Source organism: Lissotriton helveticus, chromosome 1_1 (genome assembly GCF_964261635.1).
Source record: "Lissotriton helveticus chromosome 1_1, aLisHel1.1, whole genome shotgun sequence".
NCBI lineage: Eukaryota > Metazoa > Chordata > Amphibia > Caudata > Salamandridae > Lissotriton > Lissotriton helveticus.
The window spans coordinates 1,034,937,314-1,035,009,402 of record NC_136057.1 but is presented as its reverse complement, the minus strand read 5'-3'; the positions used below and the strand labels follow the sequence as shown (position 1 = coordinate 1,035,009,402).

General features: G+C 47.2%; 1 pseudogene; it reads left to right on the top strand.

Annotated features, from left to right (window-relative positions):
• The first annotated feature begins 31,809 nt into the window (after positions 1–31,809).
• On the top strand, positions 31,810–58,675 carry LOC144763357 (forkhead box protein F2-like; annotated as a pseudogene).
• The last annotated feature ends 13,414 nt before the right edge of the window (positions 58,676–72,089 follow it).

Here is a 72,089-nt window from a genome sequence, read left to right as displayed (position 1 = left end):
ACTCACTGCTCACTCGGCCAGTACCGTATGGCACTCTTCAAGAGATTGCTTTAGAGACGATGTTAAGCGCAGAGCTACGGGACTGTCACAGTGAAGTAGTGAGTACCAGGACTCCAGCAAATACTGCCTTGACATGAACTTGGCCTCCCTTTCCCTTGAATCGAGTGCACACATAATGGGAGGCCGCACCGGGATACAGTTCATTGTAATAATATATTGAAGAACTTTAGTGACTGCTACCAAAATGTACTAACTCCACTCTGACTCACTCACTGTCTGTGAGGTGAGCGGCCGGACCCTTCCAGGAGCACTTCTCAGCCCCACCGCGGCACACACCACTGCGCAGCCTGCCTCTGGTCAGACAGAAAAAAAAATATAGGGTAATAATTCCCTAAGTCTTCTGACAGTTTGGCAAGCCACGATCCTGGCCACCAGCGTCATTAGGCTGCGGGGACTGAATCGTGCCATCTAATGAAAAGCTGCAGGCAGTGACACCAAAATACTAGCTGCACTGTAGATAGTGGTGCAAGAAGCGGAGGGCTCCAGACACCTTCCTGTTCTCAGAACTGCCTTCCCGCTCCCGCTGCAGGCGTCAGGCCCGTCTACAACTTCTCTCTCAGTGTTCTCATTGACCAAATCATGCGACACACACTGTCTTTTGCAGTCCGTGAGGCCATCATGTCACGTGAATATGAGGCCGGTGAATGGAGCCATCCGCAAGCCCCCAGCTAGCTCAGAGTCTGTCAGTATTACTGCATCTGCCAGAGCATCACGGACCGGGCGATGCTTTGCTCAGTGTATTACCAGCTGTGATAACGTGATACAGTCTAGTGCAGGGGTCTCCAACCTTTTCTGTAGTGAGAGCTAGTTCTGCTCAAGGAAAGTCTTCCTGAGCTACTAGCAAATTTTATAACTGTAAAATAGTGACTACACTATTACCACCCAGAGCAGGATTTTCAGTAGTTACCACCCAAGTATATCAAGTTCGGTTACCAGCAGAAATTCTGGAAAAAAGTTATTCAATATTAAATGCCTCCCCGTGACTTATGAAGTAACATTCAAATTTTGACATGCCCTGTGGCACAAAGAACATAAGCACAGCAGTATGCCTCCCCAGATCAGCTTGAATTATCATTCCCCAGTTTCTGAAAAAGCACATTTTTTATTTAATACCACTTTCCACTGTTGGCAAACTCAATTTTCCAGAAGAAAACCCATTTTTGAAAACTAGAACTGCCTTTAAATTATCAGTTTCAGTTTTTAGGAAATGCTCAATCCCAAAAAGCTTGTCCTTTTCATCATGTACTCCCATGTACAAATGCTCCATATGGACAGTCTACTTTGAATTCCCAGGTATTACATTCCTATGTCATGGATACTCACCATGGCACCACGGATGCCTGTATAATGCCAATAATGCCCACCATTATACTAGGGCCATGGTTGTGCCAAGGCTGTTAACCATAAGGATTAGGGAAGGGATGAGACCATATATCAGTTATGACCATTAATATGCCAGGAATAGGTACATATAGGCCAGTCATGCTCTAAGTATGTCAATGATAGCTGCCGGTATACCGTGAATAGACACAAAATACTAAAATAGTCAAGGATGACCATTATTATGCCATTGGCAATATTGCCAGGAATGGACACAATTATGACAGAGATGGGGGCTAGCATATACATTTGGCAGGTCTTGATACCAGGCATAGTTTCAGGAAGCAATAGTGTTTATTATGGACACACAAATGTTGATTAATCTCTTAATTTTCTCTGGTCTGCATCATACCCTGTTCTCCTCAGGTTATGGGCTGATCATGCATCCAACTGACATGTTTTCACTCTGACTCCTGCAGGCCCACATTTTGGTGGGTCATCACCGATTACTGCTCTGGCTACTGATGCCATATTTCTTTGATGGTGCACTGTTGTAACTGATAAAAGAGAGACTACAAATATGGTCAATCTCCTTGTGGTTTAATTATATTGAGATTGAATAAAGACTGTCATGTAGCAGGCCCTGTAGGCCGACACAGTGTGTGTTTGAGGGTTAGCATTCGTTACTGCCTTTACATCTGGGTGCCTGTCACTCTAAGGGTCTTGAGATGAGCAGTGTTGCCTTCTTTAATAGGAACCTACTCTCTGAATTTGATACTGACTTTACTTCACCTCAGAGAGCTACTTTGAAGGTACTGGCGAGCTACCAGTAGCTCCCGAGCTACTCGTTGGAGACCCCTGGTCTAGTGGTTGGGGTGGAGTTAAGGGGAGGAACAGGAACGGGGGGAGCCAGGGAACAGGAACTAGGACACTTAGAGTAGGGACAGGGAACCTAGAGGAAGCATAAAAAAGAGCTCCTAAATATATGCCTTTGTGTAGCGTCATCATTGTAGCAAGATACTACAGCTGGCGACGAGGGTGGGATCGGGCACATCGTGCAACCAGTGGTGATCCCGTGACGCTGCATGACCCTGTCCCCGGTGGCGAGAGTGAGAACTTTGCCCTCGCGACCACCGCGACGAAAGGAAGCACCGCGGCGAAGACTGAGCCACCAGGAACACTGCCTGCGTGTCCTGAAGCCCTGTGGCTGTGGAGGCTGCGTAGAGCGTGGCGCGCTGCGAGTGAGTGCCGTGAAGAACGCAGCTAGCGCGATCGCGCGCCAAAAAGAATTCAAAGCTCACCCCCGAAGCGTGAGTCTTGGAAGGGACAGAGGACGCGACGTCGGGAGCTCACCCCGGTCGTACCTGTGCCGTTCGCTGCTGTGGTGGAGGCAGTGACAGCCTCTGCATCCAAAAGGAAGCCCCTGCACCCGGTGAGTGTGGCGAGTGGGGCCGAGAGACTGAAACATTGAAGAGAAAGCCAAGTCTCGTGAGAGCCGAGATTTCACAGCGGCGGCCATCTTTAGGTTAGGCAGCCACAGACATCCCCTACGTGAGGACTGTGAGCGGCCATTGTTGAGTCAGGCAAGCAAGGTTTGGAAATAAGCTTTGGCAAACCGAAAGGAAAACAAGCATTGGCGCACATAACAGCCAAGCCTTGGCAAATGTACAGGAACACGCATTAGAACATGCAAGGATTGCAACGAAACAAGTACAAGCACTGGTAGATGTAAGTAAACAAACATCGACAAGTGCAAACTCGACAGCAACGTAACAAGCATTGACAAGTACAAAGTTGCAACAACCCAACAAGCATTGGCAAATGCAAGAGACAGATAAAGGCAACAGTAAAGCCACAGCAACACAACAAGCACAAGCAAGTGCAAGGGTGCACAGTAAATAAGCACAAGCAAATGTAAAAGGGAAAACAAGCACGAGCCAACGCAAGAGGCTAAACAAGTAAATAAGCACGAGCAAATGCACAAGGTAAAATGAGAAACAAACAAGCACGAGTAAATGCAAGAAGTGCAATATGTAAACAAGCAAATGCAAGAATTACAAATGAAACAAGCACGAGCAAACACAAATAACAAATAAAGAAGACTTTGCACCAGTCCGGAAAGAAACACAAGAACAAGATGTCAACTTTACAACGCCTCCTAGCGGACGAGCCCCAAACCACCTGCAGCTAGGATGTGACACTAAAAGAAAGCGGGAATTCGATGAGTCACGAGTCACACATGGTGCAGCTGAGTGGTGGCCACTTCGAACTCAGGAAGTCCATGCTTAACTCATCAAAGCTTACCAAGACAGTCGTACTAAGGGCGGACAAAAGACAATAGTCAGCAGGGAGCGGCGAATCTTCCCAAAATCAAAGGAAGCGCCCAGACACAGGATCTCGGCTGAAGAGGGTCAGCAAATAGGACGGGAAGCAAGATGAACAGTCCTGTGACAGTAGCAGACCAAAATCTTCCTCCCTCATGGCGGTGGGAAAAGCAACACAACGGTCCAATCCCTGCATTGAAGTACCACCCCCAGTGACGCAGACTGACAGTCAGAGTTTGGGTCCCCAATGGAACAGGTGGCTGAAATCACTGGATGATTTTCTTAAAACAACCGGTGAGCGAAGAGATAAAAAACGTCTGATACTACTACTTCAGCTGGTGGGTCACGAAGGCCGACGCCTAATCAGAACATTTCCAGAAAGGGAAACAGAGACCTATGGAAGACTCAAAGAGACGCTACGCGCTCATTTCAACGCAAAAGTAGACGTGGATCACGAACGCATTGCCTTCAATGCAGCACAGCAGGAACCAAGAGAATCATTGCCAAGCTTCATCACAAGGCTGAAAGGTCTGGTACAATGCTGTCATTTCAACACTTTCTCAAATGAGGAGGCAGTTCGGCTACGGGTAATCGAAGGCTGCTCGAGTCCTAATACAAAGCGCAAGATCATTCGAGGGCAGTGGTCACCAAAGGAAATCATCAATAAGGCCGAAGTTGGAGTGCGGGTCAAAGCAGGAGAATTATCAAAAGAATTAGCCCCAGAAACAAACAAAACAAGAAACAGGGAGAGTGAAGGCGAACCAGAGATAAGACAGCGGGAGAGACAAAGTGACATGAAATATTCTGAGTCCACAATACAAAAGACCGGGAGGATCCAGGATTACGACAGCCGCAGTGATACAACCTCAAGGAGTTCTTCAACCTCAAGGGGTTCTTCAACCTCAAGGAGTTGGGTAACACCAAGGGGTCATTCAAGGTATGGCGCAAACGTTTCTAAAGCAGATGAAGTGCCCAGTAGGACAGATCGCATCGATGAACCAGATGACAACTTGTCCAACAAAGGGGCAAGAAAGACAAAATATGGAAGACCGGACCAGCCACGTTAACACTGGAAATCGGTACACGAACACCCCAGAGCACCTCGCCACTCGCCAAAGTCTGGAGATGAGTCGGAGAAAGCATCAAGCAGTGAGACACATCGCACCTGTAGCCCAGGTGTCAGGACACCAAACAAGCGTGAGGAAGAAGCAAACCACCCAAGACAGAATGAGTCACTCAGACACCGGAAAAGGGAAGACTGACGCGCACACGACACCTGAGACAACGAGGCAAGTGAGAGGAGGCCATCACCATCATACGAGAGAGGCAGAGACAAAGCCCCGGGGATCAACCGCAAGAAATAAGCATGTGGTTATCAAATAACCTCTCCATCGAAATGACAACGAAGGCATGTCGAAAAAGGTACCCGGAAAACTATCCCAAAGATAACTCTGACTCGAGGAGCAGCTCGTCATGGCCTACCCGTTTCGGAAATCTACCATTCAAGACACCCTCAAAAGAATGTTCTCAAAGAGCATCAACAAAAGACTCCTCCGATTCAGAAAGCATGTCTGTCCGATCTCTCGGGTCGACCGAGTCATGGTCCCAACAATGGCCATGGCATCAACCACTCGAACACACCACAGAACCACCGGACATTCTTCCCATCCAGAGCGACACAACTCACACCGATGTCTCTGAATACTCAATCACCCCACAAGATAACATGTCATGTCAGTCGCAGGTATATCAAGACATCAACAATATACCGTCACCTCTAAAGGGGTCAGCGAGACTGACTCAAAGGCCTACAGAAGGAAAACAGACATAAGGGACATTACCAACTGGATGGAAAAAGGCTATCCAGTCACTCTGCAAGGAAGAACGGGTGTGGCGACAGCGACAGATCATCATCGGATGAGGGAGAAACAGGTCCATGCCCAGATAGTTAAAGGGCTCACCAGCCTCGAGGCAAAACAACCAGAGGCAGCAGATGAGTCCCCTAGCAAAATTGGGAACATCCTTTCAGATAGTGCCCTACCGGCTGGCATACATGACGCTGAACAGGAGGACAGTGTTGCCCCCGACCGGACGAGACAAAAGGAAGCAGCATTATATGCAGGTGCTCGGAAGAGAACCAGAACAACATCCACTGACAGAGGAGATCGAGCGTCAATTGAACAAGAGCCACCAAAGAAGACGGAGTGCCGCTATCGAGTGGAGCCCTTCACGGTCACCTCCCGAGAGGCAATCATGGTCGCCTCAGAAACTGAAGATGAGTGGATAACCCACAAGCTCATAGGAAACCACCACGGCCCTAGGAACGAGAAGATCACACGAGACATTTCGCAACTTCAAAGATGCACTCCTGTGTTCAAGGATGATCTTTGTCAAAGCAACGGAAAGCCACACCAAGGAAAGGGAGACGCGTCTCCAGAGCCTAAACAGGCGGCCTGCAGACCTGTGTGGTTGATTGAGGAACTATAAACATGTTGGACGCTAAGTATTCTCTTTTGTTAACAAAGGGGAGATGTGATAATGTGATACAGTCTAGTGGTTGGGGTGGAGTTAAGGGGAGGAACAGGAACGGGAGGAGCCAGGGAACAGGAACTAGGACACTTAGAGTAGGGACAGGGAACCTAGAGGAAGCATAATAAAGAGCTCCTAAATATATGCCTTTGTGTAGCGTCATAATTGTAGCAAGATACTACACCAGCGCTCCGGCTTGATAGCTTTAGGAGGCGCTATACATGCGTGACTGCATTTCAGTGCAGTGATGCGGACCACCACACTGAAATGCGTTAGTCTAACGCGTGAAACTTGGCAGGACCGCCAATAATTATTTAAAAGGCCTGGGGCCCGGGCATGCGCAGCAGCACCTTAATTAATGAAGAAGATGCCTTGGGCGGTGTACCACCTTTTCATTAATGAGGCTTGCTGCCTCCGCTGAGAGTGAGGGGACCCCTGGAGCGCGGGCCCCACCGCACCATGGGGTTGCGGGGGCCTTTGTTACGCCTCTGACTCGCCCACTTACTTACTGTAGAAAATACACACACTTCCATGCACGGGAACACAAAAGGAAGGAACCGACACAGCATATGAGAGAAGCAAAGAACACAAAAAGAAAACCCTTCGAGGTTATCTGTCAAGGGATCTGTCAAACAATTTGGGCACAATAGTGGGGATAAAGTGACGTTGAGCTGACGAGAGTTAAGAGCTTGTCGCTGATACTGGTGTGTAACCTGCAGAACTCAGATTTTATTCTCGACAGGACTGTCTCGTCCATACAAACTCCCACCAGCTTTCCACTGCTGGGATGTTGTGCAATGAGCAGTCCACTCCCACTCTTTAACGGTGAAAGGGAAAAGAGGTTTGTGATCGCCTTTTGGGGTCCCATCATTTGCTTTAATAGGTGACCCTGCCTATGTCATCTGCTCCACCTCCCCGCGAGATTTGCTTGGACAAGAGATGTCCCTTCTAGTCAAATAACCTGTGGAATAGGTGCTTTAATGCTCCGCTCTTCTCATTTTATCCCCTCTCCTTTGTGACACTCTTCACCACTATCAAGTCTTTCACACTGGTTTCTCCTCCCCATACCGTAATGCTGTTCCAGCATCTCCGCATACAGCTTCTCCAGGAGCACCTCATATTTCCATTGTAGGGCCAAGGCCAGGTCTGTTGTGTTCACAGCTTCCATAGCTCTACCAGCATTGTCCTTGGTCTTGTAGTCGCCATCACAGGCAACCAAACTTGCCAGCCTGTCCTCTTCCCACCTGTGGCCGAAAAGAAACACCTGTGGTTAATTTCATAAATGACAGACACCAGCCACAGGTCAGATCATCTAACATTCAACAAAGGGTGCTCTCAGAGGACCTGAAAGACCCTTTCAGCCATTGAGCTCATTAACAATAAGGATTATGTTACTAACCCAGTAAGCATCTGTTCTTGGCATGTACAGCTGTAGATTCACATACTTTGCATACTCCTGCCATCTAGTTTGAGTCTGGATGTTTGCAAGTTGTTTTCTTTCAAAGAAGTCTTTCCAGTCACAAGGTATGGTGACTCCTCCTTTCGGTGATAGTGCCCATGGCCATCAACTCCATTGTTAGAATGTTTTCCCGTAAGAGGGTGAGAATGGAGTGAGTGTAGTACAGAGATGTTCATGCATATGTAATGTAGATAAGGAGATTTGCAACAACCACAGTTGCCCAGGGAAATGGGAAGCCGTTTGCAAACATGTGGACCCAGCACTAGATGGCAGGTGTATGCAAAGAATATGTATCTACAGCACATCTGCAGCACAAATGCCTCAAACTTATACTTTCATCAAATGCCACAAAGTGAACTACTGTCTAAAACCCCCTTTGAGCTTGAAGCCAAAGTCAATTGACCCACCAGGCCCACTCTCTAAGAGGTCTTTGCCAAAGCGTTAGCTGAGGCATCTATGCTTGCTCATTGGTCATATGCTCTTTCACAACCGCACTTGCAACACATTGTTCCTATGTTGGTGTGCAGGGGAAAACTGGCAGCTGAATTAATGATCAGATTTAACGTTACCAAGCAGTATGTGTATAGGCATTCAGGTGCTATCCACCTATAACGGGGTCTCAAAATCCAGCACTGTACTGTAGAAAATGGCATCAGAGCCAGACTGGCTCATAGGAAGTCAGGACAGGTCTCAACTAGCGCCTCTCAATGGGCAATTGGGATGGGACAGTCAGACACAAGTTGGGCAATGGATTGAGTGTCACTTTTCTGGAAAATAATGATAGCTATTTTCCCATTGCTTAAAACATAGTTCATAAAACAGCATATTTTTAGTTGTTTTCTTTTAGAATTATAATGTATCAGATTATCGGATTCGACTGCAAACACCCTGCACTTTAGCCTCCATGTGTTGAGCCAGGACACGAAACGTACAGCACTGTAAACAAATCAGGAGAATGACCAACAGCTTAATATGGAATTTCGACTCATCCTACCTGCTCCACATTGTGAAAGATACGGATGTCAGACCTCAGGAGGTAAAAGGATTATCTCAGAATCACACACTTTGTTGAGCAGCAGCGTTGGGTTAGAACACTCGGCTCTGACCATACCTATTCAACTAATTCTGCCCTTTGCAGAAGTTGAAGGGAGATGTGTCCTCGCATAAGATAAGGGTCCTCTTCAAGGTTCTCTGCTGGGTGCTGGACCATATTTCATATGTGAAGTTGGCTTGACCTGGTTGTATCCCTGTACATCACTGAACAGATGCACCCAAGACCACCAGAAGCTGCAATGTCCAGGGTGTGAGGTGATGGTGACAGAGAAGCTTCCCATTGTGTCCCTATTATGTTTACCATCAGAGGAACATGCGGGAAGTGGACAAAAAAGGGAATCAACCCCTTATTGTTTGAATAAACAAAAGCCTAAGCAGCGGATGGGTTAGAGGGATATTGGACAATTTCCTAATTCAAACCTGCCTTTGCATAAGTGCACTTTTGGGATGAGACAGCCATGAGTGAGGCGTTCAGGTGCAGTATGCAATGGAAAACATAGGAAATACTAAACTAGACTACCTTGCAAAAGACATGAGTCCACTGATGTTTACTGGGAAATATGTTTAGGGCCTAAACCTAAGCTGCCTAAAGGCTGCTGCTCTCAGGAACTTCAAGTGTGAAGGCTGCTGCAATACTAGAACCAATATGTGCTACAACTTCTCATAAAAACTCAGCAGTGTGCAGGTGGCTGTGAGTCCCAGAACTTCTGATCAATCTAAGATATACTAAAACTATGTCTCTTGGAGCTAAGATCTTAATGTCCTTGACCTCAAACCCACCTCACTTGCAGCTAAGGTCTTCCTCTCCTGAATCTGGAACCTGACTCTCGCTAATCTGTGACCTCCTTCTCCAGCACCTGAGGCCTCACTCTCCTGGAGTTAACACCTACCTTTCCAAGAGTTGAGACCTGCCTTTAATTGAATGATCACCTTTCTTTGCTGAACCTGAAACCTTCACCTCTTGGAGCAGCTAAACGCTGGCTCTCCTTCATACCAGAACTGCCTTGCCGTGGCTGAGCCCTACATTTCCTGGAGCGAAGACCTGCATTTCCTTGATGTGAGGCATGTCTCCCATGGTGCTGAAACCTGCTTTTTGCAGACTTGTGACAAGCTTCTCCTTGAGCTGAGACCTGCCTCTGAAGATTCTTGAACTAGGACCTCTCTCTTTTGGAGGTGGGACCTGTCTCTCCGGGAGTTAAGAGCTATCTCTCTTCTCCTGTAGCTGAGACCTCCCTTTCCTGCATCTGAGACCTTCCTCTCGTTCTCCTGGGGCTGAGAGCTGTCTCTCTGGGAACTGCAACTCCTGGAGCTAGACTCCTGTGCTTTAACATGAGACCATACATCTTGGCTTTCGCAAACTACCTCTCCTGAAGCAGATGTCCCTTGTGCTTCATTTCCCAGTGGTAGGTGACTGGATTTGTTCTGGAATCTTCCAGGTTATTTAGAGAAATAGCAGAACCATCACGAGCAGCAGGGATTCCATTACCCTAGAATTAAAGACAACAGCTCAATACAGAGGCATCCGTAACATTTACCAAGGCAGGTCTCACTCTGGCATGTACTCGTGAATAAAGCATTCATGAAATGCGCAGCTCTGCTTTCGAGTGTTACAAGCCCACACATGTAAATGTAAATGTAATTTGCACTTGTATAGCGCCTATCACCCAGGGGTCTCTAAGCGCTGTACGAATACCGCTGTGGAACCCTTCCTGGCCTGTTCCTGTGAGGTGTCCACTCCTGGGCACCCCCAAGGTGAAGCCAGGCATCCTAGCGTTGTTAGGGCCGGTGTGGAGATTAAGCAAGCTATTGCCCAAAGTTGCAGAGTGGAACCCATGATTAGAAAATGGAACCGAGGCGAGAATTTTAGAGGACATTGAGCCCAAGACCCTGCCGCGATGGGGATTGAACCCTGGTCCCGGGCCCGACCTCTGCCTCAGGGTCTGCCGCTCTAATTGGTGAACCACACTTCTCCACATGACTCCCAGTGCCCCTCAAATCAGACCTGCTGCTTCTGTGGCGCTCCCACTACTGGGAGTCAAGGCAGAGCGCTGTTAATACACTTTTGTGCTTTCCTCTAGCACTGACTGTCACTCCAGCCTGGGACCCACTTGCAGCTCTGCCAAAACCACCTAATGCTTTGATGCAGCACCTCAAAATATGCAGTGACTGGCTACCCCACATAGCTAGGCTGAGCACTTAGGCTCTAACCTGCAGTGGCACTTCCTGGTATGAGCTGAATGGGGGCACACCTTCACTTGGGTCTGCGCTGGCACCATCTTGTATTCCTGTCGTGGGACCCACACACCACTCTGCTAGTGCACCTGTGCTCTGACTTGCCGTGGCATCCCCTGCTGATCCACTACTGAGACCCCTGCACTGCTCTGGTAATGCAGATCCACACTGGCATTCAATGGCATTCCAGTACGGATACCTTCAGACATCACCACATGGTTGACCTGCAGAGTCCCTGCTATTTCATTACTGACACAGCTCCTCCAGGTATGGCCTGTTGCACCCATGCTATGCAAGTCTCGAATCACAAACTCTACCTTTTTATTGGGAACCAGGACTGAGATCCAACACCTCTGGTAAAGTCCTGAAACCACTCTATAAACCCCTATAACTGCACATCACTCTGGACAGTCCTGATTCGCCCTGCTAAAGTCCAGGCACCCACCTGTGCAAATATATCTAAATGCTGCCACTCATACCTTTGCCATTGCAGTTAACAGTCCTAACAGAAAATCCATCCAAACGCCTAGAAAGCTCTGCTCATTTATGTTTTCTGACTTGAACTGGAGCCCCTAAAATCTCTGAACCCTACCTTGGAGAGGATTTCCACTGCAATGCCGTCCTTGGCGGGCATCTGATTTGATGAGCGATGCTGCGGCTCTCCATCAGCTCCCGCAGCAGGCAGAGATCTCCCAAACAGAAATTCCTGGGTAGAAGTCATAAGCGTGTGAATACTGTATTCCCCTCCTATGCCAACCTCAAAACAAATATCGAATTTTGGAACAATGACAATATTACACTGCATTTCCTCTTGAAAAAAGGTACAGGAATTTCAATTTCTATAATATGCTGGGAGCTGTACACAGAGGCTATTCTCTACTCTAATTCAATCAGCTGATGTACAAACATATGGGAGGATGGGACAGAGTTCTATTCATGGGTGTATCTTTGGAGAGAGTGGAAACGCTGTGAGCTAGAGGTGTGTGTTTCAAATGTACTGCAAAATGTATTCCCGCTAAAAACTTGTAGCAAATCTTTCAGCTATGTATAAGTTTAGGCCTGATAATTTGTGACATCATTAAGCCAATTTGATACATGGCTGAGAAATATATCCCTGCATGTATAAACCACAAAGGGCATTTCTTATGACAAAACTTGTATTCATAAAATAAGTTTACCATATTCTGGCATTAGTTTTTAGGTCGCAGCTTATCAGACAGCGCAGCTATGTGGTTTGTGAAAGACATCTTCAGGGCCGGACTGGCCATAGTGGGCACCGGGCAATCCCCCGTTGCGCCGCAAAATCTGCCCTGTACCAAAATCGGCCATAAACCGTCCCCGGCAAAGAGCTTGGCGTCATCTCCAACACCCCCAAGTGGGGAGGGGGGGAGGGAGTGGGGAGTGGGGAGTGGGGAGGGCGGCCGAGCACTTTGCCAGGGCTGGTTGTGGTTCCCAGTCCGGCCCTGGACATCTTGGGGAGTTTCAGGAAGTTGATAAGGAATGCATTCTGCCTGTTGCTTGCCACTGGCTTTGTGGTTTGTAACTCATGTTTTCTGGGTTTCCATTTGCTGGCTTTATCTGCTTCAGGGCTCATGTTCGTACCTCCCTATGCCAAAGCTGCATTTACCGTATTCATACAGAAATTCATTTTCTGTAATAAACAGGCCTGTACATCTTGTTCTCATCTCGTCACATTTGCTAGGCATTCAAAGACCGAGGTAGAATATCAAGCATTGTCTTCGAGGGAGCCTGATGTTTATTTTGCTTACGGCTGGCTTCAAAGTGAGAGCAATTAGAGGTAAGAGGAATGCAGGGCACTTTCTTCATGGAACCTGCTTGTGCCCTTTGTGTTTTTTGATTTTAGACCAAGCCATCTCAAAAGGTATCTCGTTTTTCAGTTGCACAAAACATTTGCCTTTCATTCGTGGGGCATGAAGTTCACTATTGGCATTGTCAGGTGGAAGCATGAACGTTTCAAAAATCATGTGTGAAAACTATTACTCACAAAAAAAAGCTTGCACTGATTTCGTCTGATGTACTAGTACTACTAACATGAAACAGTGCTGCATATACTCAAAATGGTGACCCTGCGGAGATTCCTGTACTACTTTGCCAATCTTCCCATCTACGTCACCACCTCCTTTTTTACCACACTGGAGAAGATGGCCAGGGACTTTATCTGGGGCCCTAACTGGTACAGAGTGGCAATCAAAAAACTATATTTGCCCGTTGATGAGGGAGGCTTGGCAGCGCCCTGCTTCGAGCACTACTACCTGGCAGCCCAACTTCAATGGATAGCCCGATGGATGGCAGCTCGCCAACGCGACAACACGGTGACCAGGCACCCCTCATACACCCTCCCCCAGATCTTTGTGCTCTTCCAACCTGCCACAAAGGTGCGACCCCCTGAACCCCGATTCCTGAATGTAGTGTACAGGTGCTACCACATAAGCCTATATCTCACTCGGAATACAAAGCCCTATGCCCCTGTACTCCCCCTGGAGGGTGCTCCTGTTGGCCGGGCAATGCTCACAGCTGCTGAACTCCAGCACTGACATGAAGCGGGTATAGTAACTCCAGGTGACCTCTACCGCGAAGGCTCACTTGTTCCCTACACCACGCTAGTGACTGACTAAGGACACCCTGCAGGTCAATTCTTCTTACACCAATCATTGATAGCTACGCTCTCTGTAAGATGGGGAGACCTAGCCTCTGAGCCACAAACACACCTCACTGTGCAATATATACATGTCATGGGTCGTGGTTGGCATTTAATGCGGTGGTTCACGGCCTCGCTGCCACAACATGCAGGGGTAAACCTAGATCCCCACCGCCACAAATGGGAACATGATCTGGGCTGGCAATTCACAGATAAAGAATGTGAACGGGCACTGGCCAGCCAGTACAGATCCCCAGAAATGCTAGGTTCAGACAAATTCAATACTACATCACACAGAGAGCGTAACTCACACCAGCCAAAATTAACCGATACTTCCACCGGGTTGACTCTACCTGTCCCAGGGGTGCTGCTGTCGATGCAGACTTGGTACACAAGCTCTGGGGCTGCACCAGTTTGAGAGCATATTGGGAGGAGGTAGCATCCATACTATGCACCTGCACCAAAAGAGCGATGCCCTTTGACTGGCCAACATACCTTCTACACATATTCCGTAGGACACGAAACACTAAAGCCACCTCTAGATTCATAGAACTGGGCATGGTGACAGCTAGGAGGTTAATCACAAAGGGCTGGAAAGCACCTGATCCCCCACATATACAAGCATGGCTGGACTCTACCCTTGCATGGGCCAGAGCCAAGGGAATAGAGCTGCTACGTGAGGAAACCATGGGCCTCAGTAAGACACCTATCTCTGCAGGCTGAGAAGCGATTCTGGTAACATTACAACAGTGTGTGGACCAATCAGGTCAGCCCTTGCAAACACCCGACACGGAAGGGTAACCATATGCATGCATCCAGCAACTTTAAACCACTTGTAGACACTAGACCTGTTGTCCCTTTGTTATGTAATGACCACTTGCCAGACACCACTGTCCGAAGAGACTGTGGGGGGCGCACAAAGCGGTGCGCACATACACAAGTATAAGCAACCACGGGGGGATGCCCCAGCTCTCTTCCAAGTTCTGTACTCCGACCCCGTTGTTTTACTCCCTCTGCTCTATTATCGCATGTACACTACGACCGAGGAACTTAAGCTGAACTAGATCCGTTGTGATACACGCAATGTAGTAACCCTGTAAAGAGCATATGTAACAATGAGTCGTGCACCCAGCAGGGGCGGTGGGTGACATTTGAAAGTGGTGAGGCGCAAAGTGATTTCCATACAGCAGCGTAGTGAGCGAGCGCAGCGAGCGAGCCCGAACCCCAAAAGGGGAGTTTGGGGTGATAACCCCCCCCAAGAAAATTTTGAAAAAAAGAAGAAAAATCGTGCATTTTCAAGCAAATTTGAGAAAGCAGGAAGGTTAATAAAGCAATTGTGAAAGTGCAGTTATTACATTAATAGATGGCATAACATAGGTAGCTGCTTATTCAGTATAACCACAGAGCTTCATACATTTAGTCCTATTACGCTCAGGTGCTGAATTCAGACTATAAGACTTTCATGAAAATCTCAGCTCTAAGAGTAGAAGAAGTTGCACAGCAGTTGGGAAACAGGCTTCACAAAGCATTGGTGACAGACAAGTGCTGACAAGCCAACTGCATTTTCCTGAACAGTCCTGAATGGTACTGCCTGTTACCCCATTACCAATAAACAGTTTTTGATGTGGAGTAAATAGATTCCTTGTGTTTTCACAGCTTTAAATTAGAATATTTAGCAACTAGAATGGGATGTCAATGACCCATGACTGATGCCAAGCAAGCAACAATGGCACATGCAGAGGAGTAAAATGTATTGAACCGTTCTCAGACCATCCACAAGGATCGCTTATAGACTAGCATCTGTCCCACCTATTAGTCATGAGCTACCCAATTATGAAAACTTTGCCCACAACCACAACAGGAGGTGCCACTGATGTGAGTAGTAAAGGCTAAATTTAAGGCGAGCATTACATAACAGAGACACATTTCAGACTCAGATACTGCTGGAAGGGGATCCAGTTGTTTTTTGGCTGGGAAGTCAGGGGAAGCAATGAGGAATATATGTGTGACATGTCACTATATTTTACCAGGTCTTTGACTTTGATATATCTAAGCACCCTGCTCGCACACAAACTGCACATGTACCTCTGCACTCCATACAGTGGACACTATCTCCCCCATGCTTCACTTCACGTACAGCAGACTACGTGCAGCACTCTGCACACTATGCCTACAATTCCCAACTGAGCCGAGGGCCCTGGCAGTTCTCCAACTGCTATTTACAACAAATATACGGACCCATTTATTTCCTTTGCGAATGCTTGAATGGCTACCTGTTGATGCAGTGTTTCTTTACTTACAATCTTAAAAGCCTATGAGTCCTCCCAATGACATACTTGTACGGGGGATTGATTCGGCTCCTAATGGTTGCATCGGAGAGAGGTTTGGTACGACACAAGTTGGAGTGCTTCTTGGAATACGTTTTCACAAGAATGCACGAACAATAGATACAGTTACATGGCTGTTCTTCATTAAACGATTCCATGGGCAAAATGCACCTAAGGAGGATTCTACTCTGGTGATACTATGGTTTAGGAAGACCTCAAAGGGCCTGTCTCAAACACATGACTTTTTATCAGCCCTATGAATGTTGGGTATTGTGGCACGAAGATTCAGGCATTTTAACTCAATTTAGAACTTGAATTTTGTAGGTGGTGTAAAGATTCCGAAAGGACTTCTGGATTTCGAAATTTGATCCTGTTGAGGTCAGGTACATCATATACGTGAATATGGCCTATATATTTCATTTTGTTGTTTTGAATCATTCTAATAGTACTAGTTAGATGCTTCTATGCACAATCAGAATTGGGATAGGGTGTGGGTTGGTGTTGCCAGCGTTTTATTCTTTTTTTTTTATCAGGTTGTATTTGAGTTGGCAGAAGGTTTTCAGCTGAATTGATTTTTCCTCTCAGTTTCAAGCAGTGGAGGCTGGCTGCCAAGCCTCCATGGCATTCTCTACTTCCCATAAAGTCAGGTTTAATAGAAGCCCCAAATCTGGATCCCAAAATGAGCCAATGTTTGCTACATGCTGTGGCCAGCAGCAGAGGACAGACATGTGACCTGTGTGCAGTGTGTGTGGTGCATGGAGATATGTGATCCATGAGTAGTGTGAGTAAGTGATGGAGATCAGAATACATATGCAGTATGTGGGCAATGTGTGATCAATTTCTTCAAACATGTGCAGGGTGCTGGGGAGATCATCTATGACCACATGTGCTGTGTTACTATGGCTCATGGAGAAGTGTGATGCCATGTGCAGTGCGTGGGTTCTGCAACCCTGAGCAGTGAGCACATGTCTAGTGTCCGGGGGTTCAAGATATGTCAGCCTGTGCACGGTAGGTGTACATTTTACATCTCTGGGAACATACACACTGTGTGGACTTTGGAAATGTGCAGGATGTGGGGATGCAGAGAGCGTGTGTATTGGTACCTAGCACCCAGTCAGTAATATTAGTAATACATCTACCCAACACCGTTTGATTTCTAATACTCAAATATCAGCATGGAAAATATATTGGAAAGAGAACCATTTTTCCCCAAACATCAACTTATTATTTCTGATTTTCATCTTGAATATGTTTTTCAGTTTTGGCATACATATATTATTTCAACCAAGCAGAAGTGTCTAATTTTGTTCTCTGGCTGCGCACAGGATAGTTACTGGTAGTTAGAGAGCTACCGGTAGCTTGTGAGCTACTTGTTGGAAAAGCCTGATGCATAGGAGATATTTAAGCATATACGCCGCGTGTGGGGGTGGACGCTCAGTTTGGATATATGCAGGGCCTGGGGTTCCATATCAAACCGCACATGCGGAGTGTGGGCGATGAAGGTCTATGAGATGTGGAGAGCTCTGTGGACATGTGCAGTGTGGGGGAGAGCTCTGTGGACATGTGCAGTGTGGGGGAAAGCTCTGTGGACATGTGCAGTGTGGGGGAGAGTTCTGTGACATGTGCAGTGTGTGTGAGATGGAGAGTTCTGTGGATACGTGCAATGTCTAGGGGTGGGTAGTTCTGCTGACACGTGGAGAGCTCTGTGGTCCTGTGTAGTATGTGATGGTTGGAGAGGTCTGTGATCATGTGCAATGTGTGATGGATGGAGAGCTCTATGAACACGTGCAGTGTCTAGGGAATGGAGTGCTCTGTTAACATGTGTGCTCTGTGGAGTATGGAGAGCTCTTTGAACATGTGCAGTGTGTGGGAGATAAAGAGCTTCGTGATCACGTGCACTTCATGACCGATGGAGAGCTTTGTGATCATGTGCAGTTTGCGAGGAATGGAAAGCTCATTGGACATGTACTGAGTGTGAGGGTTGGACAGGTATGTTGATATGTATAGTGCATAGATAGTGCATATAGTAGAGAGCTTTGTGGAGAAGTGCACTCTGTGAGAGATGGTGATATCTATGAACATCTGCATTGTGTGGGGGTACAGAGCTCTGCAAACATGTGCAGTGTATGGGATTGTGAGCTCTGTGAACATATGTAGTATGTAGGTTCTGTGGACATGCACAGTGTGGGGGAGAAGGAGAGATCTATTGCAATGTGCAGTGAGGGGTGAGTTATTTTGATATTTGGGTAGCTCTATTGACATTACCTGTGTGTGGGGGTGGATATCTATGTGAAGAAGTGCAGTGTGTGGGATGGGGAGCTCTGAACATGTGCAGTGTGTGGTGGACGAAAAAATGAACATATGTAGTGTGTGAGGGTTGAGAGCTCTCTTGACGCGCGCAGAGCTCTTTGGACATGTACAGTATGTAGGGGGTGGAGAGCTCTGTGGGTGTGCAGTGTGAGTGATGGACAGCCCTTCAGAGATGTGGAGTGTGTGAGGATCACTGGCAGCAAATGTAAACAAAGTGTGCAGTTGTGTGTGTGTGTTTATGTCTTCAATGAAAATCTCTCTGCCTTGTACAGAATGTTGGGGAGGCGATGTGTCTTAGCATGAACGACGAGAAGGGGTGGAACTCTCTAAGATTAGAAAAATGGGGCTTAGCTTTTTGACTTAGTCCACTATATCATTACCATGTCCTCGCATTTCAACACTTCTCCCCTGCACTTTGCCCTCCTCGTCCCAGTGCTCCTGCAGGCACTTTAATTAGTTCGAAATGGCCATTCTGCCACTTGGTGGACAAGTCGGCTTGATTTAAAGCGCCGTAGTGCCTAGAACGGGTCTTCGGACGCTACGTTAAGCAACTCAAATACGTTGAACTAAACAGATACAGAAGGTAAGTCGACACTCAGGTATAGGAGAAGTGGCAAATGGAGACAAGATGGTAAACAACAAGGCAGGTGATGGAGAGGTAAGTGGACAGGAGAGGAGAAGTGAGTGCATGAAAGGGAAGGGAGAAGAAAGAAGCAGAACAGCGAGGGGCGGGCCAATCACAGAGAAATGACAACAGGAGAGCAGCGAGGCTGACTGCTGAGTGCACATTATCTGCAGAAGAAGCGGCGTGTTCAGTCGGTTTTAAAAACACGGACTCCTCCAGGATTGTTTTTGTGCAGGAAGGTCCTTCTTCCTGCACAAAATAATCCTACGTGCATCGGAGGCACCCTTGATCCATGGTGCAAGTGTGCCTACATTGGCGCTAGACTGCCAAAATGGTGCCAGCGCAGGCCGAAAGGACAGGAATGCACCATCTTGCTATTGCTTAAATATGGTGCATTCTTGCCCCTTCGCTTTAGCGTAGGGCAGCGCAGTAAGGTGCTCTATGCAAAAATGCCATAAATGAGGCCCGAAACTCGATATTGTTCTGTAAATTGACGTCAATCTAGGGCACATTTGAGCGTCACTTGCCCTACTGCTTTAACTGTTTTATCAGAGTATACTAGGCTTCACTGGCCGTAGTCTTTCCAACTTTTACTGTCCTTACATTTGGCAGAATCATTCACATTGCCCAGAAAAAGGAACGTTTTCGATGTATTGGCCACACACATTTTCTACAGAGTTGCAAACAATCCCTAAAAGGATTTATTTTAGGAGAAAAGCTATTGTAAATTTTTACTAACAATACTATTTTTATTAGTGATGCATTGGTTTGTTTCTAAAACGTGGAGAAAAATCACAAAGACATGGCTGAAATAGAATATCATAGCAGCCATCAGTCATACAAATGAGATGGCTTTCTGCTTGAATGGCTGGCTGCTTGCACACACCCAGCTCGCTGAGCTCCACTGGTCTCTGATACGGCTGGCTGCTCTAGTGTAAAGCAGTGTTGCACCTGCTGACACCGTTCGAGTTTTTTTATTTGCGCTGAGTGCCAGCAGTGGCAGACGGGCCTTGTGGGAGCTGAGCAGATTTCCCGGATAAACTGGTGCCTCTGAAATGCCGGTCGTGCTGGGGCAGAGTCAGCCACTTGCTGTGTGAGCTTGACATGCGGCTGGCGCTAGCTCAGCAGAGCCAATCGTTCAGAGGCGGTGCCTGCTGAGGAATCTGTCTGATATGAAATATTCCAGCATGATGCTCATGGTAGACGTGTGACATATTGTGGGACACTCAGTACTTTCTGATAGGTCCACCTGGTCAAACACTGCCTCCCAAAACCTGCATCCCCATCCCGTGAATCAAAGTTAGACTGATTCTGAGGTTGTAATAGAACAATGGCCGCATTTTTAGACAGAGGACTAGACCAAACCCTCCGATGAAGGCACCAGTTACAACGCTCAAATTCTGACTCCACTCCACACATGGGTGGGGGCGGGGCAGACCAATCATACCTGTCTTTAATGTTATGTGCCTTCAATCCCACAGTAGGTGCTCTCGGCACTAAATCACACCCTACCACCACAGATTGACAGGCCAACTGCTTTGAATCCATCCACTACAGCAAATTAAGTCGCATCATGAAAAACTCCCAAATAAACGGAGATAGAGCTTGCTGCAGCAGCTGCGCTGTTTCACAACGCTGCACACAACGGGCGTAGCGACAGGAAACGAGCTATTGACGAATATTCTAGCCAATTGAGCGCATTAAGGGCACTGGGCTCTGATTTTGAGACATGTCTGTGCAGCCCGACTCTCCCGCCTCCTCGAGTTACTGAGAGCCCAAGGAATATCGCCGCCGCCCTTGGTGAAGTGACACTCCTTCCCACCGCCTCCACCATGCAGGGAGGTAACATGTGCTACTTGCAGAGGTAGGTAATAAATAATCTGCATGACCTTACCTTACCATGGACCAGGACCACATGAGGGGCTCTCGTCTCACCGCCGTCTGCTTCTGCTCCTGCCCGGGGTCGCGCCACCCTGCCCCCACCCACGCCGCGCCCCCGGCCCCAAGCCAATCCTGGTGCTGCATGCAGTGCCAGGATTGGCTGATCCACCGCGCAACATCCATTATTGGATGCACGGTGGACCAGCCAATCCTGGCGCTGCATGCAGCACCAGGATTGGCTAGGGGGTCACCCTGTGTACTCGCCCTGGGCAGCCTTGGAGACCCGGCCGGGCTGAAGCCGCACCCCCGGCCCCTTCTCTATTGAAAAGTGTTTTTCGCGCAAAGGCGCATGCGCGGGCAAGTCTGAGCCCGGGATCCTCATGCGCAGCTGCAGCAGACCAGCAGACCCGCCCCCCCCACCCCCCACCCCCTGCGCACTCCGGACCGCCCAATTACAGGCATCAACATGACCATCTGTGATCCCTCCCGTGCTGCGCTAATTTGAGGAATTCGTCGTGGTATGTGTTTGTTTAGCAGTGCCACGGTGCGTCCAGGGCTTAGTGGGGCTACGCCCCTATGCCCCAATGGACGCACCGCTGCTGGCACCCAGTGGCCAGACAAATGTAAAATATGAATTTTAATATATCACCACGCCCATTGCAGAAACATTTGGAAAGCTCAATGTCAAGTTTAGGCACACTGTATTTTTGTCGGTGCATGTTGTAACAAACCGTTTCAACTGTCAGAAATGGAAATGTGAAAGTTTTAAAACTCAATAAAAACATATATAAAAAAATGAAACAGTGCTGCATATTAATCAAATACATTCTTGGAATTCTTGCAGATACTTTTTTTATATTTAACACGTTTTTTGAAAATTTTCTTTACAAATGAAGGTGGCCAGAAAGTTAAGTGCACAGGGCACCTTTATTACTTGCCTTCTTTCACACCAATTAACTTGTAAATAAATGCTTGCCCGTTCAGGAGGGAACGCATTGATTTAGTCTGATGCACTAGTATTATTAAGATGAAACAGTGCTGCATGTAATGAAATATTTTTCTTTTTTAGAACTTTTGCGGAAACTTTTCCATATTTAACATTTTTTTTTACAAAAGTCCTCTTCTTTGGTTTGTCCATTTTATTTGGGAAGCTGCCTTTTCAGAAACAAAGCATAAAAACGCATTTCATTCTCAGATTCAGACAAATATGTGGTGATCTTGGGCAATTTACAATGCTTATTGCTTATTCACTGTCAAGCACAGGATACGATCTTTTCACAGGAAAGAGACAGCCACATTGTAACACAATTTAACAGTGCTTGGCTTCCACTTTGATGTGTAAGGAATTTGCTTTATTTATAATATCTGTGGCAACTCGTTTTGGAGACTTGGATAAAGTTTAAGATATTTTTGCTGAAAGCATTTGTTTTTATGTGTAGCTACACAATAATGATCTATTCCACTGCAACTGTACCTTTTTGAGAACACATTTATTACTGGATATAAATGATTTCCTCCTTTGTCCTTGCAGGCTCTAGGGTCAGGATATGAATGGTGCAGCAAGTGCAGTGGCACAGAGGCCAGACTCTAGGAAACCCACTGAGCACTGATTATTGCGATATTTTACTACTAAACAAGCAGTCACCAGTGCAGTTACCTCCCAGGTGCTAGGACCATGATTTGAGTGTTGTAGCTGGTGGAGTGACACAGGGGCCAAAAACTCTAGGAAACCGACTGAACACCAAGTATTGCTACATTTTACTGCTAAACAAGCAGCCGACATGTAACTAACTTGCAAGCACTAGGGTCATGATTTGAATGGTGCAGCAGGTGTAGACACAGGATCCAAAATGTCTAGGAATCCCACTGAACACAGATAATTGTTATATTTTACTACTAAACAAGCAGTGCAATTAACTTGCAGGCACTAGGGTCATGATTTGAATGGTGCTACAGATGCTGTGGAACAGGGTCCAAAAGGTCTAGGAAACCCACTGAATACCGATTATTGCTATATTTTAGAACAACCCCCCAACTCCGAACCAGTGGTGGACGGTATCTCGGAGGAGTAGCAGGGAGGGGGGATGGCGGCGGGGGAGAATGACTCAAATAAATGATAAAAAAAGACAACTTACCTGCTGCATCACCCAATTGCCGCATCACACTCTTCCAGGTTCCTCTTCTCGGGAGGCACAGGCTACACTTGCCCATCCAGATGCTGCTTTTATGCTGCTGGTGGCACATGAAAGCAGAGTCAGGATTTGCCTGAGTGCCATGAGTTTGCGCTCCCAGTTAGATTAGGAGCCTGTGCCTGCTGTCTTCAACCGGCAGCACAGCTTGGTTGGAAACAGCTTTAGTGCACATGACAGTTTAGCTGGCCTGGAACGGCCGACCAAACCAGCATGCGCACTGACACCAGTGCTAAACACTTCCTTTTGTGCCTGCACCCCCCTCGGCCACGCCCCAAAGCTCAGCAGTAGAAATAAAAATAAAACGATAATAAACCTGATTTATTATCGTATTATTTTTCATCTTTATGGCTGCTGGCAGGGAGGGCAACGCTCCTCAGCCATAGCGTAGCAGCTGCTGCCGCTCGGTTCCAGCTATGGCCGATAACCATCTAGCAACTGTCTGCTGTCCCAGTGCTCCCTTTTGTGCAGTGCGAATGCCGCCTCCTGCACCGCCGCCACCGCACTGCATGACCCTTCCTCTCTCCCCAAACAGGCTTCCTCCCTCACAGTCTACCTCTTCTCCTTACCTGGGACAGTGGCACACCTTAAAAGTGTACGGATCACTTTTTTTCACAGTTTGGGCAGCATTTATAAAAGGCCTTAAATGTTCTATAAAGTATTTCAGCGCTTTATAAGTGCCCTAGTTATATTGCAAAAAGACACTTTTTTATGGCACTGGGAAAATTACATGATTTGGCCAGGATTACAGGATGTTGAGCCGACGGCGAGACATGAACCCGGTTCCAAAGTCGGCATCTCTTTCTGTTACTTCACATCTTTATTATAGTCATCTGCGACATGTTAAAAAATAATTGACAAAGACAATAGAATTTGCATAGGCGAAAACTATTGACTTTGCCAATTATTATTATATATAACATGGTCTTGAAATTCATACCTTCTGGATGTGCGCTGTACAAACACTTCTCCAACATTTGATTTTACCAAAATATTGTCCATCTCGAATAGCAACCCAGGCCATCCAAAGGGTTACATTACTGACTTGAATCTTAGGTCACTATTGGAGTTGTCAGGGTGGGTGGAAGCATGAATGTTCCAAAATTCCTGTTTGAAAACTTGACCTTAAAATAAAATACTTGCTCTGATTTAGTCTGAAGCCTGCTACTAAAATGAAACAGTTGTGCATGTGAATAAAATAAATGTTTTTAAATTTTGAAGAGACTTTTTCTTATTGTACATGCGCGTTGCAGAATTTCTTTAAAAATGAAAGCGGACCAAAAGTTAACTGTGCAGGACACCCTAATGACTTGCTTTCTTTCAAGTCAATTAGCTTGTAAATAAATGCTTGCCCGTTTCGAACAGGGTGCCGCATGCACATTTCAGGAGTGTGCTTGCCACCCCAGACTATAGATTTACAGGGACGTTATAGTATAGATAAGTAGTTCCCAAACTGTGTGCTGTGACTTCCTGGTGTACCACCAAAAACCAGCCTGGGGCACCACCGTCGCAGTTGCTGAGGAGAATCCATAATCTGCCCTATCAATGTTATTCTTCAATAGAGAAGCCAGATTGTTTCGACAAACTGCAGTTCTTATAGTAGCCGCTAAATGCCAGTATGAGCACAAGCTTCAAGTCGTTCTCTCTGTACTCAAGCGAAATATTTTTAATGGCATGCAGACGTTCATTACATTTCATGTGCAATTGAAATTCTAAGGCCACCTGCCAGATTTGGAGGAATGCAAATATGGCTAGTGCATTGAAAGTGCCAGTTTCACGAAACTGCTTGATTATAAAAAGAACCATTAGGGAATAGTTGTCCCATCTTGTGCAGCTGTAGCCGGCGTAGTGCGGCCTTTTCTGATGTATCCAATGATGGAGACAAAGCAGGGCGATCTGCGAATGGGCGTTTTAGAGAGTACACCTTTAATTTTCCTGCCATATTAGCAGCCGTCATATATCCCAGTGTGTACAGTTAACTGTTTCAATGAATGTATATCCTATTAAGACGCCAAGCCCTTTACGGTGGATCAGTAGGAAGTGAGTTCTAGCACACAATAGGCCCAGATCCGTTTGACTGCGTAGACGTCTGTTCATTCCAAATATCAGTTTCAATCCTCCTCAGTAGTGAAATGAACACATCGCCGGTGTTTACCATACTATCCTACCTGTCCAGCTGCACTAACTCCCTTGATGAGAAGCCTTGTTGCTACACAGACGTGTATATTCTTAGCCACACAGGTCACACGTGGCAGATACGGCTTTGTTCTTCTGCAATATGCGCGAAAATGCATTTCTACCCATCAATCATTCATGCGTGCTTAGTTGCATAAGGCCTACTGACTCTAGGAGCTATTGATGACTGCACTTTACAAGGAGTTTTAAGCTGCAACGAGCTGACAGTATGCACTTTGAAAATGCCACCCTCTTACGCGTATATTCTCCTCTTGTATCTAACGTCTTACTACTGCTGTGGTTTGTTTCTATTTTATAAATGTAGCAACTTCAATCACACTTTCGGTAGCACTTAAATACCATGGCCAGGCCCAAGTCGCCTAAATGATCTAAAATTACATTTATAAATACATAAAAATAAAAGCAACAGAAATAAGACTGAATCTTGATTAAACCTTAGATGAGCATGTCAATCTTTAGTATCTTAATTGTAATGTAAAATATGGAAGATATTCTTTTTTTTTATAATTCTTTTTATTGTTATAAAAACGAAAAACAATAAGAGCGTGTCAAGTGCAATGCAGTCCAACACATACAAGGAATCGAACAATTGAACGGTCGCAATATCGGCAGTCGTTGAAGCAGGACACTGAGATTCTAACACACGTTTGAAGAATCAGGATTATAAAGCTAGCGGATTTAGCCTATATCAATGCGTGCCGCCCACAGGCCCCTCCACCCACAAAATCAGGATATCAAAGATCATTGCGCCCATCGATACTAAGATCGTAACCAGGATAAAGTATGGACATTTGTATGCAAAAACGGGCAAATCAAAATAATAGAGCTCGCATCGGCACCTTAATACTAAGAACAGAGTCAGGATATCCAATAAAGAAAGAAAATAAAATTTAAAAAATGCAACGTGCGCAACACCCCAACCCCCACCCTGCACCCCTGCATGTAGCTTACGCCTATCCCCAACTAGCAGTGTGCCTGTCGCCCCATCTAATCTACAAATACTAAAAGAAGTATGTGGAGGAGGGCCTTTGTACAGGCTCCCGGCCTCTCCCCCCCGGCCAGTTCTAAGCCACCCCCTATTACGGATATATTACCATTTCACTATCAAGCAAAAATCGGGGGATACATTACTCGCCTACACTGCCTCCCGGTACCAACATTAGAAAGTGAATCCCACACTACCACCATTTAAAATAAAAGTCTTGAAACGATTGGCAGTTCTCAGCCTTGACCCATTCGATCAGTTACACGAGTGTTCTTAAACCGGACAGCCACCCTCCTGAAAAATTCGAAGAACAGTAGCGAGCCGGAAACAGCTGGGCTTTCTCAGTCTCATTGTCACTGGGTCCCATCAGTGTCGATAAGAACCATGGATGTTGTTTAGAGTCCAGGTGCACTGAGTTCGGAAAGGGAGAAAGGGCCACCCTGTCGAGCCACTCCTGAGTCGTTACATGAGTCATCCGATACATTGCCTGGTGCGATTTGCCCTCAGTCGATAACAATATTGTGAGCACTGACATAACTGGGACCTCCAATACACGGGCCTTAGCTAATTTGCAATCCAGGGTCTCCAGCATCGCTCGTTTCATGGGATTGTTGGCCGCCATTAGTCCAGGTAGTGTGAATGTCGTTACTTCCGCAGTGGCATTGAATTGAACAAAAGCTATGTCACTATGTCCCAGTCCAAATGCCACGGCATCCAATTTGTGCTCCAAGGCTTGGGCTTTCCAGTTCAGAGAGAGATGAAGACCCTCGATCGCCGCCATTATAGCCCCAAGCGTAGGTTCAACCCTGGTCAGCACTAGTTGGTCCCCCTCGATAGGGAAATTCTGGTCCGGTCTCGGAGATCCCTTGGATAGGATATGTCGTCCCAGGTTATTCGTTCGAATTTTCCCAGACCTCTCGGAGGATCGGGTCCGATTCGCACGAAGGTCTATATTGAGCGCCATTTCGAGCGCTCCGTTTACGGTCCACCCCATGGCCCTCGGGATAGACCAGTAGAATTAGAAGCAAAGACACACGTTCCAACCCCTCTGCATGCAAGGATATTGCAGAGCTGTCTTCAGGATATGCCCGGAACCATCGGGTCGCGTCGCAGTTTAGACGGCACCAAGCTGTTTATATTCCGGGCTTCGGCAACCAATTATTCAGCTCGCATCCGCAGTGTCACTGAGTTGCCCCATTTCGGCGCTAATCCATACGGATATTAGATGTTAAGATCGGACAAAATGTGCTTCCATTCCGGTGGACCGGCTCCTCCCGAACTCTTATTGACGATGTTGTTCAACTAGAAGCCGGCTGCACTCCTACTCGAGGCCCTGGCTTCAATGCTGATGTAGGCCGCAAACTTCAAGACAACGTTTCTCCGTTCTCGAAGCAGCTGGAACTTTCGGGGTCACTCGGTGTAGCGTTATTTCGTTTCATCTACCCGGGAGAGTTGCATAGGCACAGGATAACTGGCAGGATCTTGTAGCAGGATGAGGAGGTCTGCGGAGCCGGGAGCCTAAGCGGCCATCTTGGTCGCCAGCTTGGCTCCTCCCTGTGGAAGATATTCTTAATTCCTGTTACTTACACTGACATGTCTCTACTTAAGTTAAAATGTTAACCCTGCAGCTAGCTTGCTACCTATTGCTTACCACCTCTCTTTGATATGGTTAATCCTCTCGAGAGTAGGTTTGAGAGCGCCTCGCTGATCTTGGAGGTTCCTGTTCCAGATAGCTCTGGGCAAGCTGCGCCAGCTCTTAATTTTTTTATTTAAAGAGTTTGTGTGGGCGTTCTGTCTCACATGTCAGTTGTGCAATGCCTTCTTGCCGGATGCTAAAGGCCCTTTTTATATTATAATTATAGATTGGATATTAGCTTATATAGCACTCGCAAATCAAAAGCATACTAATGAACAACCTAACAACTTGCATTGTTTTATGTGCGCTGTGTTCTGTTGTATGTTAGGACACCATTGGTTTGATATGTTTGCCAGTATTCACAATCATTACGTCTGCTTTCCTTTTGGTCTTCAGCCGTGGCCTTCACTGACAAGACTTTAAGCAGGAATATTTCTTGCTTCGATTGCTGAGCTCATCCTTCACATGGAGGCAGCTATCACATCACTGTTCTCTTTCTAGGTTAACGTGATGAGTTTACTTGCCTTCCATTTATGCCTCATCCATTGGAATTGATTCAGTTGTGTTTCATAAGTGCAGGGGGCGCTGCAATGCACTCTGATAGGCAATGCGAATTGAGATGGAGGAGCAGGCTTTGGGGAACTTCGCCTTACAGACCATATGGCACTGTTGCTGCCTGTTGGACCTGCCCTTTCTGAAGGTTATTCGCCAAACTTTTTACTTTCATCCTCCTGCTTCTAAACACTTTTTTGTTGGATTTTCTATGACAATGCACACTTACACACTGCTAACCAGTGCTTAAGTGCTTGTGCTCTGTCCTTTCAATATGGTAGAGTTGGCTTACACCCAATTGGCATACTTAGTTGTTAGTCCCTAGGAAACCGGTACTTAATGTACCCAGGGCCTGTAGATTAAATGCTACTAGTGGGCCTGCAGCACTGATTGTGTCTCCCACTTAAGTAGCCCTGTAAACATGTCTCAGGGTTGCCATTGCAGCCTGTGTGTTCAGTTTTAAAAAGCCATTTCGACTTGGCAAAAGAAACCTTTTATCATGCCAAAACCTTCATTTTTAATACATATAAGTCCCCCATAAGTTCGGCCCTGAACAGCCCAGAGGGAAAGGTGCAGTGTATTTAAAAATTAGGACATGTACTTTTAGGTTTTACATGCCCTGGTAGTGAAAAACTCTTAAATTCGTTTTTCACTACTGCAAGGCCTGCCTCTTTTATAGGATAACATTAAAAACGTAACTTCCAAATGAGAACAGGTAACCAGTTTATGTTTATTTTATTTGTTGAGTTTTGGTGTAATTGGAATTGTAATGAAAAATCCTCTCTTATTGTAAAGTCGGATTTTAAATTAAAATTTTGAAAATGTCACTTTTAGAAAGTTATGAGGAAAAGCAGCCTTAATGCACTCGATTAAACACAGGAATCAATTCTAACTAAAATTCAACAATTTAAACAAGATAGTATATTGCGTGCATCAGGGAAAAGGCCCTGCAAGCCTTTAGAAATACACTGAGTGGATTACCAGACAAATGTCCGGGAAACCTGGTGCACTGCTAGAGTCACTCAATTGAGTGTACTACACAGAAACATTTTGCAACACATAATCAGTGCCATTCATTATCAAGATACTGTTAAACATTTGTATCACCACATTATAGAAAAAACTTGTAAACTGTAGTCTTCAAACATTGACTTGATGCTTGTTTTATTTAGAGTTCATGGAAGTTGTTCAAGGTTTCACAAATTCCGAATGTATACAAGTTCTGTGAACATCGTGATATAAATTAAAAATCCCAATGCATTTCGGGCATTAACATTTGCCCTTCTTCAGGGGAATCTGTGGAGAACAATAGTATACAATGTAGTGTGTTTGCCTCATGCAGCGAAAAAAACGTACAAACTTACAATAGAGAAGCAGGAAGGCATATAATGTACTTCGAGTCTTATATTTTGGTGATCGTAATAAACCACTGGTTTAACCAAAAGAGAAAAAAAGGAAAAAAGGTTGAGGAAAATATTTGTGTTTAGAAAGATACCAAGCCACCAGATGAGTAATGAATAAAATTGCGGGTGATTTAACACCCAAGTGAGTTAAGTCGAGAGTATTGGCACGAGGAGGGCGGAGCTGGGGACAGCCCTACTTACACTTGAATAGGCTGTGCTCTGCCATCACACAAAGGGCTGCATACTCCCCGTAGTCTGGCAGGAAACCTGTACACTTCAAAGGGAAAACACTAGAAGCATCCCACACTTCAAAGGAGGCACCCGGTATAACTATTGTACCTGAGACATCAACTCTTCAAGTACACGTTTGGTCCTGTTGATACTCTGCCAGGAAGAAAGATTGCCGTGTTCCTGAAAGGACTGGCACTCTTCTGGATTGCTGCTCGGAAGGACTGCTGCTGCCAGTTTTGCTGACATGCTGCCTGCCGCCATCTTGCCAGTGTGAGAAGGACTGGACCTGCCTCTGTTAAACCCAGGACACCAGAGTGACTCCAAGTGCTACTTGTCTGGCCTCCTGACAAGAGCCTCAGGGACAGAAGGCTCCCACAACCTTGAACCGAGCACTTGGACTCTGTCATCTGAAAGTGCTACCCTGGCAAGTGGTTCCACCCCAGTTCTGGACCCTTGGAAGTGGGTCTAAACGTGCTCAACCACCCCATCTGTGGATCCAGTAGAATTGACGCATTTCCTCTGCTAAGCAGCACAACCCAATGCAGAACCAACACATCGCCTCTGTTGCAAGGTTTTTCCAGTGCAAGGACTACACATAGACTTCGCAGCCTGCTTCAGAACCACCATTGTGCAACACCTCTCTGATGCAGGCCCTCGCATCACAAATCCCTCGTGGATGGCAGCCTTGGCAATGACTCAGGTTCTCGCATCGCAGCCTTGCAGCTCCTCGGAACCGAGACATCGCCTCGGCTGTGCACCGCCAGACTTCCCATCGCAAGCCTTTGCCAACAGGATCCTCATCGACAACACAGGACCTCGCATCTCAATTTCGCAATTACTCTGAACCGATGCATCGCCTTGGCTACGTGACATCCTCGACACTGGACCTTGCAATACTCCGCAACCTGGATTTAAGGTACTCTTGTCCAGCTGGCCTAATTGGGTCCTTGTAGCCGGCCCACATTCCATCGCGGTTGACCTGAACTTGTGACTTTTTCCAGGTCTGGCGCAACCAGAAATCCACAATTGGCACTTTGTGGTCTCTGGCGCTATTTTCACTTAAACCTTTAAAATTGCATATCTTAGTTCTATTGATTGGATTTTTGTCTTTTCGATCTTGTTTTATTTATTAAAGATTATTTTATTTTCCTACATCTGGTGTGGTATCCCTTTGTGGTGTGTTTTCACTGTGTTACTGTTTGAAGTGTTGCACAAATACTTTAAACATTGACTCTAAGTTAAGCCTGATTGCTCTGTGCAAACTTCCAGGGAGTTGAGCACAGGTTAATTTAAGGTTTGCTTGTAACTTCACCCTGACTAGGATTGTGGTTTCTGCTTGAGTAGGGTTTCACCCCGTCAACTAGCAATCCAATTTCTTACACTGCCTCTGTCACATTTGATGAGTCAACTACAGGTCCTGCAACTGTTATAATATGTTGCTATTCGAGCACCATCTTTTCTCCACTGTTCTCTGTTTCTTTCACAGATGTTCAGTGCCAATGTTGGCCAATGTGTGCTGTTATGATCGTAGTTATCGGTCATTTGGAGCAGCAAGCTGGAAAGATAAATCGGATGCCCCCCTTCAGTGACTCGTCTCTCCATGTATTGGATACACGTTTGTGAACCGTTTACAGTCTCTCTCTAAGTAAATTAGTGTTGGTGTTAGTTCCTTTCTGTAACAGGATCAATGATCATTTCTATGTTCTTGACTACATAGACACAGATGATTTGGCACTGGGAGGATGCATGTATGTTTATGTCTGTGGACAATTCTGCACTTTTATGTGCTCTAGTGTCATGACTTCCTTCCAGACCTACGTAACAATGCTGAGTCAGTGATGCAGCGAGCGCAAGGTAAGTGGCTCTATTTATTTATTCATTTATTTTCCTTATCCCATTGTTTGTCACTTCCACCTCACCACCCCCATGCCGCCCCACTGCACTTACCTGCATGGGCTGCCACAGACATCTGCTCTTCTTCGATGCATTGCTGCACCATGTTCACTCACCACAAAGTTAAACAGTTTAAAAAACATTACATAGAAATTATTACACTTGACAAATGTCCTGCAACTTAGCGTCAACAGACGTTTAAACTATTTAACTTCATGGTGAGTGAATATCAGGGCTGGCTTTACTGCACCAGGCGCTGAGCTATGCAGAGAAATAGCTGTGCAAGTCTGATGTTATTCAGGCTGCACAGCAAATACATCAGACATAGAATTTATGAAGTGATGACAATAGGAGAAAATACAGAAAAGGACAACTAGAAAAAGTGAGCACAAGACAGAAAGCAAAGCAGATGTAAGGTGAAAGAAAAAAGATGTTTTGAAAGAAAGAACGGGTAGAGAAATGAAAGAAATATGATCGGAATAAGGAAGAAAAGGTGAAAGGTGGCATAGAAGGGTGAAAGGAGGCATGAGAATGAATATAAGAACGAAAGGATTAATGGAAGGGTAAAAGGATACATATGTGAATGGATCAAAGGAGGAAGAATAGACACCTAGGGAATAGTGAAAGGATGAGTGGGTGAAAGGACAGATAGATGGGTAATTGCATGAAAGGACAGCTGTATACATGAAAGGGTGGATGGAAAGGTGAAGGATGGACAAATAAATGTATGAATAGATAGAATGAGGAAATGATGGATGAATAGAAAGATGGAAGGAAAATGAAAATAGAAGGGTGAAGGGAACTTTCCTAATGGTCAGATTTACTTGCGCTTTAGATATCTTTGGCATGATTAGTGGTATGGTTCAAATGGGAGTTATTGAGTTATTTTAATTTTATGGCTACTCCCTTGATCTGACCTGCATAAGAGTACTGGCCTGGTTTAAGAGTTGCAAGAGTTACTATCCTTAAAGAGGTTTGATGTTCTGCAGTTATTTTGTAGGGTGCTTTTGTTATCCTGTGCCAGATTATCACTTTATTGTTAAGGGGTTTTTCTTTTTGCCTTGATGTCTGGCATGTTTGTTACTGCGTGGCTCCCCTTAACAAACATTGTATGGGGAAGTGAATATCTTTGTTTAGTGATATCCCTGCTCCTCTCTTCTCTTATCTTAAGCATACTGGATCCTGTAGGTTGGACACCTATCTCACTGCTGCTGTTTCGTTGTGTCCCAGTAGGTGCCACTTTGGGTCATATTGTGCTTTGATACCTTTTAATATTATTAACGTGCAGAGATTGATGGTATTGCACTATAAGTTAAAACTGTAAGTCCAAGCAGTGCTTAATCTGAAAAAGAATAGGTACTTGTACCCAAAACTGTGCTCAGAAGCCCAAGGCCATTGCTGTTAATTGTCAGTGTGCCAAATCCCAATCTGTGTAGTCTTGAATTTACCTCAGGCATATTGAGTCCACTTTTAGACACTCCCTCCACCTTTACTCACTCTTGCAAGTTCCTGCTTTCTCCCTTTGTGACAGTTTTTTTTTTACTTTTCTTTCCTCAGTCTTCCCACTTTGTGTTTTTTCCCCTCGCTCTTTCGGGAAATGTCTGATGATGGTAAATAAGAACAATAGTTACTTACCTGTAATCTGTGGTTCTCCAGTATTGGTGTCTTTCATAGATTCACATGCCTGAATCATTCCCCGTCGTCGGAGTGGGAGTCTCACGGTATATAAAAAGCAGTAATATGCAATAATATCCTTAGAAAAACTTGGTAATAACTAACCAGGAAGTAAAGTAGCCCAAGCTACAAGAGTAAAAACTTCCACACTCATGACTATCCTAGTCATTTTGTATAGACCAAACTGCAGCCAATCAGGCGACAGCACCCACTAGAATGTTCTCCCCAGAGGCTCAGGCTCTCAGATTTTCTCGCACAGGAGTGAAGCTAAAACATCCTAGCCTAAAGAGCCTCAGAGGGGAGGTGGGCGGGTTGCATGTGAATCTATGAAAGACACCAATACTGGAGAACCACAGATTACAGGTAAGTAACTATTGTTCTTCTCCAGTATTAGGGTGTCTTTCATAGATTCACATGCCTGAATCAGAGTAGATAGCAGTACCGAAATAATGCTTGGTAGACGCTATTTGTAACACACGTTTGTATATAGCAAGCATATACATTCACATAATAAAATGCCAATATTCATATATGCATGAAAAAACTTGCAATCACATGAGAATGCACCCAACTTAGGCATGGAATAAGCGTCTGGAAAGCAGTACAGAGGAGGAGGGAAAAACAGAGGCTCGTCTTATCTGAAAAGATTTCGTAGAACCGTTTGACCCACTGACGTATCAGCCTCGCTGGCAGCATCCGAACAATAATGCCTGGTGAAAGTATGTCTGCTGGACCAAGTCGCTGCTCTGCAGATTTGCTGACGAGGAACTCCAGCGAAAAGAGCAGTCGAGGAAGAAACAGCTCTTGCAGAGTGAGCTCTTGGAATTGTCTGTAAAGGTCTTCCAGCTTGAAGATGGCAAAAGTCAATAGCTGCAGAAATCCATCTAGCTATGGTTTGTTTAGACACTGCTTGTCCTTGCCGATCTTTCCATAGGCAATAAACAGTTGATCAGATTTGCGAATGGCAGAGGTCCTTTGCAAATAGAATTTTAAACATCTTCTGATGCAAGGGTATGTAATGCCCTCTCCGCAGGGGATTGCGGACTAGGAAAAAACGTCTTTAAGATGACTGGTTCGTTCAGGTGAAAAACCGAAGGCACCTTAGGCATAAACCTTGGGTTTGTACGTAGCACCACAGAATTGGACGTGAATTGTCAGAAAGGTGAATTGACGGTGACAGCTTCAACATCACTGACTCTTCTAGATGAAGTTAATGCTACCAAAAGAGAAACGTTCCATGTTAGGAATTTGAAATACACCCTGTGAATTGGCTCAACTGGGTGGCACGTGAGCTGCGCTAATACTACATTAAAATGCCATGATTGAGGGGGACGACGTACAGGAGGAAACATTCTGAATAGTCCCTAAAGAACTGTTGTATTCTTGAAGAATAAAGAGAGGTGGACCCATCCTGACGTTACCTTGAAATGGCTGCCAAAAAGACCTTCAACGTTGCATGAGATAAGCCTGATCTTGCCAAGTGCAAGAAAAAAAGGTAATATCTGGTCCGGCGTTGCATGAAATGGGTGAACCCCAGCAGATTAACACCAAATGCAGATTATTTTCCATTAAAGTCTGTATGTCTTTATTTTAGCAGGTGCTCTTGCGTAAGGCAGTACCTCCTTACAATCCGTCAAGATATTCAGATGAGCTAATTCAAGGTGCTCAGAACGCCAAGCTGCTAATTTTAGAGAGGCCGGATCCAGATGGCAAATCTGACCATTCTGAATGGAGAGGAGATTCGGTATTGGTCGAAACTGTATTGGATCGCACTCAGAGAGGAGAAGAAGTTCGGTGAACCAGTATTGGCGAGGCCACCTGGGGGCAATGAGAATCAAGCGACATGGCTCTTTCTTCATCTTCCGGAGAACTCCCGGAACCAACGGTATCGGAGGAAAGGCGTAAGCATATATTTGAGACCAGTTTATCGAAAATGCCTTCCCTTGCGAGTCCCTGTGGGGAAGCCAGCTTGCAAAGAAAACAGGCATTTGCTGTTCTTTTTTGTCGCAAAGCGGTCCAGATCGGGATGACCCCACTGCTGGAATATTCGATCCGCTGTTGGCTGATGCAGTTCCTATTCGTTGTTGGACACCGTTGACCTGCTGAGGGTGTCCGCAAGCACATTTGCAACTCACGGCACATGAACAGCCAAGAGATTGATCCTGTGTCGCATCGCCCAAGCCCATATCTCTTGGGCTTCATGAGATAGAAGAACCAACCTCGTTCTTCCCTGCCTGTTTAAGTAATGCATACTTGAAGTATTGTCTGAGCGAACCAATACTGTGGCCCCTTGAATGATTGCACGAAAGGATTTGAGGGCTAAGAAGATGGCACCTAGCTCTAGCAGATTGATGTGCCAAGCCTTTTGTTGAGGGTTCCATTTCCCGCTGACCTTCAGCCCTTGAAGACATGCTCCCCAACACTCGAGGGATGCGTCTGTGGTGATTGTGTAACTTTGGCGCTTCTTGAAGGAAGCGCACACACCTTCTACAAATTTCTTTCTTGGACCCATCAAACCAAAAGGCCTCTTGCATCCGAGGAGTGATTAGAATGAGATCATCGATTGAACTGGAGACCTGCAACCACTTCTTGTCTAGCCCCTCTAGCAATTTCCTCATGTGTAATCTGCAGTTTGGAACCAACGGGATGCAGGTGGAGGCTGTGGCCAGGAATGACTGAGGATCTACTGAAACAGACTTTTTTGTACGTAGAAGAACCACCAAGTGGGAGCTGCAGGCCCGTCGTTCGTGTGAGACAAACACCTTTGCTAGGTTTGTATGGATTGATGCTCCGAGAAACGTTCATATCGGAGCTAGTACTAGTTGGGACTTGTCATGATTTATTGAAAACCAGGTTTTGAAACAGTGACTGACAAGTCTGGGTGTGCTGGACTGCTTGTAAATAAGAGCGAGCCCTTATTATACAGTTGTCTCAGTAATGAAGAATTTGTATGCCTTGCAGACGTAGATAGGCTGCCACTGGTGCCAGGATCTACGTAAAGACAATGAAGCCGACCTAAGTCCAAAAGGTAGGACTTTAATTGAAAATGTTTTGTACCTATTGTAAAGCGTAGCCACTTCCTGTGCTTAGGATGTATTGGCACATCAAAATAGACATCTTGGAGGTTGAAAGTAGGTATAAAGTCGTTCTGGCATAAGAACTTAGGACTTTCTTGAGGTACAACATTGGTAAAGTTTGCGCAAAGATCTAAAATCATGCGCTACTTTCCTGATTTGCTTGTTGAGGAGGAACTGATAGTAAACCCTAACGCTGTTGGAGATTCGGAACCACTCCGACGGTCTCTGTTTGTATCCATATAGACACTTGTGCAAACGACTCCCGTAGATGAGAAAGGTGGAGATCCCTTTGGAGGTGTAGAAAAAGGGAAATTGGACAAATTCTAGAGTGTGCCCTTGGGCATGACGTTTAAAAACCCAACGGTCCTCTGTCACCCATGACCAATTGGAATAAAAGTGAGATATTAGACCTCCAATGTTTTTGGAGGGAATAAAGGTGGGTTCAAGGTAATCCATTGTTTCTTAGAAGTATTGAACTCTGAACTTTTTTGCGAAAGACGTAGCATTGAAGCAAAAATGTCTTCGCCAGACTGCCCCTCTTGCGAGCTGTCGAAAACCTGTACACGCAATGTACGCTGCACAGAGTATTATTTCTGATGCACTTCTCTCTCTCGCTCTCCCTCCTGCAGGATATTCAAAGTATGAGGCCTGGAGGATTCTGGAATAAGTTCTACTAGCGCCAACATGTCAGAGCACATCTGGCGGCATACCTGCCCACTGACTTGCAAGATAATCGCTGTGCCGCCTGAGTAATGACTGAGTCAGGGTAGGCTGAGAGACTAGAAAAGCAGGTGAATAGTAGGGAGCTTCACATGTCTTGTCAAGGCGTGGAAAAAACGCCGGCACAGAGTGTGGCCCCTGCATGAGTTTAACACCTTCTTTCTAAATAAAGTCTATGATAGGAAATGAACGAACATGTTTCTGTGGTTTCCCCAGGACGAGGGGAAAGGGGGAAAACGATTCGCCGCTCTCTTCATAAGGAGGAGAAAACCTCCAATATTCACCGAAGGTGAATGCAAAAGAACTCCAGTTGTAAGAGAAGACGTAATCCCGCCATGGTACAGGCCGTGGCAGTCTTGCTGTCAGAAATACATAATTCTGATCTGAAGAAAAAACATGCTCATACGGCTATGTGCTGTCCAAGAAGAATAATGGCGGAAGTAAAAGCCATCACGCCATTACGTGGATGTAGTGGAAAGCTGCCGTTGACGAAATAAATCGTCTACAAAAGCACTGTCCGTTAACGAAGTCAACTGGTGTCGAAGCTGAATGTTGATGAAGCTCACCGTCTACGGAGCTCACCGTCTACGGAGCTCACCGTCTACAGAGCTCACCGTCTACAGAGCTCACCGTCTTCAGAGCTCACCATCTACATAGCTCACCGTCTACAGAGCTCACCATCTACATAGCTCACCATCTACAGAGCTCACCGTCTACAGAGCTCACCGTCTACAGAGCTCACGTCTACAGAGCTCACCGTCTACAGAGCTCACCGTCTACGGAGCCCACCGTCTACGGAGCTCACCATCTACGGAGCTCACCGTCTACGGAGCCCACCGTCTACGGAGCCCACCGTCTACGGAGCTCACAGTCTACGGAGCTCACAGTCTACGGAGCCCACAGTCTACGGAGCCCACAGTCTACGGAGCCCACAGTTTACGGAGCTCACCGTCTACGGAGCTCACCGTCTACGGAGCTCACCGTCTTCGGAGCTCACCGTCTACGGAACTCACCATCCACGGAGGTCACCGTCTATGAACGAGCCTACCGTCTACAGAGCTCACGGTCGACGAGCCTACCGTCGACGAGCCTACCGTCGACGAGCCTACCGTCGACGAGGCCACCGTCGACGAGGCCACCGTCGACGAGCCCACCGTTGACGAGCCTACCGTCGACGAGCCTACCGTCGACGAGCCTAGAAGAAAAATGAAGAAAATTGAAGAAAACTGAGCAGAGCTCAGGGAGACTCCCTTCACACGACGTGCAGTAGAAAATCTGAGAGCCTGAGCCTCTGGGGAGAACATTCTAGTAGGTGCTGTCGCCTGATTGGCTGCAGTTTGGTCTATACAAAATGACTAGGATAGTCATGAGTGTGGAAGTTTTTACTCTTGTAGCTTGGGCTACTTTACTTCCTGGTTGGTTATTACCAAGTTTTTCTAAGGATATTATTGCATATTACTGCTTTTTATATACCGTGGGACTCCCACTCCGGCGACGGGGAATGATTCAGGCTTGTGAATCTATGAAAGACACCCTAATACTGGAGAGGTGCCAGTCTCCAAAAAGGAGTGCTGGTGGGCACCACCGGGAACCACATGCTCAAATTAAACACTCATTCTGCTTGAAGCCACTGACATGAAGGGTTATTAAACAGTCACATATTTACTGCGTGGTATTTGGGAACCAATTTATATACAATAATCCTGTGTTGTGCATGCCGTGTGGGCGACTAATGACGGTTGTAGGTCAAAGACTTTGTATATCCTTACAATTTACAAACTGAGACGGAGACATGGGGCAAGGTGATAATGTCTTGATCACTTACGGGTAACCTTCATTACATTGAGTTCCATTCTTCCTTGTCACATCCCTAAGTTGCATCTCTCCTAACCTCCTGTACAGTCCGTTTGGATCTTGTGAAACTAATTGGGTACACGAAACCGGACATTTCGAAGTGGACGTACGATTGAAAGGTCAAGCATTTATATCCTCATGGCAAGGGGAAGGGCAAAAAATGAAATTTCAATCCAACCCAAGCAGGTTTTCTACTTCCCTGAGATAATTCACTGTCATAATGTAAAGACTTTGGCAAGGAAGAGTCGGACACAGTGTAATGAAAGATACCTTTCAACAATTGGGGCATTTGACAGAAACCAAGGAGACAACCGACTTGGTAGCATTTTGTGGGGCCCAGAAAATGTTAGTGCAAAATAAGTAAAGGAAACTATTTGGGGAGGAAATGGGTTCGTACAAACTCAAAGTATTTGACTCTTCCTCAGTGGACAATGCCATTTTAAATGTAAAGAATTTCAGGCACTGTTTTAAAAGGGAAAAATAATTAAATGTAAACTCTGAAACTTTTATCCCAAGAAACTTTGAAAAAATTGGACTGACATTACTATAATAAAAAAAAACATGTAATATATATAGAAACTCCAGAGCTTCCTTGGAGATTCGAACCAATGAGGTTTCTTCAAGGTGACTGGGTGTTTGTCAAACATATGAAGCCTTCTTGCTTCAAAGATTTTCCAGTAATATTGAAAATCTATTTTACTCTGGCAATTCCAAGCTTCCCATGTCCACCCGATGTGCGCTGAATAACACAGAGGATACATTTGAGAGCTTTCAGTGGTCACTTTCCTACTACCACTTCCAGGCTCATAGACTCTTGATCTCATGCAGAATAAAACGTGAAGCTATATTACATTTAGCATTTGACAGGTCACCCCTGGATATCTGGTTCTATGAAGAAAAAATAAGACCATTTTTATGTGTAACACTTCCTCTTCATGAATGGCTTACAAGGAACATGCTGTGTTACATATGATGTTATTTCACATCTGTCACGTCTCTGAATGAGTTCTGTTATAATATGACCTGTCTTTACCTCTAAAACGTCCCAGGATACACTGGTTTTGCTGGGCGCACATTCTCCCAGGAAGTCGAGCCATGTTTTGTTAGTAACCTGAGATTCCTGTGCCCTTTCCAGGAGCAGCTTTGTGTCTTCGATTGAAAGAGCATTGTCCCCATCGCAGTCCAACAGCTGGAAGTCCCAGTAAAGCTGTATTAGCAAAGGAAGACACATGAAAATAACATAAGAACAAAAGGCGCTCTGTCTAAATCGCAGGTGGTATAAATCAAACAGGCTCGGAACATAACTCTTGCAATACCTTGGAAGCCACCCAAACCCTGGAAGCACCCAAACTAAAGGATTCATGGCAGCTGTGAGGTGTCTGTCCAGATGGTATCAAGCCCAGACATCTCCCTTTATGTCTCATATTATATTTTGTCACCCCACCACCATTTTATTGAAAGCATTCTCTATTGTACTTCTAAACAAAGATGCCACACACAAAGCATCACAGCAGGATTTTGGAGGTCAGACAAGACTAGAGCTGGGTTAGTGCCTAGAGATTGTGGTACTAAATTCTTATCTGGAACTAAGATTGCAGCTGTTTGTGGGAATTGAGATAGGCCGGAGGAGCATTCGGGGTAAGACTATAATAACTGTTTAAGACCAAGGCCTAACTACTGTGAGAGGTTAGTGGTTTGTTGTGAAATGGGAGCAGAGATCTACTTACATCAGAACTAACAACAGGTTAGTAGGGGGAAGATCAGCAAAACGTGGAGTAAGTATAGATGCTTCCTGGGGTCATGGGGTCTTAATCCCGCTTTTGTCTTGCATCTTTCTCAACTTAATGACAATGTTGGAGCGCATTTACATTCACACTATGTGATTCAGTATATTTGCATAAAGGCCTTCAACAGTAGTAAGTTGACTTAAATGATGTGAGAAGGTGGCTCTATATATACTGGACAATAAGGCAGTACAGTGTGTATAGAGTCCACAAACCCCAAAGGTTTAATAGAGGTTAAAGTCAGAACTGACCTTACTCTCCAAAGTGGTAGCTTGGTCGAGCAGTAAGGCAGTACCAGAGGACGGTGTAAAGCATTTATTGTACACACTCAGTCAGCAAAAGGAATGAACTCCAAGAAATGAACTCCAGGCCAATTATTATTATATCCTTAGATAAAGGTGTTTTTTGTTTTGAACCGACAGTTATAAAAATATACTTTTCGCATTACGAGTACTCTCAGGTAATTACTTTGCAGAGGAGCAACAAGTTTGTACACATAATAATCACAGGTTAGCTAATAGCAATACAGTTCTGAAACACACTCTAGCATTGAGCTCAATGGGTTTTCATAGGAAAGTACAGTTGATTACTTTAGGGATTACTTTGGTAGTTCCAAGACTAGATATTGGATTCAATCCTGGGGTCTAAGCTGAAACCAGATTAGCAAAAACGTTTTAGTTACAGTGATGATTTTTCCTGAATATAAAGCTGTTTTAAAAGTTCACACTTAGAAACTGTTCGAGGTGATTCTCACAATGTTATTCAATGGGAGGAAATTCAGGTAACAGGTAAAGTACGATCGCGGCCGGGTGCAGAAGTAGGTAGGCCCAATGAGGGAAAGGGGGCCTTCGGTTGGTCTGGGCAAGGGGGGAAGTAGGATATGGCAAAGAGGTCACAGCCAGCGGCACTCGGGCGGCTGGGTGCAGGGTGTTTTTGAGCCGTCGGGAGCTCAATGTTATCCAATGAGGATCTTGAAAAAGGAACAAAGGCTGCAGGCTCGGGGATGGTGACTCTCCGGGGGCGACCAGCACTTCGAGAGGTAAGTTGGGATGTTGGAGCACAGGTAGGTATCCCAAAGGGAGGTACAGGGGGCTGTAGGGCGCCGGGTGCAGGGGTGTCTTTGGGTGTCGGAAAAGCTTACCCTCGGCTGGTCGCGGTTGGGGTGGCCCCTGATTCAGAGTCTGCAGGCGGCGGCTGGTTCGTTGAGGAGGGTCTTTGGGCACTGGACTTCGGGTCCCAGTCACCAGGGGGACGTCCTCGTGGTCGTAGTTCGGGTTGGCCCACCCGGGCTCGGCTGGTGCAGAGTGGGCTGGTCCGGAGCTTCCTGGTGGGCACCAGGTGGGTTGTTGCAGCAGAGCCTCTGCTGATGGGAGTCCCAATCGTCGAGAGGGTCAAGGCAGGCAGGTCCTCTGGGTGTCCCAAGGTTGCTGTCCGCAGAGGTCGCCGGGTTTAGGCAGGAGCAGGTTCCATGATCAATAGGCCGGTAGGGCTGGGGCCAAGTCCGTTGTTGTCCTGTTGTTAGCAGCTGCACCGCGGGTCTTCTTCTTCTTGATCTTCTTTCTTCTTTTTTGATATCGGGGTCTGAGGAAGGAAGGTTCAGGGACCCCCTAGCCTGCTCCTCTCCTGTGGGAGGGGGGGCAAGAGCCTAGCTGGGATTGGGCAGGACTCCCCATCTACAAGATGGCCGGAGACCGGGGTCGTGCTTCACCTCGCCTCCACCTGAGGGGTGGAGTTGGCACAAGTTGGCACCCCCCCCCCCTTCCTGACGTGGTTTTTCCCACCAGTCTTCCCCCATGACTGGGGGTAGGACTGGTGCGGGGCTGGTTGCTGGGCTGAGATGCCCTCTCGTGCATGTTACATTAAATCCCATACTGGCATCAGTGCGGGTTTAATGTGCTGAGAAGTTTGATACCAAACTTGTCAGTCTTCAGTGTAGCCATTATGGTACTGTGGAGTTCGTAATGACAACCTCCCAGCACCATATACTCTTAAATGGCATTACTGCACTTACAGTGCCCAGGAATGGTCCTGGGTACTGTAGGGGCACAGGGCTCATGCACCTGTGCCCTCACCTCTGGCATAGGGCACCCAGCTAGAGGGGTGACTGAGGTATGCCAGGGCAGTGGGTTCTATGGGCATGGCACACAGGGATGTGTGCCATGTCGACTCTTGTTTTAGTTCTGTACTTTGGCACTCAGCCTGCCAAGGCAGGGTGTGGCTACCAGGGTACAGGGCCCCTGAGGGTGGCACAATCAGTGCTGCAACCCTCAGGGGTCTTCTCTGGCCACCAGGCCCTGGGTACCTAGGGTACCATTTACTAGGGGCTGACAGGGGTCCGGAGATGCCAATTGGGCATTTTGTTTCAGCATAGTTTTTAGGGAAGGAACACAGGCCCTAGGTACCTGATTGGCAGGGACCCAGGGCACACTCAGTCTAAGCACATCAGCAGTTAAGAAAAACGTGGGGGCATACCAAGGCAAGAAAGATGGCACTTTCTCACACATACCCCCCCCCCCCCGCCCCCCCCCCCCCCCCCAAACGAAAGGTGATGAGACTAACCTTGCCCTGGGGAGTCTTCATTGTCTAAGTGGAAGAATCTGGAAAGTCCATCTGCATTGGCATGGGCAGTCCCTGGTCGGTGTTCCACTTCAAAGTCCATACCCTGTAGGGAGATGGACCATCTCAGTCGTTTTGGATTTTCCCCTTTCATTTGCATTAGCCATCTGAGAGGTCTGTGGTCAGTTTGAACCAGGAAGTGAGTCCCAACCAGGTAGGGCCTCAACTTCTTCAGGGACCAAACCACAGCAAAGGCCTCCCTCTCAATGGCACTCCAACGCTGCTCTCTGGGGAGTAGCCTCCTGCTTATGAAAGCAACAGGTTGGTCTTGGCCTTCCTCATTGATCTGGGAGAGGACTGCTCCTATTCCCAGTTCTGAGGCATCAGTCTCCACTAGGAACTGCTTGGAGTAGTCTGGTGCTTTTAGAATGGGTGCTGAGCACATTGCTTCTTTCAGGGTGTCAAAAGCCTTTTGGCAGCTAACAGTCCCGTTTACTTTCTTGGGCATTTTCTTGGAGGTGAGTTCTGTGAGGGGAGCCACAATAGACCCATAACCTTTCAGAAACGTTCTGTAATATCCAGTCAAGCCAAGGAATGCCCTGACTTGAGTCTGGGTGGTTGGAGCTGCGCAGTCCAGGATGCTCTGGATCTTGGCCTGTAAGGGTTGGACTTGGCCTCCACCAACAAGGTGGCCCAAGTACACCACAGTGCCTTGCCCTATCTGGCATTCAGTCCTGCAGATTGCAGGGCTTGCAGAACCTTCCCAAGGTGGATCAGGTGATCCTGCCAGGTGGAGCTAAAGACAGCAATATCATCAAGATATGCTGCACTGAAGGATTCCAACCCAGTCAGGACTTGATTCACCAACCTCTGAAAGGTGGCAGGGGCATTCTTTAACCCAAAAGGCATCACAGTAAACTGATAGTGCCCATCAGGGGTGGAGAATGCTGTTTTCCCTTTGGCTCCTTGGGCCATGCCAATTTGCCAGTACCCTGCAGTCAAGTCAAAGGTGCTTAGAAATTTGGCTGCCCCTAGTTTGTCTATCAACTCATCTGCTCTTGCAATGGGGTGAGCATCTGTCTTGGTGACAGAGTTGAGCCCTCTATAGTCCACACAGAACCTCATCTCTCTCTTTCCACCCTGTTGATGAGGTTTGGGGACTAGCAGCCAGATTCATCAATGGAAAACCGGCTCGCAAATGGCCAGATTCTGAGAATCTGGCCCTTTGCAAGCGCAATTTTTGCATTTGGGATTCATCACCCCAAATGCAAAAATCGCAAATTGGGAAATCGCTAAATTGTGAGGAATTGCATTGAAGGAATCTCTATTTGAGATTCCTTAAATGCAATTCATGAACCATTTTTGAATTGCGAAATCGCTGTTATTGGCCGCTATTTACCGCGAAGTCTGACTTCGTGGTAAATAGCGAAAAATGCACTTTAGTGCATTTTTCTAAGTTGTATGTTACACACACACACATGTCCTTTGGACATGTGTGTGCGCAACATCAGTCTACATTTAAATTTCAGGGGTGCTACAGGGTGTCCTTTGGACACCCCTGGCACCCTTGAAATCGCATCCTTATTTGCGATTAGCAAATTGCTAATCGCCAGGGCCATTTCTACCATTAGGCAAGACTAGGCAGCCGCCTAGGGCGGCAAAAGGGCTAGGGCGGCAAAAAGGGGAATTTTTCTTCAAATTTGAACCTACGAAAGTAAAGCTAGTCGCCCGCCCAGTCTTGCCTAATGGTAGTAACGGCCCTGCGCACCAGCAGCACCTGCTCCCCCGGACCCCTCTGCGGCCCTGCAGCCCCGGTGGAGCCGCACAGCAGGGCCTGCTGAGCCCGCCACCTGCCCCACGGAGCCACCAGCTTCATCGAAGCCAAGAAGCTGTGTGCGGCCTGAGAAGCCACCCTACTCCTACATCACGCTGATCTTCTTGGCCATCCAGAGCGCGCCGGCGCGGCACCTGATGCTGAGCGAGATCTACCAGTTCCTGCAGCCGCGCTTCCCCTTCTTCCGCGGTGCCAACCAGGGCTGGAAGAACTTAGTGCGCCACAACCTCTCCCTCAACGAATGCTTCTTCAAGCTGTCCAAGGGCCTGGGCGTGCCCGGCAAGGGCCACTACCGGCCTCCGAGTTCATGTTCGAGGAGGGTTCCTTAAGGCGGCAGTCCTGCGGCTTCCGGCGCAAGTGCCAGGCTCTGAAGCCCACCATGCGCCAAGTACTGCATGGTCAGCGGACTGAGTTTCAGGGCCTTGGACTCCCAGGTGCCCCTGGCCCCGCTGGGCTGCCACTCGGGTGGCTACGGCTCCGTAGGCCTGGAAGGGCTCGGCGGCGCCGTCGCCCACCACATGCCCGCTAGCCCTGGCTCCATCTACATGGCCTGCTGCCACTCCGGGGAGTTGGGGGGGACAAATTGCCAGAGAGCGGCGGCAGCAGCCACCCCCTGCCCTCCTCGACTGCCCTGGCAAGCGCAATGGACTGCCACTCGCCTTATGCCAGCCCTCAGGTGCACTGGAGCTACTCGGGGGCCAGAGCCTACATGAAGCAGCAGCCCTTGCCTCCTAGTGGCACTCCTGCAATGGGGATGCACTCGGGGGTGGCCTGCACCAGAACACAAGAGAGGAGCTCTCAGGTGAGCGCTGCTGTTAGCTAAGGGGGTTTCAGCTGGAGGGGGGGTAATCTTGTTTAAAAATGGAGTTTTGCACAATGTTTTTTATCTACGGGGTCTCATCTTTAGCAACCAGACTATGGAGCTCAGTGCGTGCCATCGAACTCCTTTGCGCATGCATTCATTATCTTGTTACTTCACACATCCATGTATTAATTCATGCGCACATTTGTTAATGCATTCACAACATAGCCATGCAATCACTTCTCGTTTAAACGAGTATGTTTCCATTAACTAATTTATCTGCACAGTTTATTCTTCACTTCTAACATTCCTCTGTTCACTCACAGAATAATCCATCTATCCAGCCATTCATGGATCCATCTAATCATTCATCGATTTCTATCAGGAAAAATTCGGCTTTGAGGAGGAGATATAGACCAAATTTAGCACTCGGACACTGCAAAGATTGTTTCTTTACTGTGTGACCTGCTCGCATATACATTTGTATGCGTTGATTCTAAACGGATAATAAATTATTTTAAATACTTCAATTCCGTATATAGTGAAAAGCAGACCTTTTGTACCCGCTAGCATCGGAGTTTCACATGCCAACAGGTAGACCCCGCTTCCTGTTTCATCAACAGTGTGGTCCTGGGGACACCCATTTACAATCCCAGTACCCCTGTTTCTTCATACGCCAAACTGCTGAGCTCTTAAAATACTCCTCACATGCACTCCCCTACATCATGTTGTGTGTAAATGGGATTTTACAAGAAACGGAAAATTAACTTTTTTATCGTAGTCTGGTGTATTACAGAGAGCGGATGCGGTAAAATCGTGGCTGCTGAGCAGGAGACCACGATTTGTAATCCAGGCTCCTTATTTAGCCAAGTGTGTGGCACCCCAAGCAATGGTAGATGATAACTATTTCAGGTGCCTCAGTGAGAGAAAAAACAAGAGTTGGCAAAACCACTAGGTGTAGCCTTGGAAGATGGTGCAAGTTTCTATTTTTGTTGTTTCTGGTTTTGAAAACGAGGTGCACTTGACGCCTCGGTGGTATTTAAACACAAGGCTCTATTGCCCATCCGTGTACTTAGTTCTGTGAGTGTATGGCTACCGTAACGGTCTAGCCTGGGCCTTTCGTTGAGGTTGTTTGCAGGACTGACTGTTGTAATCGTGTTTCCTGATAGTAAATGAGAATAAGATAGAAGGGTTCGACAGTAGAGGGTGTGCCTCTCTAGCCTGGACGACATAGGGAAAGAGTTATGGTAGTAAAAGGGAGTGGGCGGCATTTTTCAATTCTAGCCTAGGGCGGCAAAATACCTAGAAACGGCCCTGCTAATCGCAAATAAGGAATGACTCCCCATTCATTCCTATGGACCTTTAGGCCCATAGGAATGAATGGGGAGTCATTCCTTATTTGCGATTAGCAATTTGCTAATCGCAAATAAGGAAGCTGTAGAAATCGCAAATAATATTGCGATTTCTACATGAATCCCGTTTTGCGAGTCTTTAATAGCGATTCCTTAATAATCGCTATAAGGACTCGCAAAAGAGGACAATGATGAATCTGGGGGTAGATCCACTGGGCTGGCCCAGGCGCTTTCAGAGGGTTCAATCACCGCTAGCTCCAGCATCTTGCTGACTTCAGCTTTGATGCTTTCCTTGACTTGGTCTGATTGTCGATAGATCATGTTTTTGACAGGGTTACTGTCACCAGTGTCCACATCATGGGTACACCAGCTGGTCCAGCCAGGGGTCAAGGAAACGATGCTAGCAAACTGCTGTAAGACTTGCTTGCAGTCAGCCTGCTGTTGGGTAGTGAGGGTGTCTGAAAAGACTACTCCATCCACTGACCCATCTTTTGGGCTGGTAGAGAGGAGATCAGGGAGGGGTTCACTCTCTGCTTCCTGTTCCTCATCAGTCACCATCAGCATGGTGAGGTCAGCCCTGTCATGGTAGAGTTTCAGGCGGTTCACATGGATAACCCTTTTGGGTGTCCTGCTGGTGCCCAGGTCCTGAAGTAAGTGACCTCACTCTTTTTTCCAGGATAGGGTAAGGGCCACTCCATTTGTCTTGGAGAGCCCTTGGTGCCACTGGCTCCAAAACCCACACCTGTTGCCCAGGTTGAAATTCAACCATGGCAGCTTTTTGGTCATACCAGTGCTTCTGCAGCTCCTGGCTGGCCTCAAGATTTTTAGATGCCTTATCCATGTACTCAGCCATTCTGGACCTTAAGTCAAGCACATAGTCCACAATGTGCTGTTTGGGTTCTTGGAGAGGCCTCTCCCAACCCTCCTTTACAAGACAGAGTGATCCCCTTACAGGATGACCAAACAGAAGTTCAAAGGGTGAAAACCCCACTCCCTTCTGTGGCACTTCCCTATAAGTGAAAAGCAGGCATGGCAACAGGACATCCCACCTCCTTTTGAGTCTTTCAGGGAGCCCCATGATCATACCTTTCACTGTTTTGTTGAACCTTTCTACAAGACCATTGGTTTTTGGGTGGTATGGGGTAGTAAACTTGAACTGCACCCCACACTCCGTACACATGTCTTTTAGGTAAGCAGACATGAAGTTGGTACCTCTGTCTGAGACCACCTCCTTAGGAAACCCTACCCTGGTGAAGACACCTAGGAGGGCTTTGGCTACTGCAGTAGATGTAGTCACCCTAAGGGGAATTGCTTGAGGGTACCTAGTAGCATGATCCACTACTACTAGAATGAATTTGTTCCCTGAGGCTGTGGGACCCACAATGTCCACACCTACCCTTTCAAAGGGCACCCCACCACTGGTAGTGGTATCAGGGGGGCCTTTGGCTTGTCACCTGTCTTGCCACTGGCCTGACAAGTAACACAGGTGCTCACAAACTCCTTCAATTTTTGGTTCATCTGGGGCCAGTAAAAGTGGCTAACCAACCTTTCCCAAGTTTTAGTTTGCCCCAGGTGTCCAGCTAGGGGGATGTCGTGAGCCAAAGTTAGGAGGGACTCCCTGTACTGCTGTGGCACTACCACTCTCCTGGTAGCTCCAGGATTGGGGTTTCTTGCCTCAGCATACAGTAATCCCTCTTCCCAATAAGCTCTGTAGGTACCACTGACATCTCCCTTTGCTTCTGCAGCTGCTTGCTGCCTCAGGCTTTCAAGAGTGGGGCAGTCTCGCTGGCCCTGGCACAGCTTTTCCCTAGTGGGTCCCCCTGGGCCCAGGGGTCCAGCCTGGTAAGGCTCAAGCTTTTCTCTTGGTTGGTTGGGCCATACTTTCAGGCTCCAAACCCACTTGTTCACCCTACTTTTTGCTCTGTGCTCTGGTTTGGACACACACCAATCTAGGGATACCCAGCATGGCTGCATGGGTTACTTGCTCAACTTCAGCCCAGGCTGAGGTCTCCAGGTCATTCCCAAGCAAACAGTCAGCTGGCAATTGTGGTGAGACCACTACCAGTTTCAGGCCAGTAACCTCCCCCCATCCTAATGTTACCATAGCTAGGGGGTGTTGGGTGATAATGCTGTCAGCATTGGTGACTGGGTAGGTTTTCCCAATCAGGTATTGCTCTGAGGAAACCAGCTTTTCCCTTACCATAGTGATGCTGGCACCTGTATCCCTCAGGGCTTCTACTTCCATTGATGGAGGGGTATTGCATATATCTGTTACAGTTGGTTGGCCACCCAGCCACACTGGCAACCTCCATGTTCCCCAAGCAGACCAGACTAGCCTGAGTGTATTCCCAGATTTGCTCTGGGCACTCCTCTGATGCCATCTGTAGATTAACTGTCCCTGGAGTAGCTGGAAAGGGTGCCTTAGGGGCTTTGTTGTAGGGGCAGTTCTTGTCTACAGTTAAATGTCCCAACTTCTTATAGTTCAACGTTTCTTCCCCTATAGGGCTGAGGCACATAGGGAGTAGATTGGAACCCTCCCACCTGAACAGGTTTTTGGGGACCTTTGGAAGACTCAGACTTTTTATCTTGGGGATTCTCACCACCTTTCCCCTGGGGGGGGGTTGTGACCACCTTCTTTTGGTCACCCCCAGTGGCTGTCCTTGTCACCCTAGTCTTGACCCAGTGGTCTGCCTTCTTTCCCAATTCTTCGGGAGAAATTAGACCTAGTTCTACCAAATGCTGAGGTAACTTTTCATTTGTGCAATTACTCAAAATGTGTTCCTTCATAAACAAATTATACAGTCCAGTAAAGTCATGCACGTTGTGTCCAGTTAACCAACCATCCAGTGTCTTTACTGAGTAGTCTACAAAATCTATCCAGGATTGGGTCTGGGTTTTGTGAGCCCCCCTGAACCTAATTCTGTCCTCCTCAGTGGTGAGTCCAAATCCCTCAATCAGAGTCTTCTTCATGAGATCATAGGACCATGCATCTGGCCCAGAGAGGGTCAGAAGTCTGTCTCTGCAGTTACCAGAGAACAGTTCCCACAGGAGTACCCCCCAGAGAGGTTTCTTTAGCTGTCTGATATCACAAGCCCTCTCAAAGGCTGTGAACCACTTGGTGATGTCATCACCTTCCTCAAATTTGGAGATTTTAGGGTCATAAGATTGCTCTATACCCTTGTCATGGGTATTGCTGCCACCAGAGATGGGGGCTAGGCCCATCTCTTTTCTTTCTTTTTCTAGAGCCAGGAGCCTGGTCTCTAGGTCTAACCTCTTGGCCAACTTTGCTAGGAAGCTTTCCTCTTCACTGGGGCTTTCCCCAATGTGTTCCCTGGGGACTAGTCCACCTGTGTGGTCCCTAGGCTCCCAGAGATTGATTCTTGGAGTCAGGGGTACAGGGACCCCCTCCTCCCAAGGAATTATTGGGGGATTATCAGTGTCCTCCTCCTCATCCACTCCTTCTTCCTCTAGCTGGGTGTCACCCTGCTCAGAGGAGTGGTCTTTTGCATACTCAGCCAGGAGCTCTTGGAGCTTTTGTTTGGTTGGATGCAGACCTACAGTTATTTTCTTTACTTTGCATAGGGCCCTCAATTCCTTGAAGTCCAGATGAAAGTAGGGTGTGAGGTCGAGTTCCTCCACCATGTTTGTATTATCTTCACTAACAGCTGGGTTCTGTTGAGACATTCTAACCTGATAGTTCTAACCCTCTACCCTAGCTTATAGTGACTTTTATTTTCACAAAATTCTAATGGGACTTAAGCAAGGCCCTATCAGATTTTTAGTATTTTTGGAAAAGACCAATTTCAGAATTCTAAAGGCAATTTATGAGTTCTGTCGTGTCATCAGATGGTAACCAAGTAGTCCAACAAATGCAAGTTTGTATCCCACCGCTGATCCACCAATGTGAGAAGGTGGCTCTATATATACTGGACAATAAGGCAGTACAGTGTGTATAGAGTCCACAAACCCCAAAGGTTTAACAGAGGTTAAAGTCAGAACTGACCTTACTCTCCAAAGTGGTAGCTTGGTCGAGCAGTAAGGCAGTACCAGAGGACGGTGTAAAGCATTTGTTGTACACACACAGTCAGCAAAAGGTTTCACACACTCAAGAACTGAACTCCAGGCCAATTATAATTATATCCTTAGATATAGGTGTTTTATTTTTAGAACCGACAGTTATAAAAATATACTTTTCACATTACGAGTACTCTCAGGTAATTACTTTGCAGAGGAGCAACACGTTTGTACACATAATAATCACAGGTTAGCTAATAGCAATACAGTTCTGAAACACACTCTAGCATTGAGCTCAATGGGTTTTCATAGGAAAGTACAGTTGATTACTTTAGGGATTACTTTGGTAGTTCCAGGACTAGATCTCCTGAATATAAAGCTGTTTTAAAAGTTCACACTTGAAACTTTTCGAGGTGATTCTCACAATGTTATTCAATGGGAGGAAATTCAGGTAACAGGTAAAGTACGATCGCGTTACTTTTGTATCCCAGCACTAGTCTCCTAGGGCCAGCACTGGGGGCTTAGCTCAAAACAGGTAGGTAATTGCGTTTCAGTATGTCGTACGATTTTTAAAGAATATTTGCAGTTTTCAAAAGTAGACAGAAGAAATTTCATAGAAAAGCAGAAAATGGGTTCCTATGGAGAAAATACAGGTTACTAGTAAACCCGCTAGGGATTACTTTTGTGATTCAGTACTGGGCTGAAAGGTACAGTACTGGCTTCTCTCCTGATCACAGGTGAGTATTTTCGAATTCGGACTTTGGCTGATTTTATAGGAATATTTTCAGTTTTCAAAACTTCACACTTAGAACATTTTCGAGTCAAAAATGGGTCAATGTTATCCAATGGCAGGTAAGTGAATTACCGGTTTCCAGGTGAGTACTTGGTTGGTGAAATCAGGGTTCTGGGCATAGACTCAGGGGTCCCCCAGGGTCAGGTGAGTACAGTTAGGTCAGTCCCAGTGGCGCAGGAGCGGCCGGGTGCAGAGGTAGATAGGCCCAATGTTATCCAATGAGGGAAAGGGGGCCTTTGGTTGGTGGCTGCTGGCTAGCAGGCCACGCGGCTCTGGGAGCTGGGCTCCTGGTCACTTGCTCTGGGCAAGAGGGGAAGTAGGATAGGGCAAAGAGGTCACAGCCAGCGGCACTCGGGCGGCTGGGTGCAGGGTGCTTTTGAGCCGCCGGGCGCTCAATGTTATCCAATAAGGATCTTGAAAAAGGAACAAAGGCTGCAGGCTCGGGGACGGTGACTCTCCAGGGGCGACCAGCACTTCGAGAGGTAAGTTGGGATGTTGGAGCACAGGTAGGTACCCCAAAGGGAGGCACAGGGGGCTGAAGGGCGCCGGGTGCAGGGGTGTCTTTGGGTGTCGGAAAAGCTTACCCTCGGCTGGTCGCGGTTGGGGTGGCCCCTGGTTCTGAGTCTGCAGGCGTTGGTTGGTTCGTCGAGGAAGGTCTTTTTGCACTGGACCTCGGGTCCCAGTCGCCGGGGGACGTCCTCGTGGTCTTGGTTCAGGTTGGCCGGGCCCGGGCTCGGCTGGTGCAGAGTGGGCTGGTCCGGAGCTTCCTGGTGGGCACCAGGTGGGTTGTTGTAGCAGAGCCTCTGCTGATGGGAGTCCCAATCGTCGAGAGGGTCAAGGCAGGCAGGTCCTCTGGGTGTCCGAAGGTTGCTATCCGCGGAGGTCACCGGGTTTAGGCAGGAGCAGTTTCCAGGATCAACAGGCCGGTAGGGCTGGGGCTAAGTCAGTTGTTGTTGTCCTGTTGTTAGCAGCTGCACGGCGGGTCTTCTTCTTCTTGATCTTCTTTCTTCTTTTTTGATAATCGGGATCTGAGGAAGGAAGGTTCAGGGAGCCCCTGAATACTAAATTTAGGGGAGTTACAGGTAGGGCAAGGGCAGGGACTAATGGGTCCCTGTCCTGGGGTGAGTACACCCCCTAGCCTGCTCCTCTCCTGTGGGAAAGGGGCAGGAGCCTAGCTGGGATTGGGCAGGACTCCCCATCTACAAGATGTCCGGAGCCTGGGGTCGTGCTTCACCTCGCCTCCTCCACCTGAGGGGTGGAGTTGGCACAGGTTGGCACACCCCCTTCCTGATGTGGTTTTTCCTGCCAGTCTTCCCGCCAGATTGGGGGTAGGACTGGTGGGGGCTGGTTGCTGGGTACAGCAAATAGTCTGGAAAAGCTCTCAGAGGTGGTATACCTTTGAAGCTTCCCCCTGTCCATCCTGGGGGAGGAGACATAGCACCTCGCCCAGGATGTGCTTTGTTGCAGACCCAGGAGAGCGGGGGGCTCTCCACCCAGGGGTCCAGCAACATGTCTGCTGTGTGGCAGCCTCTGCAGCCACTCAGCCCAGACGTGGATTGTAGGTTCGGGTTTTGGAGGGCATCTCTGAGATGCCCTCTCATGCATGTTACATTAAATCCCATACTGGTATCAGTGTGGGTTTAATGTGCTGAGAAGTTTGATACCAAACTCGTCAGTCTTCAGTGTAGCCAATATGGTACTGTGGAGTTCGTAATGACTACCTCCCAGCACCATATTCTCATAAATGGCCTTACTGCACTTACAGTGCCCAGGAATGGTCCTGGGTACTGTAGGGGCACTGGGCTCATGCACCTGTGCCCTCACCTCTGGCATAGGGCACCCAGCTAGAGGGGTGACTGGGGTATGCCAGGGCAGTGGGTTCTGCGAGCATGGCACACAGGGATGTGTGCCATGTCGACTCTTGTTTTAGTTTTGTACTTAGGCACTCAGCCTGCAAAGGCAGGGTGTGGGTACCAGGGTACAGGGCCCCGTAGGGTGGCACAATCAGTGCTGCAGCCCTCAGGGGTCTTCTCTGGCCACCAGGCCCTGGGTACCTAGGGTACCATTTACTAGGGGCTGACAGGGGGCCAGAGATGCTAATTGGGTATTTTGTTTCAGCATAGTTTTTAGGGAAGGAACACAGGCCCTGGGTACCTGATTGGCAGGGACCCAGGGCACACTCAGTCTAAGCACATCAGCAGTTCAGAAAAAAGTGGGGGCATACCAAGGCAAGAAAGATGGCACTTTCTCACAAATTATAAAATTTGAAATATTGAATTGTATCCATAAAAAAATCTGACTTACACTTTAATTGATTCACAAAGACCAATTAAGAAGATACAGCTGTATAACCAAGTGAATCATATTGAGATCACCTTGACAAATAAAGATAATGTTATTTCAGGAGGGATGCAATTACTAGCAGTGAAGTCATAAATTGAACATCTTTTTTTTTGCAGAGTTTTATATAGCGCAAACTTGACCCAAATCGAGCATCAGAGCACCAGTTACGTTACATGAGGACACACATTCATTTTTGTTAGGCACAGGGAGATTAAGTGATTACTGCAGAATCACAGGATGTTCAGCTCATTGCCAAGACTCGAAACCAGTTCCCCAGAATCAAGGTCGAGCGTCCTAGCCGTTAGGCCAACTCCCCTCACCAAATCTCAATCTCTTGACTCTCACAGTCACCATACAGGGTTATCCTGGACAAGATGTTACATTGGAAAAATCATTTAAAGGAACCGAAGCAACGCTCATTAGGAGTGAGTAACGTGTGACACTACTTTTTAAATATAAAAAGGGGTGAGCTAATGGAAAAGTGCTATTTAAAAAAAGCGTTCAGACCGTGGTTTTATATGCGGACTCTACTGCATTTGGGAAAGTTAAATTTAACAGCTATCAAGCCAATTCGCCAATGACTGAATCTTTGCAATGCAATTTCAGAGTCACAGATATGCTTGAAACGAGGTCAAAATAAGATAACAGCCTTGTATGATATCCAACTTTTGTGTTATCTTAAATAATGCATTAATGCCAATTCGGATACACTGAAGGTAGAAGTAGTATCATAATTAGGAATTATGTAGTACTCTAACACTAAACCATGTCTTGTGTATTCCAGCTTGGAATGTAATATCAGAATACACACTGTTAGAAATTAAAGAAATGGTGACGTTAGGCATAACGGAAACAGCTTTTAGTGATGATGATGGGGTCGACATAAGGCTTAGGGACAATGCACACTTGGCTATGGATACCTATACTCAGAAGAGGCAAGCATATCTTGATAGTTCCCAACAGCTAAAGTTAAAAAGAAATTTTTATTATTTATGAGGTTGTAGCCCCTCACAATGTGATGATAGATGATTAAAACATCGACTCAAAAGGATTTTTTAACTATGTAATTCATTAACAGAGTCATTAGAAAATGTTTTGACTATCTGTCCAGCATTGCTTGCAAAATGAAGGAAATTAACCCATTTATAATTTATTCAAGAAGATTCCTGAATGGTTTATGTATATACATCTCTATATATTTTTTTTGCGGGGGTGAAACAGATTATTTGTTGATTTTATGAAACATTTTAACCTGTTAGATTTAATGTCTTCAGTATACCTCTGCAGTGAATAGCAATTTTGTAGTTCCTGTCATTTAACAGACGGTGAGGATTACTCTTTGGAACATTGTTGGCTATTCTTATAATTGATGAAATTATTTTATCGAAACAATAAGTTAATATTATTTAAATATCTAAATTCAATTTAAAGTATGTTATTATTATTATTACGCATACTAGTAAATAATAAAAATAATAAAAATAATAATTTATATGGTACTATGACATTATATTTAGGATGCATAGTTTTATGATCTTTACATCTGTATTTATCCATATTTATTTTTTGCTCATTTTATTTTCATTTATCGATATTTATTTTGTATTCAGTGAAAAAAGGAGCTACAGTAGGAATAGTTCCAAATTTATTTGGCTAACAAATATATACTCATGTTTGAGTATTCAACAGGTTGTAGACATTTACAGTAAAATAGTAATATTTAAACATTTGCACCGTAGATATTTAAGCTTCAATAGGAAATCTTTTTTTTTTTTAAGTACCCTACCTGTCAATCTGTACACCCCCTGTCCTGGCACTCATGATTGACAGTAGTGCGAATCATCCAAAAGACCTATTTTCTGCATTTTTCCATATTTAAAAATAGACAGGAAAATAGTTGGCTTCTGTCTGCATATATCAGTAAAATTAATGTATATTATTTGGTTATTATACTAGTTCAAGAAACCATATTACTGTTATTATTAAATATTATAGCATTGTATATCCTTATTTTATCTAATTTTCTTATATTATTTGTATTATTATTATCTCTAATGATAATAACAGTAATACTACTAACAACGATAACTGCGTAGTTTATATGTCATTTAGATATGTGTGATCAAATGTATAGCAAAACCATACACCTTTTAGGCAAATTACATATATTTTTCCTTCAGCATAGCTAGGTGTGGGAAAACATGTCATAGCATCCACCGCACTGGCGCATGGCCACACCGTGAAGCCCCAGACCCAGCACTGTCACCTCCTGGCCAGCCTACAATAAGACTGATTACTATGATGAAAATAAATGATACAGAGGAAGGAGGCGATGATAAAGGAACCGATTTGGCATTACATGAGAACATCTAGATTCATCAGCCTGTCTGGTCTCACAAAGTGGATGGATCCCACTTTTAATTCCCACTTTAATCTCTCCGGATGTTATAAACACACTTCAAAATCTGTGTCTCTGCACCTTTTTAGGTAGAGCCTGGTGAACGCAGCGTGAAGCGCTGCCGCCAGCGAGAAGTATTGTTACGGAGTTGCTGCTCATGCGAGATAAGAGATGGGCACGCGCAAGAGACGGACTGGCAATGTGGACGCGCGCTTGAACAGGAGATGTTCACGTGCGTAGGGCTCGGCTTGCTCCCTCTCTCCTCCTCCCTCCCTGTCTACGCGCACGCAGGACAGGAGATTTGCACGCACGCATCGCGCGCGTTCACTCCCTCCCCCCTCCCTCCCCGTTGGCTCCACGGATAAAGCTTGTTGTAGATCTGACAGCGGATCAGCCGACCAAGACAATATAAAGTATTTTTCCTCCAGAGACGGGGGCAGCTCTGCCTCCTATTCCTACCATTCTTCCAGTTTGTCTGCGTGTTCGCGACACAGGCACAATGACCTCAGAGCCCACAGTGAAGTGCAGCATGAAGACGACGGTACGGATCTTGCAGCAGGCCCTTAAATGGATTGCAAGGCATGATAGAAATTGCATTGAAACACTAGGTCTTAATATTACTCCCGCCATTAATGAAATCTACTAGTAAACGATTGCCTTGTTTTTTTATTATTTCTTTTTGTGCCTGCCTCAAATTCCATTTTCTCCACAGGTCTCGTTTAAATTGCTTCAAAGGGGATATTCAAAACCTTCATGCACGGATGACTTATTGTGTTCCCAGCATGCCTACTACCTGTTGTAAGGTTGTCCCAACCTTGAAAATTTCTGTTGCTGTAGTGTATGCAGGCTGCACTTGCACAGATTCTTCCGGTCTCTAAATAACTGTCTTGGTGCACTCTGGAACTTGTGGTCCGGGCAGTATCCCTTCTGGAAATTTGCACCCATCCCGTTCTGCATCACCCTTCCCCGTGCGTCTACGGTCACACAAGCATACTCCCAAATTGATTTGCTTAGTTAGCATTTCTTTACAGTTATGCTCTCCACCATTAATTGCTGCCCATGCGTGCTGACCACAAAGGATGTTTCATACAGTTCTTCTGCTCTGACCCAGTACATGCAGGGGGATAGCGATTTTCGCTTACAAGCTGCCCTTGTTAGAGAACATATTATAAAGCGGCTTCAGTGACCATGGGTAATGCCAGTTGCAGTCCTCCACATCTGTTGGTGATGCAGCTGTTGGTGACCTATGAAGGTGGTCATGTGGGCCCACCCAAACCAACTACTAAAATGGGTGTAGAGCCATTTCCAAACAAATCATAATGCTAGTTTTTTAGGCGAGATTGTTACATGTATCCGACAGGGGATTAGAGATGTCACCCAGTGCCTGTGCACCAGAATTCCAGAGTTTGACCTCTGGTCACACTGGTACCATCTTTAAGTGTTCTATGAACATGCTTTGGTTGCTGGAAATTTCAGCAGATGCTCAGCGGTTCAAGTTCATTCCGACACAAGTCATGGCATGCAGGAAATTGCACATTCACATGTCCTCTAGGCAGTGGGGTTTCTACTTTGGGATTGCACTTGATGAAGATGACCCATGTGCCTACTAAGGTAAATACTAAATGGTACAGAAGCAGTGTAGAGAAGGTCAACACATAGCACCTGACGACCTATTACCTCATTGCTTGATGATCTTGCTTCTTGGCACAGCTTTCTCTATTTGGACTACTGGATGCTGTTCTTAATTTGGGGTACCCGCTTTGGCTCATTGATAGACCCTTTCGTCAAACCCCTCTCGGGTGTAGTCCAAGCAAAATTGTAGCAGGACTTGAGATTTTGTTTCCAACCAAAGAAGGAAACTGATTCCCAAAAGCACCACCCCTCCAGTCTGCTGCTGTGGTCCGCCTCACACTGATGAATGAGAAGTGCCTCAAACACTGTTCTAGGGAGGCCATCACATATTTGTACTCTGTTTCTAGGCTAGAGATGTATATTCTTCCAGCCTGACTTTTTATGGGTTGTCTGGTTTCAGGGGAGCATTTCATTTCACACCTAGCTCCTAGGTTATATGTAACTGTGCTGTAAATGCTGCAGGTAGGTGGGTGGAGCCGGGTGTTGCCTGAGTGGGTCTTGCAAGGTAAATAGTCCTAAAGGAGTTGTACTTCCCTCACTTCTTTGATACATAACCCCATATGTGCACACCTCTAGAAAAGAATGGAGTTAGTAAGAGGGCGGATTCCGGCATTGCATTTCAGAGTGGCTTTTTTCTATCACGTTCTTTTTATTGGAGCCTAGTGCACTCCCTGGTCTTCACTAATGTTCTAGGGTCTGCCTCCAGTCTTCATCCTATCTGACAAGCTTTCTCTTTCCCTAGTTTTATGAATCACTCTGGCACAGAAGATTCAAAATGGATTCCTGGGTCTTTGTAGTCCGAAAGGACAGTCACATGCACATCCACTTCCCTCCCATGTAGGCCCCTTTCTCTATGAATTGAACAGGAAAAGGGTGTCTACTCCTCCCAGTATTATCAGCTTCTAGTATTTCCCAGGCCAGTTAAGAGACAGCAGTCGCTCCTACAAAAACAAGCATTTGCAATGCAATAGGTCTCGCAGTTGTTAGAGTTTGAGCCATTGGCATTGTAAATGGCACTGCCTTTTATTTATGTGTTGGTTTTTAAAACGTAAATAAAAGGCATTGTCAATTACAATGCCAATAGGTTAAACTCTGGCAAATGCGAGACCTATTGCATTGCAAATGCTTGTTTTCAGAACCAGCTGTAAGATATTCAATGAGTCCCGGTGTTCAGCTCAGCTAACTCTGAAGTCTGCTATTTTATACTTTTACATCATAAATACAGGAAAAGGCCCAAATTAAAGGGTCTGGGCTCTCCGATACTTTCACATCTGACCTGGGGCCACTTGAGAACTCTGTTCTGGTCCTGGCCTGGAGGTCTATGCATGCCTTGATTGCACTGTGGTAATGTGGATCGCTGTGATTCAACGTGCCAGCATGTGACTTTGTTTTTGCCGTTACCTGCACTTAATGTCTTAAATATACCTCTGCTGTGGATAGCAATTTTGTAGTTCCTGTCGTCTTACAGACGGTGAGGATTACTCTTTGGAACATTGTTTGCTATTTTTGTAATTGATGATATCCTTTGATCTATACAAAAAGTTAATATTATTTAAATATCCAAATGATACATTCAAATTAAAGTATGTTATAATTATTATCACGCCTACTAGTAAATGAAAATATTAATAATGATATCAATTATCCGTTGCGCTCCTTTGATGCATCCCTTCCTTCCTTGAACCTTGATAGTAAACTTGTTCTGAGCTCATCTAACAAACACTTACCTGCTCCTTTATCCAGCGCAGTTTCTCAATCTCAAGAAGGGCGTCCAGCAGCTCCCTGGAGCAGCACTGGTCAGAGCCACACGGCACAGCACACACCTGCAAGGAAGCAGAGGAATATGGAGGTCAGGAAGAAGAGGGAACAGGGATCTGTCGTGTCACTGTTCGCCAGACACCTACAAAATGATGAGAGGGAAGCGGTGAAATGGGATTGGACAGCTCCAAATCAACAGCTGCTGAGAGGAGGAAATACCACACTTGGTTCTGTCCATACAGCTTAAGAAGAACAAAGAGGGGGGGGCGTGGCCAGCAACATGGCCGACTAGACGTGCCTGCATAGAGCTCCGGCCGAGCCTGCTCATTATCCGACATTCAATATCCCCCAAGACCCAGAAACGCCATCCAAAAGTAAGGAACTGATACCCGATTACCTGCTACGAGCTGCTGTGGTCCTGAAACGGAGTCTGCCCCGCCTAGCTCCGGTGTAGGAAGCTGACTCCTCTGCATCCCGGAGATCGAGATGGCGGCCTAGGCACCTAGGGAGTACGGCGAGCGCCGAGAGCCGGCGGTCCAACTGACTGCTGTCGCGGGCTGATGGAGGCTTGACCGGGTGGACGGCCGCCGGGCGGACGGTCGCTCACCGTCTCCGCCGGACAGCGGGAGCGGGACAGCGACGAACGCCGACCACCTACCCAAGATGGCGGCCGACATGGTGGTAGTGAATTGACAAAGGCGAGATCCCCCCATTGATCCCGTCGCCGTGCAGCAGCTGCGACCGGGACCAGAGACGGAGCGTAGGTGAGCCTGCTACAGAGGTGAGGAGATCCCCTCATGTCTGGCACCCGACCCGGGGGACCGACCCCAGTAGCGGTGCCCGCCTTTACCAATATGGCGGCCGCGCGCTGAAAGAAAACGGCGGGACGGCTCTCGAGCCGCGGAAGACCACTGAGGCCTGCCTAGAGGGGGACGGCTTGCTGGTGCTGCCCCGGGAACCCTGTGGCCCATCCCGGATCGGGAGCGACTGGATGACACCGCGAGCCCCCTGCCGCCAGCACTGCACCGCTTGTGCCTACATCTGGGGGTACAACACTGAGGAGGTGAGAATCCCGGGCGGCACCCCATACGGGAAAAGAAGCGGCTGACCGATACCTCGACTCCCCCAACTACGGCGCTATGTTGCCGGTGCCTATGCCCTGAGACCCGGGCTAGGGGGAGGGAAGGCTCCTCAAGTGACACGATACGAGGACCACTGCCCGGCTAACCGCACCCAGGACGGGAGGTGTGCAGGGACCCAGAGACTCTAGAGAGGCTGCCCAAGGGAACTGACCAGTCGGGGCGACCTGTAGCTCTGCCTCTGCCTCAGACACACGACCGAGCACAGTGGTAGCACAGCGGAGCGGGGATCTAGCCCAGAGGCGTCCGGCCTCCAGACGACGCAGTTATGGGCAAGAGGGAGACAATACCCAAAACGGCGAACAAGGGCCCAATGGACAATTTCGCAGCTCCGCGTCCTACGGTGGACCCACAACCCATGCACTCTGGCGCACGCAATGATACGAACATGCTACTGGAGGCCATACAGGCGTCGAGAACGGACATCCAAGCCTCACGAGCGGCCCTGGAAACCAAGATAGGGGAGGTAGGGTCCGAAGTGACACTGCTGCGCCAGGACTTTCGAAACTTGACAGACAGGGTCACGGTGGCCGAGTCGAGGTTGACGGACAATGAGAAGTCGGTTTCTGAACTTAAGAAGGACATGGCAGAGCTCCAGGCCTCCCACCGCCAACTCCTATGGAAGGTGGACGACGCGGAAAATAGGTCAAGGCGGAACAACCTACGCTTTGTGGGCTTTAGAGAAGGGATTGAGGAAAGGAGCATGGCCGCCTTCCTCCTAGACTGGCTCAAGAAGACCTTCCCGACGGCACGATTCTCCTCGTGCTTTCTCATAGAGAGGGCGCACAGGGCGCTTCTGGCCAAGCCACCGGAGGGCGCGAGACCACGACCGGTCATAGCGCGATTCCTGAACTTCGCAGATCGAGATCTGATCCTACGAGAAGCCAGGGGTATGGGCGAGATCCGTTTCGAAAACACCACCATAATGATTTTCCCGGACTACAGTCAGGAGGTCGCGAAACAGCGCCGCTCCTTCGACGCCGTAAAAGCAAAACTGAGATCCCTCAGCATTCAGTATATGCTCCTCTTCCCGGCCAAGCTCAAGGTCATCTATCAGGGCAATGCCATCTTCTTCCCGCACCCGGACGACGCATGGCAGTGGCTTGAGGAGCGCCCTATCCTGAATAGTAGAGAGGCGGCGGGCCGGGCGGCGCTCGACCGGTCACTGCGAGAACGACCGGCATGGGAGAGGCCGAAGCCTCAGCGTCGAAGACTGAGGAGGACGCAGAACAAGGCGCCGGGGACTCCCTACAGGACGAGGAACCGACAGGACGGGAGACGAGGCAGATCGGCGTCACCGGGTACCGGTTCAGTGGCGGGCTCGAGAATTGGTAGCCTGAGAAATGGAATCCGCTCAGAAGAAGAAGATGTGGAGGAATCGGAAGGCCGAGCATCCGGGGAGGAGGAGGAAGATACAAGGAGTGATTCGTTGCACCCTCTGGCTAAAGAAATCCAGCAACTGGAACAAGACTCTACAGGCAATGAGGGACGAGTGGACACACAAGACTCACATTCGTGAACTGTGGTGTACTGGGAGCGGGAAAAGATGGCGGCTCGGCGATGCGGAGCAAGCAAGTTGGCACACCCCCACTACTGTTCTCTGTGTTCTTAACACTGGTTACTGTTGATTGAGGGTGGGATGTGTGGGAGGGCGACAGGCCTTCTCCCACGGATAGTTGAGACCCGGATTGGGATGCAACTGGAAGGGGAGGGAGGTGGGGAGGGGGGTGTGGGATGGGGTTTGGTTACAGTTTGCCTCATGTTGGGGTGTTGGGACGTTGGGAAGGGAGGGAGACAGATGTGCATGAAGCAGCGAGTTCGAGAAAGTTTACCCTTGCTACCATCCCGGCCCTGGGGCCCGGTACTAGATAGTCCTCAGGTGATACAATGGCGAGTACACTAGCTGCACCAAACGGTGAAGGCGCCGGGGTTAAGGCGCTAACCTGGAACGTGAACGGACTGGGTTCCAAAATTAAGAGGAGCCTGGTTACTGCATATATTAAGCGAGTAGCACCTGACATCATCTTCCTTCAGGAAACACATTTGAGGGGGAACCGCTGTGCCTTTTTAGCGCGCGGGCAATACATGGTCCTGGCACACGCGGGATACACTATGGACTCATGGGGCACAGCAATACTCGTTAGGAAAACAGCACCTTTCACAGTAACACGTACATGGTTGGACCCACAGGGCTCGTTTGCCGGGGTGCAGGGGACATGGAGGAGGCGCAGGTACACTCTGCTGTCGGTCTATGCTCCACCCAAATTACAAACACGAACAATGCAGGAGATCACGACCATTCTGCTAGACACGGCTGACACGGTACAGATTGTGGGGGGGGATTTCAATGACGTGATGTGCACGACGCGCGATCGCTCTGGGAACCCACACACAGTGGCTGCAGAGACTGCTTTGGCGCGTAGAATGGACACGATCGGTCTCACCGACGTCTTGCGGTGGCTCCATCCTACCCAAGAAGCCTACTCATTTTACTCTGGGGCCCACAAGGTCTTCTCTAGGCTAGATTACATATTCACTTCGAGACAGGAACTCTCGGCGGGGGACGCGGCAGACTACAGGGCGAGGGGTATCTCGGACCATTCCCCGCTGTTCGTACACATAGGTCGGGGAAGGGGGAGAGGTCAGGCACAGTGGCATATGTCGCCATGGGATTTACAGACTCCTGAAATTCTAGGGGGCATACGAGCGGATATCAAAGTCTTTATGGCGGAAAACGAGGGATCGGTACAGTCCGGGGTAACACTATGGGAAGCCATGAAAACGGTGTTGAGGGACCGCTTCCAATCCAGGGTAGAGGAGGCCAGAAGGAAACGCACTGAAGCCATAGCGAAGGAGGAGGCAAACATCTTGACCCGAGAGGCCGAATATCACAGAACGAAGGAGGAGGTAGATCTCAGAATACTGCTAGACACTCAAAGGCTGTATAGAGAGCTAAGCACGGACGAGGCGCGTACACAGGCGCTGGCCACCCTACATCGCCTGTACGATGTCGGCGACAAGTCTGGCAAACTCATGGCATGGCTGAGCAGGCGGGAGCGAGCTGCCAGGTGGGTGGATTGGGTTGAGCTCCCTGGTAAGGCGCGGGCGTCCACGGACAACACTATAGCAGAGGCCTTTGCGACCTATTTCGAAGACTTTTACAGGGCGAGGGACCTAGGGGACCGCGAGGTGGTGCAGTCGTTTCTGGATTGCATGGCAGTTCCGCAGTTGACCCCCGAAGATAGTGGGGCTTTGGAAGCCGACCTGTCCCTAGATGAAATTGCAGAGGCGATGGCTGCCCTGAAACCGGGGAAGGCCCCGGGACCAAATGGTTTCCCGGCGGAGTTCTTCAAACGAACGGGGGACCTCCTTTCACGTCACTTGAAGTCGCTATATGCGGGTGCGTTCGCCTCCGGAAGCCTCCCACCGGACTTGGCCCTCGCTACCATAATCCCGATCCACAAGGAAGGCAAGCCCCGTGGAGACTGTTCCTCCTATCGCCCAATCTCCCTGCTAAATACTGAGACTAAAATCCTGGCCACTATTCTGGCACGGCGCCTACGACAGGTAATAACGGACCTGGTCCACCCAGACCAGTCCGGGTTCCTGCCGGACAGGGCCACCAAACTCAACCTGCGGCGCACCCACAACTGGCTTCAAGAAGTCTGTGACAGGAGTGAGCCACATTGGTTCCTCTCCTTGGACGCAGAGAAAGCGTTCGATGCGGTCCACTGGCCTTTCCTAATGGGGACCCTTGAACGGTTTGGGTTTGGGCCCAAGTTCCGGCACTGGGTGAGACTTCTATACTCGAAACCTAGGGCTAGAGTCCGAATAAATGGGCGAATGTCGAGAGAGTTCGCGATAGAGCGTGGGACGCGACAGGGGTGTCCGCTATCCCCACTCCTTTTTACCCTCACGATTGAGATCCTAGCGATCCGCATCCGGCTTAACCGAGATGTGACTGGCTTCCACTGGGGGGAATCGGCCAAAGAACAGGAGAAGATCTCCCTATACGCCGATGATGTGCTGTTGTACGTGACCGACCCGGCTAAGACGATACCGGCCTTATTCAAGGAATTAGGAGACTTTGGGGCGGTGGCCGGACACACTATAAACTGGCATAAGTCGGTCCTCTATGACCCACAAGGTGCCCCGCGAGGGGAGGAACTGCCTGAGCTGCTCATCCACACCACGGTAGGCTTCCGGTACTTAGGGGTCTTTATCACCCGGGATAAGAGGCGCTCCTACACAGACAATGTCGACAGAGTTTTGGTGGCAGCAAAGGCGGAGATGGATAGGTGGAGGCCGCTCCCGCTCACCATTTTGGGCAGGGCCGCTCTGTATAAAATGATCCTACTACCGAAGTTTTTATACGCCCTACAAAATGAGTATTACCCCCTGCCGGCTCTGACATTGCGAAAAATCCATACCGATCTCCGCTCTTTCTTGTGGCTGGGGAAGCAGTCCCGGGTGGCACTCACGACTATGCAGCGACACCAATATGGTGGGGGGCTCTCATTGCCTAATCTGGAGGCCTATTACTGGGCGGAACACCTTACTCCGATCAACGATTGGATACACGCCCCGGCTGATCACCCCACCTATGCACTAGAGAGATCTAAATGGGGCAATAGGACGGTGATCCACTTCTTGTATGGGGGGAGAGGGGGCCGCCAGCTCCTCCCTGCGACTAAGATTACCCTGTTGGCGTGGCGCAGAGCGACGGTTAGAATGGGCTGGCATGAAAGGCCCACCCGCCAAACACCCTTATGGTCATGTAGGTGGCTGACTGAACTGAACAAGCTGCGAGGGTTTCAAAGATGGGATGACATTGGCATCTCCACAGTTGGGGATGTCATAGCAAGGGGGGAACTAAAAACCTTTCAGGCACTGCAGCAGGACTTTGGACTCCAGAGAACCCAATACTACAAATACATACAGCTGCGACATGCATGGGGTGCACAAAACATATCTCTCACGGACATACCCCAGTTTGCACCACTCGAGGGCCGCCTACTGCAAGAACGAATACAGAGGGGGGCGGTGTCCATGACCTACAAAACACTGACAAATAACATGTTGGGTGATCTACAGGCTCTCAGGGAGAGGTGGGAGGCAGATGTGGGCACGCTGGAGGACCTGGATTGGGAACTAATACTCATGCACCCACGAGAAGTGGCCATAAAATCGAGGCTTCGCCTCATTCAGTTTAAGGTCCTTCATCGGGCCTACTTTGACAGAGTGAGGCTTTTCCGGATGGGGAGGGTTATCGACACCGCTTGTCTACGATGCCAGCACCAGACAGGCGATTTCTTCCACATCATTTGGGGATGCACAGTGATACAGGAATATTGGGACGAGGTTTTCACTGAATTGAGTGCGATACTGGAGGTAGAGATACCTAAGGACCCCAAACTGGCGCTCTTGGGAATGTCCACGGAGGTGGATATCACGCGATACTTACTCATTTTTCTGCTGCTGGCCCTGGTAGTCGCGAAAAGAGACATTGCAAGGCTGTGGGGGGCGCCTGGGAAACCCAATCTCGAGGAATGGAGAAGAGGACTAGATATGTACATGGCAGCTGAACGTGTTACATATAAAGCTAGAGGGTGCCCACGGAAATTTCGAAAAATATGGGCTAAGTGGAGGCGCTACCATGGATTGGAGTAGGAGGGTGGGACCGGTGGGGGAAGGGGGCGGGTGGTAGGGTGGATCACAGAGATGGTGCATAGATCGCTGATTCCAGCAGTTGTACCCTTGAAGGTCTCGGGCCATGGGGTTTGCTTATACTCAATGTCACACAACTTAAAGGGCCGAGGGAGTCACGAGGGTCGGGGAGGGGGAGTGGTTGAGAAGGGTGTCACGCTGCTTGGGGGGGGGGAGGACGGGTAGGGGGACTTCGAGGAGAGTTCTCCCAGTTACTGCCTTTATCTATAGTTGATGGGGGGGGGGGGAGTTCGGGGTGAAAATGAAAAATAAGTTCGTCAGGATGAATGCAATGTAACTGACTATTTCAAAAGTTGCGTAATGGCGGGTAGAGCGGAATGTTGATGCTCCCCCGCAATGTCTTGTTTCTAACACGTATGATTCGCCTGATGCAACAATAAAAAGAATTTATAAAAAAAAAAAAAAAGAAGAACAAAGAGGGACACTAACTTTTTCTCTTGTAAGACAACAAATGCAACAGAATAATATAATAAGAGGCAGGCAAGAGTGAGACGATGGGCACTGGCTTCAGCCAAGCCCGTCAGTTTTGAGAGAAGACCGAAATGTCACTTCTAACAACACATCTCAGGATGGGAGTTGAAACCATTGCAATATCTGACCCACAACGGAGGACAGCAGCTCAGACCACTAGCCACCCAGGCAAAATCTTTGAGGAGGAGAAAAATATCACATGCCGAGAAGGGTGGCATATGCCAATGTCAGAGAAGCACAACTCATTGTGAATCCTACCAAGAAACCTGACCAGGGGAATACTGGTCACTATAACGAGGGAAGAGGGGGGTCATTCTCTCTGCTTTATACACTGCATTGCAGGAGGTTATTTTGAAAGAATGATTTGAATTTTTTTTAACCAGGTGACAGAGTACACTTACTATCAGATATGTCATTAAACTGGCTGTAGCCCACATGTTCTAGCCCCACTCACTTCCTGTCCCTTACCTGTATTCAACATGAAACAGTCAGAACAACCCAGGTAGAGAGCCACACAAGTTCCAACAATGCAAGCGCTACCATGCTTACCTTAAAAATGCTTATGTCTTAACCATATGTATAGGTAATTAAGGCAGTGCGCGCTCTAGCTGCTGCTGAGCAGAAGCAGGAAGGAGAGGACGCAGTGAGGTGAGTGGGGCTGAGGTGGTTTTGGGGAAATGGGGGGTCGTTTTTAAGGGTCTGGGTAGTTATCAGGGCTAGGAGGGTCGAGTTGTTTTAGGGCTGGTGGTGTTAGGGAGGTTTTTAGGGCTCAGGGGGAGTGTCAGGCTTAGGGGAGGGCTGGGACATTTTTAGAGAGGGGTAGAGGTGTTGATTTTCAGGAGGAAGGGGGTAGTTTTAGGTTTCAGTCCTGGGATTTTTGGGGGCCTTTTTAGGGCTAAGGTGGGGGGCAGGGATTGGGATACTTTGATGGGCTGGGGACAGGGTAGTTTTTAGGGTGCAGAGGGGTCGGGTAGTTTTTAGGGCTTAGGGGAGGGTGGGGTAGTGTTTAGGACTTGGAGAGGCAGGGCAGTTTTTAGGGCTCGGGGGAGAGGGTTGATTTTCTGGAGGGAGGAGGGTAGTTTTAGGTGTCAGGGCAGGGGCAGGGGTTGGGGGAGGTAAGATTTACCTGATAAGTCTTACCACACATTTGTCCTTGCCATACATGTCTTAAACATGCATATTTCACTCTAAAGGCATGCGTGGTAAAGGCATATCCGTTGCTAAGACTTGCATGGTTAAGACTGCGTGGAACCGGCATGCATAGTAAATACATGCGTGGTTCCATCACACAACGGTATTTAACACTGTGTTGCTTAAGCATCAGGGGTCTCTTACTACCGATGGCAAGTCTTTAGCCAATAATGTAGTTTCATTGCTAAATGACTTACTGTATCCATTTGTATGCATATTTACATCCACTGTGCCATCTTCATTCAGTTCTCAAGATTTTCAGACATACAGTGCACACATTGCAGTAAGGTGGGTATTTTTGACCTAGAGAATTTCCTCATCTTTATGTGAACGCATTGGTTCAGAGTCACAAAGCCTTTTCTTTGTGTAGCTGCAGCTTACTCCTGACTTGGATGTCATTTACTCCAGAATTTCGACGAGTAAGACAACCCGGTCATTATCTGCAGGTCACTACCGGCACTTGAAATATCAACCTTTGTAACTAGAGCGCCACTGTTGATTGGAAGCTCTAATATAAACCAGTTGCATCTCCAGGGCCTCTCAAATTTCATGATGTCTGTGATTGCACCTATCAAGTCTTCTCAGATTTTCACTGATTTTTAGCACATGCCTATGAGGGAACATTCCCACAAGCACAGACTTGATTCACCTTCTTTAAAGCCTTTATGTATAGCCACTTATTGTGACAGATTGAAGTCCTCCTAGCCCTGCTTCAAATCTTCTCCCACATATTTGCATCACTAGATTTACACTGAAACCATGTACCAGGTCTTAATATATGCATGGGTGGATAGTACATCATGTAAGGTGCATTAACAGTACATTCCATGCATCCTTTCTCAAGCATGGCACAATTTCAGACATACATCATTCACATTCCTTATCGTTTACTTCACACAAATATATTTATGGGTTTTACAAACAAATTCTTAAAGTACACTCACATCCAGGTGCTTTTCGTTACAATCATAGAGTATTGAGTTTTAAAGGAGTAATGAAATGGTTTTTTATGGAGCCTAGCTTCTTTCAGTATGTACAACCAATCCGTAAAAGGACAATGGCGGCTGGGAAACTCTAACAGAAGATGCAACAGTGATGCACTTTAAGTAAAGAGAACCTGAGTTTTTTAATGATACTGTTGTAAGGTTCAACAGGGCCCAAGCACAAATCGACAATTTGGTTACATGTTTAACCCGTTTACCCGCGGTGCAGGCGTTCTAAAGGGTGGGCGGGGCTGCGTCGGCCAACGGTCATTCGCAGCACCAGGGAGGGAGTGCTCCCGTCGGTCGTTGGCCGACAGGCGCATGGAACGGGTTAAACTTGACATCTTTTCCCAAACGACTTTCTACATGTTTTGCATGCTCACAACAGCATACTTAAAAACGTTTTACATGCAGTACTTTTCTTAGTAGGCATAATATCAAGTTGACATGTACAGTTCATCCAAGGCTAAGAACATTAGGCACGATGTCCTTGTCTTTGGTTGTCCGGTCTGAGAGAGCTCTGAGAAACAAGTCAAACAATAACATCAGTACTGCACATCTGACAGGGCATTTTTAATAGTGCTTTTATTATACAAGCCACCTCCGAGCTAAATGCAGCAGAGAAGCACTTCTATGGATAATCCTGAAATGCTTTGCCTGTGACTGAGATGCAGCCCTGCTGACTCTAATCTCTATCCTGAAAAGGACGGCAGTCTGTTCTACTCTAGACTGGCCTCCTGATACATCATACACAGATATGGGGATTAGATTGTCCCAAGAGATCTGGCAAAGGGTACTCTCACTATGCTCTCGATAACGTAGGTAGTAATGGGTAGGAGTATAAGTATATTCACAATCCTATATTCATATAATCCCATATTGCTGTCATAATGGTGGAACTGATTTATCTTCTTCACCATTCTTGAAATTCTGGTAACAATGCTTTGTTTCCCCCTGCTAATAATTGCAGCTCATGTTCTTTAACACAGCAATACTATTGCTTCAATAAATGTTTGAAAAGCCAATTTGTATATTTCTTGTGTCTCCCTTTGGCATACCTAAGTAATAACGAAAGCGTAGATCTGTTGCCACAATTTCCTTGGGGAATGAGAGTGGTCATGTTCTGAGGTTGCAGATACCATCTGGTACTCTGTTATGGTTAGGGGTTCGGGTAGGGCACTGAGCTAGCTAGGAATTAGGCCAACATACTCTGATGATATGTGTGGACTTAGCTCCATATTCTGAAGGCTATGTTGTCCAGATACACAGCTTTACTTAATTCATTAAAACAGTATGACAATACCTGGCAATGAAAATGGAAAGTGTCTCTACTATTTTGCTGGCAGGAACCACTAAATATCGAAGATGTAAAATAAAGTAACTCGTGTGCAGAAAATGTTCAGGCCAAAGCACAATATACAACACAAAAATGTACAGGATGACATACAAGTAAACAGTCTTATTCCAAACCTACCAATTAACCATTCAGTAAACTTGCATTAAAAAACCCTATAATAAATGTATGGAAACTGGTACTATATGTGGGTTTATTGAACCAGGATGGCCTGGCTAAAATAGAACCCACACCCAACACCATGCCAAGAACCTTGGGACCATCATTGATAGCAAACTTGACATGACCACTCAAGTCAACGCCATCACTGCCTCCTGCTTCCTCACTCTGGAGATGATGAGGAAAATCTTGAAATGGCTCCTGTCACATGCACCCTCGTCTCCAGCAAATTGAACTGTAGCTCTATGCTGTGATCAACAAGCTCACCTGATGAATCCAAACCATCCAGAATTTGGCAACAATAATCACACTCATCTCTCAAGCCACACACATCACACCGCACCTCAGAAAGCTCCACTGGTATCCAATACATATCATCACAGGTCAAATATCTCACACATGCACACCTTTAAAGTTCTTCACAACACTGACTCAGCCTACTTCAGGAGCCACATCTCCTTTCACAAAATATGCAGAAACCTCCACTCTGCCAGGCTCTTACTTGCATATATCCCATGCAAAACCAAAGCAGGAGGCTGGGCATTCTTCTTCATCGCTCATAAAATCTGGCATGATCTGCCTATACACATCAGAGCCTCCTCCTCATTTC